The sequence below is a fragment of the Lycium ferocissimum genome, chromosome 2 (assembly GCF_029784015.1).
Source record: "Lycium ferocissimum isolate CSIRO_LF1 chromosome 2, AGI_CSIRO_Lferr_CH_V1, whole genome shotgun sequence".
Classification (NCBI taxonomy): Eukaryota; Viridiplantae; Streptophyta; class Magnoliopsida; order Solanales; family Solanaceae; genus Lycium; species Lycium ferocissimum.
The window spans coordinates 61,031,057-61,102,041 of record NC_081343.1 but is presented as its reverse complement, the minus strand read 5'-3'; the positions used below and the strand labels follow the sequence as shown (position 1 = coordinate 61,102,041).

At 34.5% G+C, this 70,985-nt stretch overlaps 8 protein-coding genes across 9 annotated transcripts in view; 6 read left to right on the top strand and 2 right to left on the bottom strand.

The window, feature by feature from the left end:
- LOC132046532 (auxilin-like protein 1) overlaps positions 1-4,123 on the top strand; it is an 8,336-nt gene extending 4,213 nt beyond the window's left edge. Inside the window, exons 2-8 of the mRNA XM_059437185.1 lie at positions 1-614; positions 684-750; positions 925-995; positions 1,079-1,144; positions 1,227-1,316; positions 2,005-2,181; positions 3,924-4,123. The exon at positions 1-614 is cut by the window's left edge and continues 2,819 nt beyond it. Coding sequence (XP_059293168.1) covers positions 1-614; positions 684-750; positions 925-995; positions 1,079-1,144; positions 1,227-1,316; positions 2,005-2,181; positions 3,924-3,959 — 1,121 coding nt within the window. The 3' untranslated portion in view covers positions 3,960-4,123. The remainder of the gene's footprint in view (positions 615-683; positions 751-924; positions 996-1,078; positions 1,145-1,226; positions 1,317-2,004; positions 2,182-3,923) is intronic.
- A 201-nt stretch (positions 4,124-4,324) lies between these two features.
- LOC132046533 (dihydroflavonol 4-reductase) lies at positions 4,325-6,185 on the bottom strand. The gene is made up of 6 exons (XM_059437186.1): positions 5,960-6,185; positions 5,658-5,827; positions 5,356-5,550; positions 5,114-5,273; positions 4,807-4,999; positions 4,325-4,725 (listed from the first exon to the last, which is right to left on the bottom strand). The coding sequence occupies exons 1-6, from the start codon at positions 6,102-6,104 to the stop codon at positions 4,449-4,451; spliced, it is 1,140 nt and encodes a 379-aa protein (XP_059293169.1). The 5' UTR covers positions 6,105-6,185; the 3' UTR covers positions 4,325-4,448.
- A 2,929-nt stretch (positions 6,186-9,114) lies between these two features.
- On the top strand, positions 9,115-9,483 carry LOC132047832 (uncharacterized). The gene has a single exon (XM_059438812.1). The coding sequence runs from the start codon at positions 9,115-9,117 to the stop codon at positions 9,481-9,483; it is 369 nt and encodes a 122-aa protein (XP_059294795.1).
- A 3,024-nt stretch (positions 9,484-12,507) lies between these two features.
- LOC132048279 (uncharacterized) lies at positions 12,508-13,193 on the top strand. Its single transcript, XM_059439185.1, has one exon. It carries the CDS (start codon positions 12,629-12,631, stop codon positions 13,004-13,006), a length of 378 nt encoding a protein of 125 aa, XP_059295168.1. The 5' UTR covers positions 12,508-12,628; the 3' UTR covers positions 13,007-13,193.
- A 21,692-nt stretch (positions 13,194-34,885) lies between these two features.
- LOC132046531 (uncharacterized) lies at positions 34,886-39,177 on the top strand. Of its 2 annotated transcripts, none has more exons than XM_059437184.1 (4): positions 34,886-35,386; positions 35,867-36,701; positions 37,071-37,508; positions 38,095-38,845. In XM_059437184.1, exons 2-4 carry the CDS (start codon positions 35,888-35,890, stop codon positions 38,208-38,210), a joined length of 1,368 nt encoding a protein of 455 aa, XP_059293167.1. In that variant the 5' UTR covers positions 34,886-35,386; positions 35,867-35,887; the 3' UTR covers positions 38,211-38,845. The 2 variants fall into 2 exon arrangements, with proteins under 2 accessions (XP_059293167.1, XP_059293166.1); XM_059437183.1 differs by having other exon boundaries at positions 34,910-35,386; positions 38,805-39,177.
- A 3,756-nt stretch (positions 39,178-42,933) lies between these two features.
- LOC132046530 (mannan endo-1,4-beta-mannosidase 7) lies at positions 42,934-46,518 on the top strand. The gene is made up of 5 exons (XM_059437181.1): positions 42,934-43,349; positions 43,674-43,868; positions 43,978-44,100; positions 45,292-45,494; positions 45,843-46,518. The coding sequence occupies exons 1-5, from the start codon at positions 43,023-43,025 to the stop codon at positions 46,294-46,296; spliced, it is 1,302 nt and encodes a 433-aa protein (XP_059293164.1). The 5' UTR covers positions 42,934-43,022; the 3' UTR covers positions 46,297-46,518.
- Positions 46,519-56,595: 10,077 nt separating this feature from the next.
- On the top strand, positions 56,596-58,599 carry LOC132046529 (galactinol synthase 2). The gene is made up of 3 exons (XM_059437180.1): positions 56,596-57,074; positions 57,170-57,490; positions 57,978-58,599. The coding sequence occupies exons 1-3, from the start codon at positions 56,745-56,747 to the stop codon at positions 58,332-58,334; spliced, it is 1,008 nt and encodes a 335-aa protein (XP_059293163.1). The 5' UTR covers positions 56,596-56,744; the 3' UTR covers positions 58,335-58,599.
- Positions 58,600-60,911: 2,312 nt separating this feature from the next.
- LOC132046528 (lipid phosphate phosphatase epsilon 1, chloroplastic-like) lies at positions 60,912-68,353 on the bottom strand. The gene is made up of 4 exons (XM_059437179.1): positions 67,903-68,353; positions 61,715-61,940; positions 61,331-61,404; positions 60,912-61,250 (listed from the first exon to the last, which is right to left on the bottom strand). Exons 1-4 carry the CDS (start codon positions 68,191-68,193, stop codon positions 61,026-61,028), a joined length of 816 nt encoding a protein of 271 aa, XP_059293162.1. The 5' UTR covers positions 68,194-68,353; the 3' UTR covers positions 60,912-61,025.
- Between the last annotated feature and the right edge of the window lie 2,632 nt (positions 68,354-70,985).

The window sequence follows — 70,985 nt, the reverse complement described above, 5'->3', positions numbered from 1 at the left end:
AATGGGCCACAAATGCTAAGAAAATTGGAGATGCTTTGGCTGCTGTGCTAGAGGATGTTGAGATCCTGTCAAGTACAGACCAGAGAGCCGCAATTGGAAGTCCCCAAAAGAAAGAGAGAAATTCAAACAAAATCATTACTCCTGAAGCCCAAAAAACTGATGGAAGACTGAAAAAAGAAAGAGAACTGGAGGAAGAATCTATGAGAAAGTTAGAAGAAGAAAGGGAGAGAGAAAGGGAAAGAGAAAAGGATCGGATGTCTGTAACTCGTGAAGCTCTGGAAAAGTCATATCTTGAAGCCCGTGGGAGAGTAGAAAGAGCTGCCATGGAGAAAGCTGCAACTGAAATGCGTCAAAGAACTATGGCGGAGGCCCGAGAAAGATCAGAGAAGGTATCTGCAGAGGCTTGGGAGAGATCTTCAGCAGAGCAAGCAGCTAGGCTCAGGGCGGAGCGGGCTGCAGTAGAACGAGCAACTGCAGAGGCTCGAAAACGAGCTTTTGAGAAAGCAATGGCTGAGAAGGCTACCCTGGAATCATGCGAACGAGTGGAAAGGTCATCTTCTGAAAAGTTTTCTGCTTATTCTAGGAGCACTGAAATGAGACAGAGCTCTTCTTCTGTGAGTATCTCTTCCTTCCTAAAAGTAGAAATGCATGCCAGCTGCCTACTTATTGGGATTTGTTGACAGGAGAAGCATGCACATCAGAGCACAGAGACCTCAAAATTGAGATACTCGTATTCTTCAGCTCATGCTGGTACGTATATGGCACCAAGACCTTTTTTACCCCCTTCATTTGGTTTATAGTCTAGTTTTCCTCATGTTTCCTGATATTAGGCATTCTGAATTTCATGTTTGTTTAGTTGCACAAGTAACTTTTCAAGATTAAATTTTTCTTGTGAAGGCTCGACTAAGATTAAATGCTTTGCAGGCATTGAAGGTGAATCACCTCAAAGATGTAAAGCTCGGTTGGAGAGGTATCGCAGAACATCAGAGCGCGCTGTATGTGCTTCCTAACCATCTGTTCCCTGTTAAAAGTTGTTTTTCTTTTATTTATATAGAACTTTTTTTTGTCCTGATTTCAGGCTAAGGCCCTGGCAGAGAAAAATATGCGTGATCTTCAAGCTCAGAGGGAGCAAACGGAGAGAAATGTATGTATCCATCTCTTTGCATAACACAGTATATCATGAATCATCTACATTTCATATTTTCTTACTTGAGGGATTCCTGCAGAGGTTGGCTGACACTCTGGATGCTGAAGTGAAAAGGTGGTCAAGCGGGAAAGAAGGCAATCTACGTGCATTGCTTTCAACTTTGCAATATGTATGCTTTCTATTCTAATGCTTTATATGGATAAATGCTTTTCTTTGGCTAATCAATATTAAGTGCTTTTTGAATAGTGCCAAGTTCATCTTAATTCTGTACCAAATAGATATTCATCAAGATAGATGTAACAGTACTTGATTTATGTATTACAGATTAACCTTTGCTTAGTCATTTGACTGCTTAAGTGAAGGTGTTTCATTCTCATTTAATAGGTCTTTTCAACCAAAACAAGTTAGTGTCTTGAGGCATATATCTTAAGCTAAAATTAGCTGCTCAATCTAGCCTTTACTTGGTCTCTTCATTTAATTACCTCTATCAAATAATTGGAGTGAGTAAGTGCGTCTATCGAAACAAACATTCCTAACATTTGCTGACAGGACAGTGGTGCAGTTTGAAACAGAACTGTAAAAGAATGTCACATCCTTTTTTCGTAACTCTTACGTGCTTCTTGGTCATTTTATCGAGGATTTTACTTGTCGAAGTGTTACATATGGGCTGTATAATCAATCATAGCAGTGAGAAAGCTCTGGCTGACATCAGAACATGACCGCATGACATGTCAATAGTAAAGATTACTTTTGAGTTTTTAGTAGTGACATATGGCAGTCTTTTCACACTTGTCATCATACGATTTTTGGTCAACCTCCACAACGTTGAAACTCAATGTATCTATTCCTAATTGCAGATTCTTGGGCCTAATAGCGGTTGGCAGCCAATTCCACTGACAGAAGTAATAACTTCTGCAGCAGTGAAGAAAGCTTATAGGAAAGCAACTCTTTGTGTGCATCCTGACAAATTACAACAGCGAGGTGCTAGTATTCATCATAAGTATATATGCGAGAAGGTCTTTGATCTTCTAAAGGTGTGTTTTCTGATTTAGCTTTCTTTACTTGTCTAAATTTATCCATCTGTCCCCTTTCGGTATACCAATTTAAGCTTCTAGTACTTCCTATGGGTGACTGGTTTGTCTCTTAGTTTGACTTAGCCAGCAACGAGATTATTCTTTGTGGACCTATTCATTGTTTATCAGGACCTTGTTACAATTGATCAAAAATGTCTGTGATGTGACCAATTTCTGCACCACAACTTTCGCTTAACTTGACATATATCTTATACGTGATCGTACTGGTTGTCAAAAGACTTTGCTTGTTCCATTTTTGCTTTTGATGGAAAGTTCTGTTAGATGTGCCGAAAACTGCACGACATGCAGGTTCAAATATTAGTGCTCTTTACCATGGTGATTGCCTGTGGAAACATGACACAATATTATCAAGCAGAATGACTGCTCTGTTATATTTGTTTTTGATAACCGTGGTGTTCGGGCCTGCTTGTGCGCACCTCGACTAATTTCACGGGGTACCTGCAACTTTTTTGATAACCGTGGTGCCCATGCCAGCTTGTGCGCACCCCAACTAATTTCACGGGGTACCTGCTACCGTTTGTTTTTTATATAACCATGGTGTCCAGGCCAACTTATGTGCACCTCAACTAATGTCATGTTTACGTGCTACCTCCCACCAGCACATGTACCGGTTAACTCCATCCATCAAGGCTTGGACTGATGGGAAGAAATCTCCTAGTGTTTTATCTCGCTGGGATTTGAATCTGAGACTTCATGGTTCTCAACCCACTTCATTGACCACTAGGCCATGCCCTGGGATACATGACTACTCTATTATAATGGCTGTTAACTGACCTTTAACCCACTAGTATATTCGGAATTTGTCATAAGTTTTGTGCCTCAAGTTCAAAAGTACATCGTTAGCATCTGTAGGTACTCCCTCCGTTCCACTTCATGCGACAAGATTAGGAGCACGAGGATCAAAGTACTTAATTTTCAGTGAGAATTTGAATGTAGATTCTTCAAGTTTTTGGAAATAAAATTTGCATTTTTGAAAAACTACATAAAAAGTAGTATTAGTCATGATAGTTAATCTTTTGAAACTTAAGAAAAACGTGTTCAAGGAAGAACGAGCCTATTTGACTTCTCAAATATTACTTTGCCACATAAATTGGGAGACAGGAAGTACTTTGGAATTGTACCAGTTGTCATGTCAATCATTCAACCCCAACCCCAAACTATTGGCTGGCTCAATGAATCCTCTATATCAATTCACTCTATTCAAGCCCATTTTAGTAGTTGTAAGATGACAAACAGAAACTGTTTTACAGTGTCTAGTTAGTTATAGAATAAACAGGGTGACATATATTAGTATGTTAGCTATCACGACAGCAGAATATCATTTGATGACTTACTAATCGGTAAAATAAAAATAAAAAAGAACTCCATTAAGTAATATGTAATGTGATGATCTACGTGCTTCTTTGTTTCTCTAGTTCCCCCTTCCCACTCGTCTTTTTTAAGTCTATTTTTCTTAAATGTCTGTTCTGTATGAATGTGTAACTCTAAATCAGAATGGCCTTATTTTTGGGGTGAGATAAAGAAAATCATCTGTGACCTTATAGAATTTACCTCTACTTCCTTACTCTAAAGTTTGTTTTCTTCCTGCCAGCTTCACCTCTGCCCTTCTTCCCATGGCCCTTTCCCTTTGTCTTATCTATTTTTGAATTCTCTTAGTGGTTATCATTCTTCTGTGTCTACAGGAAGCATGGAGTAGGTTCAACTCTGAGGAGAGGTAGTTGAAGACTTGTCTGCTCGCTTGAACATTTAATTTGCACAGTAGTGAGTAGATTCTCTTTCTTATTATTTTTAGTTTCTGCATGTAAGCGCAAGCTTTAGAAATCTGCCCTGAAAGAAAATGGGCTAACATGGCTATTCATTGAAATGAAACTTTTCCGTGAAAGGGCTGTATTATTGCATTTTACTGTTCGTATTATTATTATTATTATTATCTCTCGTTTCCCTCCAATGATTAAGAAAAATGATAATTTCTTTTTTGGCAAATGGTATGCAAGAGCCTTGAAGACAGCTTTTCTAGGCAAAATATACCTAGGATTATTTGATATCCTACCGTGCAGCTGCCTGTAACTTAGCAAGACGAGAATTTCCATATATTCATTGACCATTTTACGCATTTAGTATTGGAAAACCTCAAACAGATATCAGGGAACCAAGAAGCAAACATATTGCTAGGCAAGCTCGCCTCTTTATTTTGTAAGGTTACAGTTCTAGATTTCATCACTGGTTAACTTTCCTGTACCATTTGCAACTCGTGCATTCTCCTTGCCACTTGCATAGTTTTCGGCAGAAATTGGTATGGCTTCTTTGTCTTGTCCATTGTCTGCAGTGCTTCGGGTAGATAAGGGAAGCAACTGCTTCTGTCGGCAAGTCTCAATAGCTCCTTTATACATATCCTCCAAAGTGTATTTGAATTGAAACCCCATGTCCATTAGCTTCTTTGACGAAAAAGATATTATGGGCAAGTCCTTATCGATGCCTTTAAACCTGTTATTTAATCAGACTGAGTTACCAAGCCATCACTCAACGAAGGAGTCAATTATACTTAGGAATACAGAGGAGGCTTACTCAGTAGGAACGTAGTAATCTGGCCATTTTTGTCGAACCATCTTAGCCACATCATATATGATTGCATGATGGGAAGAGCAAATGTATCTTCCCTCTGCCTTGGGGTGCTCGTAAAGGAATATATGAGCCTCACAAAGATCATCTAAATGCACATATTGACCTTGTTTAATGATGCAGTAGTGAGCTTCATTCCCTGCACATCTCAATCTGATTAAACCCATGATTGTGTTGTGGAAAGCTGTTTACTAAAGTAATTGTTGGGATTAAAGGAAGCGACTGTCTTCTGTACATTGTGATTACATCATACCGGTAATTAGTGAAAGGGCAGTGATTAAGCTAGGTGGGAACGTAGGTGTGATGAACGGACCCACAACCAGTGGTGGTATGATGCTAATGAAATCAATGTTGTTCTTCTTAGCTTCTTCCATTGCAGCCTTCTCTGCCAGTATCTTGGAAACAAAATACATCTGCAATGAAATTATATTCACAAGGCAATATTGATGACAATACTGTTATTTATTTGTAATAGAAAAGAATAGCCAAACGAACCCATCCTGTCATCTTCTTAGCATAGATGAAATCCAAGTCACTCCAGCTGGTCTCGTCATAGAAGAGTTTTTGGTGCTCTTGGACATCAAGAGTTCCAGCAGATGAAGTGAAAACCAGTCTCCTTACCGTGTTTGCCTTGACACATGATTCTATGATACTTAACATTCCCCTGACTGTTGGTTTTATTACTTCATTCTGTTACGTATATCGATGTGATAAGAGTTACATTAGAATTGATCATCCAGAAATGTAAGAAGGTAATAAGTATAGATTTGTTACTTTTCTAGCTTGATATATAGTACCTCGGGGTCCTTCGACTCGAAATCCATAGGTGTTGCCACATGAAATACTCCTTGACAGCCTTGAATGGCTTCATCAAAGCTTCCTTCCACTGTCAAGTCTGCTTTCCACAGCGTTAAGTTGGTATCAGCTTTCGGCAATTCTAACAGATGCTTCACCTTCTTCTTGTTCTCTACAAATCCATGCATATCATTGACATGCAAAAGGCTTTTAGCACTGTCATATTCCTCTCTGGATTCTCATAATGCAATTTATTTTAAACTGTCAATGTGTAGAAGTTAAACTCTTAAAAGAGACAACCTACCAGGATCACGAACGGTAGCATGGACATTGTAACCTCGTTCAAGGAGTCTCATGACAAGCCAAGAACCAATAAATCCAGCTGCTCCAGTGACACAAACAGTCGGCGCCGCCGGAGCATTAATAGCTGCATGAGCTTCACTTGCCATTTTCAGAAATGAAAAGTAAAAAGAGTCGGAAAATGAATCTTAATTGACCGGACTAAATTACAACAAGATGAGCTTTCATTTATGTTTATGTCTGTCTTTATACTGCTTGCACGTAGGTTGTGTTAGGAGTGGTACGTAGTGTTAGATGGTAAGCACGTGCTCAACGCACCGTTAAGTAACTTCATTGGATTAACCAAATATGACTGGTTGGTGAGAGAGGAAGAAAATGGGTTCTGGCCATCTGGCAGCCACTTTCTCATCCGCATATAGAATTAAGTGTACCTTGCTGAAGAAACATTTCTATGTGTGACTTTGCAAATTGAATGATTGTTGTGAAAATATTGGTTAGTGTGTCCTTCATTTGACCAAATTCTCAAAATAGTTTAACAAATTAGAGGAACAGATTTAAGGTTCATCACACCTAAAGTTAGTGAATCGATTGAGTTTATCTACCTTTCAACTTATTAGGATGCCTATTACTAGTACTCTTTTGTCAAAGGACCTAGCTTAATTTAACAATTTGAGTAATCTAGTACGTAACTATTTGAGTAATCTAGTACGTAACTCAAGACAGAGGCGGACCCAAGATTTTAAGACGCTGGGGGGCACTATTATCTTAACATAAACGCCAACAAAATTTTTAATGATGACTGAGGGATAATACTGTGTCGGATCGGTCACTAATAGTGTAGCAATGGCGAAAATACAAGTATGTAGGTCAAATATGTGTAATAAATAAAATTTAACATAGTGAAGCAAATGAAAGAGATAGCTCAGTGGCTAAGGTTGTGCGACATGTGGTGACAGTGCAGGTTCGAATCTAGGCGAGCTCATTTAATGCTTATTGTTTTCCTAAAAATAGCCTCAGAAAAATAATTAAAAGTGACATTCGGGTTCAATCCGGGGTGACATGCGAGAAGTAGATTCTGTGAATGTGTCCCAAAACGACACTTTCGTTTGTTAGAGTGCACAATTAAATATATACTTATTTCTCAAGGTATATACACATATATATACATAATTTTTTCCGAAAGGTGGGAGTGCACTCTCACCATTCCATGTAGGTCCGCCTCTGATTTATTGTCTCAAGATCTTTATAAATTATTGTTGGTGTTTTATATCCCTGACGCGAAACATTCTATATCTTAGACATTCGCGAAACATTCTATATCTTAGACATTCTTCTTCATGTGCAACACAATTTTGGAGATCATATGTGAATTTTCGAACCTAAATGTGTGTAAGAGTTTGTCAAAAGTTGACTTTGTTACCATATTGAATTAAGTTGGGAAGAGAGTTTTATTAATCTATTCTTCAACATTTGTTGAAGAATGCGAGCATAGAACTTTTTCTAGAACAAAACATTTAATTTTATCTGTTGATAAGTATTGATTAAATGGAATAGTCAATAGGAAAAGTGAATTTATAATTGAAATATAATTTGATATTAAACTTTTTGACAATTTTAAAACAATTATAAACATGTAGTACTCTATTTTAACTGTCTTTTGCAAGATGATAAACATTTTTTGTTGTTTAAATATTTCAATTTGAAATCGTTTAGAGATGCTTATCTTTACCTGCTATACAGGACCCAAATAGGAATGAATGTCATAAGCTTTAACAAGGGCTTCAAATTCTTAAAAGAGAAAAGAAAATAGTGTTTAACAGTTCTGATGAAAACTTTTAAGTAGAATAATTGCCTATATTTCGCCGACTAATTAAGACTTTAAATAGAAAATAAACAGAAACTATTTTGACAGGATATACCAATTACTAGGACTAATTAAGACTTTTAAATAGAAAATAAACAGAAAATATTTGACAAGATATACCAATTACTAGTGATAATATTATTACATTTGGACACATAAGTGTTTATCTTTTACTTTAAAATTTCATAATATTAATTATGTAATATTTTACATTTAATTTAACAATTTTCTTTTAATTAGTTAGTTCAGTTACCTCTATTCTGCAGAGGTATTGACCTCGCAAACCCAGAGTGTAAAATAAGGAGTGGATGACAATTATCTCTGTCAACATTTTGATTATGTTAAATCTTTAATCTATCTTATATGAGCTAACGTACGTTCTATCACGTTTCCTGCTTTCTCTAAAATGGACCGTATGCGTTCAAACACGTTGGTCTTTTACTAATCATATATCCAAATTGATTTGTTTTCAACAAAACGAAAGATCATATAAAATTTTGTCATCATGGCCCGGCAAAAATACTAATAGCCCTACATGTGGTTGCTTCAAAATCTAATATCCACACTTCCATAACATATTTCATAGGATGCCTAATTGGAACTTGGAAGCTCCATAGTCACACTTCCATTACTATTGTTGTTGGCCAGATACGGTCAGTCTTTCATTAAATTAAATAATTTGATTCTGCTGTTAGCTATTCTTTAAGCACGCTGGTTTACACTAATCAAATAGTTTGTCCAAATTGATTTATTTTCAACCAGAAGAAAGATATAACAACAAAAAGTAAAGAGCCTGTCCTTAACATCTAGTGATATTCATACCTTATTGGAATCTGGAAGCTTCCGTTGTCACTTTTCCATGTACTTTCAAACCCTTACAACTATACATTGAAAATATATTAATTGAATTTTGCACGAGAAAGTCAAGCAAACTCTGCTCAGCCATGTACTTTCAAACCCTTACAACTATACATTGAAAATATATTAATTGAATTTTGCACGAGAAAGTCAAGCAAACTCTGCTCAGCCATGTACTTTCAAACCCTTACAACTATACATTGAAAATATAATTTAGCCGCACACGTGTTACTAAAATACCTCTAATGGTAGGCATTAAACAACTCTCTTAGCTACTAGCCAAACCTAACTATACTAGTATATAACATATCTTTTGTTCTCTTCATCTCTCAATCTCTTCCATCATTTTAAGTCTAGCTAGTTCAAGAAATTTGAGATCTGTTTTATTTTTCAGAACTTGTGAGTACTATTAATTAATTAAAGCGATGTTTAGAGCAATGAGTACACGAAGGGACTATAGAGGATATGAAGAATTGATTAAAGAGGAGGCACCTTCTGCTCCAATGATAATATTGGAGCCAAAGTTGAGTAAAAGCAGAACCGTTCTACCTGCTGCTAACTTCTTTAGCTCTTCGTCCAGGAAGGTGACGTCTGAGGAAAATTTCCAGGCGAATGCTCAGTTAAAGGAAGCTAAAAAGGCGAGCAAGATTCATCCAATATTCAGTCTATTCGAAACGAAGAAGAAAAAGAAGGCAACTGCTAGGCCTGAATTTTCGAGGTACATTCAGTATGTTAGAGAGGGAGGTTTTGGTGATGTTTTGCAGACCACTTCCTCCAAATCCAACAATATGGCTGCAGTAAAGTGAGATTGAACTTGCGAGGTTTCTTAATTTTGGTTCTTTGGAATATTCGAAGATCATAGATTACACAATTTTTTATCATATTATGCGGTTCTCCGTAGAGGTTTGGAGGGGATCATGCTGAGCATGCTGTTCTTCTCGAAGTGTACATGTATACATAATAGATTTAGGAATATATGTTGGTTTGTTTTTCTCTATTTCTTCGTTCTCACTTCTATTTATCAGAGATTCTGCGACAAGTGTTGGTTGTTATGGGAATATGTTCTTAGACGAGTAAGAAACAAAGGGCTTGAAATGGTTCAAGCTGATTGTACAGATTCAAGGCATGCAGTGCAAGATTTTTGGAAAGGGTACTTCAACTTAATTATAATTCATGATGTTCATTGTTTAATAAGTTTCTTATTATCATTTTACTTTGTTTTCCCCTTAAAATGGTTACAATTAAATTTATACGTGGTTTAAAGGATATGTGGTTTGATTAGTGATCTATGCAAAGCAATACGCGATAATAAGCAATATATTAGTGATTAAGAAAGAAAGTAGCTTAAGAAATCAAGATGTTCGTCTCTGTGAACTTGGTCCGGTTTTGGAAAGAACCGCCTCTGTCCCAAGCCAAACCAATCAAAAGCTTCAATATATAATTTTCAAATTACAAGTATGAGTGTGTATGCAAAAAAAAAAAACTAGCCCTAAAATGAAGGAGGCTCACCCCTATTTATAGCAAACAGTAGATGGGCCTTTGTACAACCCTAAAAAGACCCTTTAAGAAAACCCCGAATTCCACAAAAACGGCGATCCGTATGGATGTCAGAGATTCCGTACGGATGTCAGCACAAATCATGGCGCGATTGGCGGCGTGTGACCTGGCTCGTAACGGATCCTTCATACCTGTGTCCAAAGGTCTTTCCCTCAGGCTCGGAGTCACTCCGCTTGTTAACATTCCTTCGGTTTCCGATGTCCCATTGAGCAGATCACCGATTTCACGGACTCCGACTCCTCCGACTGTACCCCGAGGTTTAGTGATCTCGTTTTTACTCCGACTGCCCGTCTAGAAACAACAACAATTTGCTTCGGTTTTTACCTTATACATACTTATTTCACATTAACATAGTGTACCGTCTCATTTGCACTCATAGACTATATCTGCAATATACAATACTTACTATATTTCTTACATTTCGATCGGATATAGCATCTAACTTTTTTTTATCATATGAAATCTATATTTTGAGAGCTGAAATTCCGTAAGAAGTAGACATTTCCATAGGCTTAATTTTTTTTAATAAGGTTAAATCCCAGCTCTAGTTTAAGTAGTATTATATCAAGGAAGATTATAAATAGAGGGACTAGGCCTGACCTCGTACAAAAACTGTGTGCTGCTAATTACTGGATACATACACACACACACAGCAAAAATTATCACGTGTTAGCTTACAAAGAAATTACTCGTCTCATATCTTATCCTTAAGCTAGGTGGTTACCACTTATCTAACTGATATGGTCCTTTAGCATCTTTAGGAAGATCCTGATAGTTAAACAGAAGATAAGAATCTTGAAGAGTCAAGAGTTGAAACACATTTAACAAAATCATATTCACCTGATTGGTTTCTCTAAAAGAATGTTTGATCTCAAAATTTGTTTGCATTAAAATCTCTGTGGTATCTTCTATATGACTGACCTAAATTTGTAGTTCTCAACTTATACATTCTTGAGCATGTTTGCAACTATGAGTGAGTCCAGTTCAAGGTGTAACCATATTTGTAACGCATATGATAACATGTTTTTCCTTTTCCTATTAGCTAATTGAATATTATTTTCTCGACATTTACGGATCTCGTTCACCCTTTTTTTTTTTTAATAACGACGGAACATCATTCACTTAAATGGAACAAAATGATCTAATCTTTTTCCTCGTGATTGAAAAGTGTTCGCTTGAGCTGAAGAAATACTTTGATAATTAAACAAATTTGGTCTTGACCGATTCGATTAAGGTAGTATATTTGTTTCTACTATATAATAAAGATAGCATTTTTATCACTTCGTACAGATAATAGTTTTATATACCTATACAGAATTCTTCTGCTTTCGTTTATTCAGTTATGAATAACCCTCTATTCTTCAAAATTCGCTAAAATCCCCTATAAGTACGTAAAATTCTCATTATATACGTATAACTACATGTTAATCAGTATACGTATTAATTTAACTTCTATTATATACACAGGAAGGTTTAGGATTTGATTTTTAAATATAAAAGGATCATCTAAAGCTTAAATAGTCATGTTATAAAAGTGTCACTGTACAATAATTCAATGAAAAATTAAGAAACGCTGATATTCGAATGATTGTTTCACCAACAAAATAGGTGGTCCTTGTGAAATAAGGGCGAATGATAATATATGATGCAAGCTAACACACTTTCTATCAATATTTTTTGGTTTAGAGAATATCAGTACTCGTTCAAACATATGCAAGTTGGTGTTCACTAATCAAATAGCTGGTTTATCCAACTTGATTCTTTTCAACAAAAAGAAAGATACAAAAACTAAAAATAAAAAATATTATCTTTAACATAGTAATATATATTCATAGCATGCCTTGTTGGAATTCTGAAGCTCCACAGTCACACTTCCATTATTATCAGCGTTCACTAATCAACTAGTTTATCCAAATTGATTATTATTGTTGTTTTTTCGGCCATACACGGTCAGAGTTCCTTTATATTTAGCACGATAAGTCAAAACAAGGAAAGTTCCCGCTTTATTCCGCAATTGATTATTATTGTTGTTTTTTTGGCCATATACGGTCAGAGCTCCTTTATATTTAGCACGAGAAGTCAAAACAAGGAAAGTTCCCGCTTTATTCCGCAATTAAACTTTCAAAGCCTTACAACCACGTGGAGCACGCAATTTTGGAAAGAAAAAAAAAAAAAGAGGCTACAGCTGCAATAAAATAGTAACAGGAACTAAATAACTCCCTTAGCTATTAGCCGCCAACCTACTAACTACTACTACTACTATATAACATATCCTTTGTTCTCTTCATCATTCAATAACTTCTTCACTTCAATCTCTTCCTTCATTTTAATCCTATAGTTCAAGAAATTTGGAAGCTGTAGTGTTATTTTTGGTACTAGTAATTAATTAAAACCATGTTTAGAGCAATGAGTACACGAAGAGATTATAGAGGATACGGAGTATTGAATAAGGAGATCGAGGAGGAGGAACCTTGTGCTCCAATATTGGGGAAGCCTAAGTTGAGCAGAAACAGAACAGTTCCAGCTGCTGCTAAATTCTTTAGCTCTTCCTCCAAGAAGGTCACGTCCGAGGATAATTTTCGCGCGAATGCTCAGTTAAAGGAAGCGAAAAAAGCAAGCAAGATTCATCCGATATTCAGTCTATTTGAAACGAAGAAAAAGAAGAAGGCAACTGCTAGGCCTGAATTCTCGAGGTACATTCAGTATGTTAGAGAGGGAGGTTTTGGTGATGTGTTGCAGACCACTTCCTCCAAATCCAACTTGGCTACTTAGTTATTTAAAACATGTTCCCAAGTTAATTTGGACTTTGTGGTAAAGAAGACCATCGATTATATTTTATAAGTAGTTCTTTATGTGTGATTTTACGGTACCAAACAATTTGGAGTCGATGAGCATGATATTCAATTGTAATGAAGTGTGTATATATGCGTAATATGCAAACTTGTTATGGATTGGGAAATTGATGTCAAAACTTTCCTATTAATTAAACAGGTAAAAGTCATTTTCCCCCAAAATTTTGAAGTTGCTGTAAATATTAATCTGTTGTGTGTCCATTAAGTTTACTTGGCGAAGGTTAATAGTTAGCTTGGTCACCAAGATTACTTGGCTACCAAGCTAACTTGGCCATCAAGTTATTCCCTCCTATAAATAGGAGTTCTTCTGTAAAATATTATATAGACAATGAAATCCTTCTTAAGTTAAATGTTGAATAATATATCAGTCTCTTCCATATAATTGTCTTTGATGTATTCACTTTTATAGCCTTTATTTTATAACACGTTATCAGCACGAGACTCTGTCATCTCGAGCAAATACCTTGAAAGCCTCGAAGGTATTGACGTTCTTTTTCTTAATTAATGGCAAATCTTTCTAAACGTGAATTTGTGGCCTTGGATATATCTAGCAAAAGCTACCTGTCTTGGGTTCTTGATGCCGAAATTCATCTTGATGCGATGGGTCTGACAAACACCATCAAAGATAAAAATCTGGCATCGTATCAAGACCGTGCCAAGGCAATGATATTCCTTCGCCATCATCTTGATGAGAGCTTGAAACTGGAATATCTCACTACTAAAGATCCTCTTATGCTGTCGAATAATTTGAAAGATAGATATGACCACTGATCATGATATGTCGGAGAAAATATTTTCCACTTTTCCTGCCTCGAGTATGCTCTTGCAGCAATAATATCGAGAAATGAGGTTCAAGAAATATCCTGAACTAATTTCACATCTTCTAGTGGCTAAACAACATAATGAACTATTAATGAAAAATCATGAAAATCGACCTACTGGTACTGTCTCATTCCCTGAAGTGAATGAGGCAAATTTTCACCATTCTAGGCGTGGAAAAGGTCGTGGCCCCAGTCGTGGTCATGGCTGTGGTCGAGGAAGAAATTTTAATCATGATAGTCGTCATGCACCAAATAATACCCTTCACCACCAATAGTGTAAAAAGAAGGAAGAAAAGCATGAAGCTGTGCAAAAGAAAAATTCAAAAAATAAATGCTATCGATGTGGAGGAAAGGGGCACTGATCACGTACCTGTTGCACGCCAAAGCATCTAGTTGAGCTTTATCAAGCCTCCCTCAAAAAGCCAGAAAAGAATGTTGAAACAAATTTTATTTCTGAAGATAATGTTGAGCTCATGCGCAGATTTCTTTGAACTCCCTGAAGGAAAAATAGATCATCTGATCAGTGATAGATCTCTAATAACTTAGGTATTGTCATCCATGTTGTTACTATTAGCTAATATAGGTCTGTTTCCATAGTTATGTAAATAAAGTTTGTGTAATGCTTTGTTTAATAATAATATCTACTTTAATGTTCACTTTGTCTATTCTTTCATTTTGAAGAATATATGAAAATTCCTCACATTTTGTTTGGATCAATGACCAATCATGAACATATTTGTGTGATTGATAGTGGAACAACGCATGCCATATTCAAAGATGAGAAATACTTTTCTCACTTGTTTAGGAAAAAGGGAAATGTTAGTACAATTTCTGGCAATTCGAAATTGATTGGAGGCTTAGGAAGAGCTACTATATTTCCTCCTAAAGGGACGAAACTTGTTATAGAAAATGCATTATTCTCTTCTAAATCCCCAAGAAACTTGTTAGGTTTCAAAGATATCCGTCGTAGATTGAACATTTAGCAGACGGGATCTTTATCCATTAATCTGCTTATACCGAAAAAGTTTTAAAACGATTTTACATGGACAATGTGCATCCGTTAAGTACTCCATTGATTGTTCGCTCACTTGAAACGAGTAAAGATCCATTCGGACCTCAGGAAGAAAATGAAGAGCTTTTTGGTCCTGAAGTACCATATCTTAGTGTAATTGGTGCAATTATGTATCTTGCTAATGCTACAAGACCTGACATAGCATTCTCTATTAATTTGCTGGCAAGATATAGCTCTTCTCCCACACGAAGACATTGGAACGGAATCAAGCATATACTGCGATATCTGAAGGGAACTATCGATATGGGTATGTTTTATGCTAAGAATGGGAGTGTAGATCGTGTTGGTTATGCAGATGCAGGCTATTTATCTGATCCACATAAAGCTCGATCTCAAACAGGCTATCTTTTTACATGTGGAGGTACTGCTATATTATGGCGATCTATGAAGCTTGATCAATTGTTGCTACTTCTTCGAATCATGTCTGAGATAATAGTTATTCATGAAACAAGTAGAGAATGTGTGTGGTTGAGATCAGTGATACATTTCATCAGAGAAAGATGTGGCTTAGAGTGTGATAAAAAAATAACCATAGTATTGTATGAAGACAATGTTGCATGCATAGCTCAATTAAAAGGAGGCTTCATAAAGGGATATAGAACGAAGCACATTTCACCAAAGTTATTCTTCACACATGATCTCCAGAAGAATGGTGATATTGATGTGCAACATCCGTTCAAGTGACAATCCTGCAGATTTGTTCACCAAATGTTTGCCAACTTCAACTCTTGAGAAGATGATATTCAAGATTGGAATTCGAAGACTCCGACATCTGAATTTTGGTCTTTGTCAGGGAGAGTAAAATACGTGATGTACTCTTTTTCCTTTAACCAAGGTTTTGTCCCATTGATTTTCCTGGTAAGGTTTTTAATGAGGCAGCTCTCAAAGCGTATTACTAGATATGTGTATTCTTTTTCCCACAGGGTTTTTCCTAATAAGGTTTTAACGAGGCACATCATCTATTAATGGACATTCAAGGGGGAGTGTTGTAAATATTAATTTGTTGTGTGTCCGTTAAGTTTACTTGGGGAAGGTTAGCAGTTAGCTTGGTCACCAAGATTACTTGGCTGCCAAGCTAACTTGGCCACCAAGTTAACCTTGGCCATCAAGTTATTCCCTCTTATAAATAGGAGTTCCTCTGTAAAATATTATATAGATAATGAATCTCTCTTAAGTTAAAGGTTAAATAATATATCAGTCTATTTCTATATAATTGTCTTTAGTGTACTTACTTTATAGCCTTTTTTATAACAGAAGTCAAAATTTTCTCCTACTTTAATCTATAATCATTAAGAATAAAATACAAAATTTTAAAATTGAAATATTTTTAAATAACGGTGTCATATTTTTAAATGAATACTCAAAAGTTAGATCAATATCAAATAAAATAAAACAGAGGGAGTATTTGCTTTCTCTTTTTCAACTTACAGCGTTTTATTTATAATTCAAACAGTGACATATCTTATTTCATATTATAATTTAACGGGCAATTGACCGGTGATTTTGTAATTGTAAGAGTCCTAGTTTCTCTCTCAATTGTTATGTTATCCATCTATATATGTAAAAGCAAAAAAATTATAAAATTCATTCATTAATAATAATTAAAGTAATTCCAAGCAAAAATAAAAAATAAAAAAAATATATAATTGCTCGTATCAATAAGGTTGTTAATGGCCAAAAATGAAATCTATAAAAATTGCTGATAAAAGGAGGGGATTCAAATTCCATATCATTAAAATAAAATTTACTAAAAATATTAGTAGAGATCATAGAAAGTATAAATTCACTTGACCTCTGTTTATATTTTGAACGAACTAAAAATCATAATTTAGAATAAGATATTCCATCATTTGAATTATGTATTGCTTGGGTAGAAGGAAGAAAATGTCTCTAATCTGAAATTCAAGAAACGATAAGACTTAAAACAAAGTTGAAAGGAACAAACTACCTTCCAGTTTCCTGCTTTCTCTAAAAAGGGCATACTCAGTCAAACATGTCGGTTATTTGTCTGATCAGTTACTATCAGTTTAGCAATCTTTCAGTTTCATACTTTCCCTGAAAACAGCGTACTCATTCAAACATGTCTTGTGTTCGGCTAATCGATTAATATTACTATAATTATCATAACTAATTTTCTTTTAACAAAAAAAAAAAAAAAAAAAAAAAAAAATAGTCCAAGCCTTAATCCAAGCACTAATAGCCGTCAGTTGGATCCAGATGCATGTGTCTTGCTTAGCATGCGCAGTGCAAGCTACCAACAAAAATTACGGTGGTTTAGATATGATTTCTTTATTTTTAATTAGAGGTCTTTGGTCTCAGTTCAAGCTTATGTATGAAAAATCCCGTTAGGAAGTGCTTCTCGTTTAAATGAATTTACACAGGTGCATATCTAGATTTGTCGGGACATAACGTGAGTATCGGAAGCGAGAAATAAAAAAGCACACCACAAGCTAGCTCTATGGTTTTGTGTTTCTCATATGGTCCCACTTCCATTAAATTAAGTTGGTTTTAGCACTAGAAAAGTCAAACAAGGAAAACTGCCAGTTAAACGTTAACTTCGCCAAGCGAACCAAATTTCAACCCTCACAAACCATATGGCGTACGCAATTTTTGAAAAATAAGGCCACAGACCATATTTGCGTCAGAATACCTCAACTAATAGGAATTAAATAACTCCCCTTGCCACCCACTAAACTATTTAATGCATCCTTTGTTAGTTTTACACTAGGAATTCTCTAGTACTGGTTCTTCCTTTCTTCATCTTCAATCTCTCTAGTCATTTTTCTTCCATCATTTTAAGCCTAAATCAAGAGATCTAGGAGCTGCTTTTTCTTGTTTGTTTAATTTCTTTTTGTACGTTAAAATAATTTAACCATGTTTAGAGCACTGAGCACACGAAGAGACTATAGAGGATATGATGAATTGATTAAAGAGGAGGCACCATCAGCACCACTAGTAGAGCCAAAGTTGATGAGAAACAGAAGTGTTTCAGTAGCTAAAATGTTTAGTCCATCCAGGAAGGTGACGTCATCGGAGCAGAATTTTCCGATCAGTCCTCAGATTAATAAGGAAGCGAAAAAAGCGAGCAAAATTCATCCAATATTCAGTCTTTTTGAGACAAAGAAGAAGAAGAAAGCAACTGCTAGGCCTGAATTCTCGAGGTACATTCAGTATGTTAGAGAGGGAGGTTTTGGTGATGTGTTGCAGACGACTCCTCCAACTCCAACACGGCTGTAAATTAATTAACGATTTTCGGTAATGATGGGAAAGCTTGATTTTTTATTTTCTGGTACGGAAGATCATCGCTAACTTTTGATAAATAATAATTCGCATCATCATGTGATTTTAAAGTTCCTTAAAATTTGGAGGTGATATATATGACCATGATGATATATTCTTGTGATCAAGCTGTCCATGTAATAATCATGCAAATTAAATTGTTGTTATGGATTAAGATCCTTGTCTTGTTTTTTCTCTTTATCTTCTCCTAATTCTCTTTTCGGGAGATTCGGCTAAATGTCAGTGCACCCTTATAATTTGGACTCCGGGTTCAACTTGTTGAAAGTATTAACTGGAAATTAATTAATGCTGATAATCCACAAAGCCGGAGGTTGCTGGTTTTTGCCTGATGAAGAGAACATTTATAGAAGGGTGATGAATTTGATTACATAAATGAAACGTGAGATAATATCCGTTTTTCCTTCTTAAATTGTTAATTAAAAAGAATCTTTTCATTTTCTTAACTTTGATCCACCGCCCTCTTTCGTCCTACTACTATGCAAAGCATGGAAACAAGATAAAGAGCTAAAGAAAGTCAACTTGGAGCAGCGCGGTATCATGTGCATTAGTTGAAATAAAATAGAAGTACACCATACTTCTTTTATTATTTTTCAAACTCCGTCCATTTTAGGATCCGATTAATTAAAATTCACCAGGAAAAATCTCATCCTAGGGGTTAAGCTATTATTTAGCTACTCCAACCTAAAATTTCTAATTAAGAATAGAGAAGTACTTAATTAGCATCCGACCACCACAACAGTTCATGGTACACACCATACTTCTTTATGAGCAAAACAATCAACATCTGTATTTTCAGGCTATTTATTTGTGTATCTGGACCATGAGTAAGTGGCATGGGCGGGAACAATATGATGAATTTACTCCATTAATGAAGAATGAAGCTCGAGCAAGTTGAGAGAAATGAAGAAGAAGAAGAAATTGGAGAATTGAAGAACTGATTTCCTTGATTGAAAAATGAGTTGTACATGAGATATTTATACAACTAAACTAATCAACTTAACCGACTAACTAACTCATTAATTTTCTAATTTCACTAACTGTCTAAGTTCTAGTAATTACAGATTAGTCCCCTAAGTTCTAAGTAATGCCATCATCTTTAATACTGCCCCTCAAGCTGTACATGAGATATTTATACAACTAAACTAATCAACTTAACCGACTAACTAACTCATTAATTTTCTAATTTCACTAACTGTCTAAGTTCTAGTAATTACAGATTAGTCCCCTAAGTTCTAAGTAATGCCATCATCTTTAATACTGCCCCTCAAGCTGTGATGTGCAAAGATATTTAGCACTCCCAGCTTGGACAACAGATATTCATGTTGTGGTCTTGCCAACCCCTTTGTAAGTAGGTCTGCTGCCAGCTCCTTAGTGTTTATGGATCTTGTTTCAATCAGCCCCTTTTGTATCTTCTCCCTGATGAAGTGACAGTCAAGTTCTATGTGCTTTGTCCTTTCATGGAACACAGGATTTGCAGCTATTTGCATAGCTGATTTGCTATCACTGTGCACTGAGATAGGAGTCTCAACTTCAACTTCCAATTCCTTGAATAGTTCCTGTAACCAAACTACTTCTGCAACTGAGTTTGCCATGCTTCTATAATCAGCTTCTGCTGAGCTCCTTGAGACAACTCCTTGCTTCTTTGACTTCCAAGATATGAGTGAATCTCCATACTTGATAAGAAATCCAGAAACAGACCTCCTTGTGTTTAGGCAAGCAGCCCAATCAGCATCACACAAAACTGTCATTTTCTTTGATGGTTTGCTAGACAACAGAATTCCCAAGCCTCGCCGTCCTCGCTATATCTTACTACTCTCATTGCAGCATCTAGATGAGACTGTTTAGGTTGATGAAGGAACTGACTTAGAGTTTGAGTTGCAAATGAGATATCTGGCTTGGTAACTGTTAGGCAGAGCAATTTTCCCACCATTCTTCTATAAACCCCTACATCTTGTATCAGTTTATCTTCACTTGAGATACCTTTCTTCTCATCATCTTCTTTGTTAGCAGTTATCATCTCATCATACTCTATTGTAGTGAGTGGTATTGGGATCCATAGGTGTAGAGGCTGGTCTTCAGCACCTAAACCAGCTTCAGAAATGATCTCTAGAGTGTACTTCATTTGGTGCATAAGTATGCCTTTCTCTGATCTAGCAAACTCAATGCCTAGAAAGTATTTAAGTTCACCTAGGTCCTTGATTTTGAAAGTTTTCTGTAACATTTCTTTTGTCTGAGTAATAAGATCAATATTACTACCTGTAATGAGCAAGTCATCCACATATACAAGAAGGATGATAATAGATGAATCAATCTTCTTGGTAAATAAGGAGTAATCTAAATGACTTTTAATAAACCCAAGATTAAGCAATGCTTCATTAAGCTTCATATTCCATTCCCTAGGTGCTTGTTTCAACCCATAAAGGGATTTGATGAGCTTACATACAGGTTTCTCCCCCTGCACATCAAATCCAGTAGGTGGTTGAAGAGTCATATAAACTTCATCATGTAGATCACCTTGAAGAAAAGCATTGTACACATCTATTTGATGGGCAATAGCAAGTACTGATCTAACTGTGACCATTTTTACAACAGGAGAGAAAGTTTCCTGGTAATCAAGACCCTCTCTCTGATTAAAACCTTTGGCTACCAATTCAGCTTTGAACCTTTCTATAGTGCCATCAGCTTTATACTTGATTTTAAACACCTACTTGCAACCAATAACTGACTTATTAGATGGTAGAGGCACAACTGACCAGGTATTATTCTCTTCCAAGGCTGAAATTTCAGTCTGCATAGCTTGAACCCACCTGGGATCAAGACTAGCTTCCTCAAAGGTACTTGGTTCAATCTCAGTGGAGGAAGTAGTAATATAAGCCTGATATGAAGGGGATAGATGATCATAGCTACATGTAGTTGGCAATCGAGTGAGGTGGTGCAGCAGTAGAATTAGAGGAAGAATAAGCAGTAATGTAGTCCTTTTGCCATATTTGTGGTTTTCTACCTCTGGTGGACAGTCTAGTAGTAGGTGCTGGTGGAGAAGGAGAAGAAGAGACAGGGACATTTTGAGTAGAAACAGTGGGAGCAACAGGTGGAGGAGGAAGATGTGGTTCTGTAGGAAAACTAGTGGGATCAGGATCCAGAACAGGCTTATCAAGAATAGGAACATTCTTAAATCTTCAGTGGAGTTAGTGCTAAAGAGGAGATATCTTTTCTAAATTGAACATCCCTACTGATAAAAAAGTGCTTGTCTTTTAGATCATAGAGAATATAGCCCTTGGTGGTAGGACTGTACCCCATGTGAACAGATGGAATACTTCTAGGTTGGAACTTGTCAGTGTTGGGTAAAGTAACAACAAAGCAAAAGCAGCCTAGAACTCTCAAGTGATCCAGAGAGGGTTTGACCTTGTGAAATGATTCAAAGGGGGATTTACCACCAAGCACTGATATAGGTAATCTATTGATAAGATAGGCTGCTGCCAGAACACAATGACCCTAGTATTTTAAAGGAATATGACCTTGAAATCTGATTGCCCTTGCTACTTCTAGAAGGTGTCTATGCTTTCTCTCAGCTATTCCATTTTGCTGGGGAGTATGTATACAAGTTCCCTGATGAATAATGCCAAGAGAACTAAAAAGATTTTGACATTCATGATTAACAAACTTTGTTCCATTACTAATGATCTTAACAGAAGTAGCAAACTGGTTTTTCACCATAGTTAGGAAATTCTGTAAAATGACAAGAACATCACTTTTGAACTTTATTAAGAAAATCTATATCATTCTAGAGCAATCATCAACAATAGTGACAAAGAACCTGTTACCATCATAGGTAGACACTTTGTAAGGACCATACATCACAATGAAGGATATGAAACACATTTGCAGTTCTAGAATTGCTAGTAGGAAATGGCAATCTAGTTTGCTTAGCTAGTGGACACACAGTACATTTGTGAACTTCTTGAGTACAAGAATTGAAAGGTAAAGAGAAAATATGAGTAAGAACTTTGGAAGAGGTGTGACCAAGTCTTCTATGCCAAAGACAGATATCAAAGAATAAAGATGTTAGACTGAGGAACATGATGTATAGTACTGGAGTTCTGAGTAGCACAAGAGTTAATGGAGGAGGATGGAATGCCTCTACTGAGAGCTTGAACAGGTAGAAGGTAGAGTACACCAGACTTTCTACCAATCCCCTTCACTTGCCCATTGTAGAAGTCCTGCAATACAAAGAAATCAGGGAAAATGAGACAAAACAGTGTAAGTTTTTTGTGATCTGTGAAACTGACAATAGATTAAACTTGAATTTAGGAATGAAAAGCAGATTATGCAGTGTAAAGTTATCAAATATATGACATGATCCTGTCACACCCCGATCTCCCTAGGGTGTGATGGGCACCCGACCCCGTAACCGGAGCCGAGCGAACCCACCGACTCTTACTACGTGCTAAAATTTTTTTTTGAACCTCTAAATCAAGTACATATAATAAGACTACCAAAACATTCTTTTATTGCCTTCAAATCACATAAAATATGTAATCGTACAAACTAGTGTTATAATACAACCGACTCCCGAAACTCACGACTCTGTCTGCAAAGTCTCTAATTCTGAACACGTCATCATCGCACATGTACTCTGACTCGGCAGCACTCCAGGACAAATGGAGCCTACCAACCCCGCTGGACATCTTCTATGCTAGGCCGGCAAATACCGAGTTCACTGCGCGGCATGAAACGCACCCCCGAAGAGAGGGTCGGTACGAGCAATGTACGAGTATGCAAGGCATGAACGAACAACATAGTAAGAGGCAGAGCATGTCATGGGAAGCCGTATCCGTACATATGGAACATGTCACGTGTAGAACGGTAACCTGTACATGAGTAATAACTGTATGGAAACATAACCCGTATCGTAGGATAAAAGAGTAACCTGTACATATAAATGCCCTTGGGCAGCTGCTGTGCTTTCTTAGCTTTCCTTACTCATATATATATATGTACATAAAAAAATTAGAATATATCATATTGCCGAGGCGTCGGCAGCCGATCCATTTAACCATAATATGCACACCCCGCGTCCGGGCATCCCGCGTCCGGGACGATATCATGTGCCATACTCCAACTGATCAGGTGGATATGCGTATATAACGCTCTGCCCTTGTCTCCATTTTCCCCGTAAATATATCGGCGTCTATAGCGCCCTGGCTCTTTCATCATATATATATTCATATCACATACATATCTCAGCGTCTATAGCGCTCTGATTCTTTTTGTCACATGCACACACTTATATCATATATATATACTTACCAGCGTCTATAGCGCTCGATTACTCGCTATCATATACATATACTTATATCATGTGTATTTACCAGCGTCTATATAGCGCTCTGATTCGGTTATCATATCCATATACAAATGTCGAGTACACGCATCAACCGGGGTAGTAGGGCAATATTCCATGTATTTAGAATCCTTAGAATAGTCATTACCTATAATAGACTTGGGATATCCAGAAATAGTTTAACATTTCCATATTTTCATTTTTATAACGAAACATATCGTCAACACATCTATCGTAGGCATGTTCTTATTGTCGACTCCATCGTTGTCATTGTCACGGTCATCATAGACATATTTATATTAGGATAGCGTTGTACCTATCGTTTGATAATCGGGACAAGGATCAGAAGTTTCCTTAGGATTCCACTCCAAAACAAGCCAAATGAAACAATAAGGAAAATCCGGGGACAATGGGCCCACCTCGGGTCAAATGAGGCGGCGCACACAATTTACGTGTAATATGCTTCATGACGTTACTAATGAGAGTTTTAAGGTAATCGGGTCTCATTTATGCAAGTTCTAGAGGTCTAAGAAGTTTTCCAACATTTCGCACCTTTTCTAGCTCAATTTTACTGAATGAATAGTAGCGAATTTCAATCTTGGGTTTCGAGAAAAGGAATAGTCCCCGAGGCCCGTATCCACTTAGTACGTCTAAGACATGCCATAGAAAGAAGGGTAAAGCCTCACATACCTCTTTCCGCTCCTTTTGCTATTCCAAAGTCACGTCGCAATCCCGTCAAAATCTGCAAATTGGTCATGTTTACCCAAAACTTTCATTAGGGTACTTAGAGTTGGAATCTTAGAGTAGTACTTGGCTACCAAAATTTTGGCAAAGACTTCCCCCGTACATACTCCATCCCACCAAGTTCAACTTGGCCAATTTCAAACAACAACAACCCGGAATTTAACCCGGCCAAACTATCAACAATACCAACAATATTTCTAGAAACATTTCAATATTCGATTCGATTCAATTCAATTCAATTCACACTCCACTTCATCCCTAACCATTAAGTTCTCATTATTCATCATAAAATCCATAACACAACAACCAAGATATACTAAATAAAATTAATTCACCACTTCCACATACACTACCATATTCGGCCATCACATTGGCACATGCATGTTCATGCATTTTCATCCATTTCTCGTATATTACAACAACAATTAATACTCTACATAAAATTTGCTCATCATCCCATCACAATACAACATATATACACACGGTCATATACTACATTCATACGGCCTTACACAACTTCCATGTTTTTCATGGATTTCATTCATTTCTATACATTCCAACAACAACTAACATACCACATATATTTAATTCATCCATTCTACACAACATCCACGCACACACCACCTATTTATATACACAATCACCATGCAAACTTCCATATTCTTATGAATTCTATCCATTTCTCCATATCACCATATATACCAAGCATCCATAACATACAAAAGAAGATGAAATCTTACCTTTTTCCTTCAAATTCTTCACTTGGCAAAGATGTGAAAACGATGAAACGAATGCCCTTTCTTCCGAAACAACTATACCACGTTGTAAAGGACCCTTGAATTGGTAGGAATACGTGAAGAAAATAATTTTTGGAACAAGATTTCAAAGGTCTAGTTTTCCTATGTCTTGGCCGAAATGGCCTATGTTCTTGCTCTCCTTCTTTTTATTTCTCTTCCTCCCAAATTTGTTGAATTAAAAGATGACTTCATTTATATATACATCCTCCACCACTTTTGTGTATCTACACTTAAGTCCCCCAAGTATGGTCACATATCCTCCTTCTCCCTTTCTAGAATTTTCTTCTTTTTTCTTGATTTTTCTTTTCTTTTCTTTTCTTCTTCTTTTCTTGAAATTCTTTTATCAAAAGATGACTTATTTGTCATCATTTCCATCTTTTTCTTTTTCCCCCTTTTTTGTCACATGACCCATATGCCCTTCTTGGAACTTTCATGACACTCATGTGAAATTCCCGTTTTACCCTCGACTTTCCTCAATATTACCATTTTGTCCCTAACCTTCCGCATTATTTCCACGGCCCATTTTACGAATTTCTCTTCTTGCCCTTAGCCTTTCTCAATATTTTCATAATACCAATGTTCATAAATAATATTTATAACAACTCGTCCATTAAAATAAATTTTGAAAAATGGTCTCGCCCTTAACTTTCCACGGTGACCTTAGAATTTCCAAACGTACAAAATACGGGCTATAACAGATCCTATATGAGAGATGTCAGTTATATCCCCATTAGGTAAATGAACTTTCTTATGATCATCATCTACCTTCTGTAGATTAGTGATTAGGTTAGCTTTTGAGGTCATATGATTTGTGGCTCCAGAGTCCACAATCCACATATCCTTATCTTATTTGTGATTAACCATGAGTGAGGTGGTAATACCTACAGCATTGGCAGAGATTGAGGCATCATCTTGACTAGTCTCACTTGCTTTTTGACTAGGCTGACTAGTTTCATGATTCAGCAGATTCACTATCTGAGCATATTTCTCCTTGTTGTATCCCATACCAAATCCAAAGTTATTCACAGCTTGTTCAAGACCCCTTTGGTGACTATTTACACTGTATTCAGCTTGACTTGATTCACCAAGTGCAGTAACAGCATTGTTAGTAGTGTGTAAGTTACCTCTGTAATAGCTGTTTTGATTGCTTTGATAGTTGTTTTGGTTATTGTTTTGATAGGATCCTTTCTTCTTGAATTTGTAATCAAGTGGATATCCTACAAATCTATAACAAACTGCCATCGTGTGTCCTTTCAACTTGCAGTGATCACACTGTGCATTTGGATCATAGTTTGGATTGTAGTTATAGTTCTTCTTTTGTTTTTGTGTATTTGCATTTCTCAGGGCTAACATTGCAGTGAGGTCACTAATTTCATTCATAGACTTGTTGTTCACCATATTTCTCTGACTCTCCCTCTCAATGAACATAGAATAAGCTTTGTTGATGGTAGGAAGAGGAGTCATCATAAGGATTTGTGCTCTAGCTTGTTCAAAAGTGTCATTTAGTCCCATTAGGAATTGAAACAGCTTCAGACCATTCATAAACTTCACATAATCTTAAGTTTTAGGACAACCACAACCAGGAAATGGTATTATACTATCAAATTCTACCCAAAGTGCTCTCAATTTGAGAAATATGCAGAAACTGTACCAGTACCTTAATGAATCGTTGCTATCTACTTATGCAGCTGATATGTTCGAGAATTATCTACTTTGTCAAATCTCTCTTTGAGATCTTCCCAAACCCCAACTGCATCAGTCGAGTACATAATTCCACCATACAATTCCCTTGAAACGCAGTTCATTAGCCATGAGAGTACGATTGCATTGCATCTCTCCCACAAATCTGTCAAATTTGGACCATAATCCTCCTTTTTGCAAGTTCCATTGATGAACCCTAGCTTATTACGACCTAGAATAGCAAGCTTCATCATTCGACTCCAAATTGAGTAATTTTCTGCACCGGTTAGTTGAGGTGCAATTAAAACTGCTCCAGAATTGTCAATTGAACTGAGATATAACGGATGATTGTGATTTAGGTTTTCTAGTAGTGTATTGTCCACCGCCATTGTTGCAATCTCTCAATTTGCTTCTGAGCTTTGAAATTGGATCGGATAATCAGTCTAATGACTGTACTACTCTGATACCATGATGAATTTACTCCATTAATGGAGAATGAAGCTCAAGCAAGTTGAGAGAAATGAAGAAGAAGAAAAAGAAGAAATTGGAGAATTGAAGAACTGATTTCCTTGATTGAAAAATGAGCTGTACATGAGATATTTATATAACTAAACTAATCAACTTAACCGACTAACTAACTCATTAATTATCTAATTTCACTAACTGTCTAAGTTCTAGTAATTACAGATTACTCCCCTAAGTTCTAGGTAATGCCATCATCTTCAATACAATACAATATTATTGCATACAGATATAAGTACATATATATAGATGTGCAGTTGTGCACACACAAACACAGCACTATATGTATGCAAGAATTTGAAAAGGTATATATGTGACATATACCTAGAGAAATTTATTGAAGTAGTGTTCTCCAGAAAAATATCAATTAAAACTTTGAATGCGCAATTGTACAAGAGATTGGAATTTTGGAGCAAAGTTAATTCATGACTCAAAATGATTTATAGCATACTCTCACCATTATATATTCATGGTCTAATCGTTTCAAATTTCTTTTATTGATAAATACGAAATTAAGAATAAAAATACTAGAAAATTTTATGGACAAACTCAAGTTCCATCATAGGGGATCATGCCTTTTGAGGAAAAGACGTCGGTTTGCCCGAGGTATTAAAATATCAGCTCCTTTTCTTTGCCTATACGCCAAAAAATATTCTTATTTCATTAAGCATAAACTCAGTACAAACATTAGCTGATGGAACCAAACACGAAGTAAAAAAGGAAGAGGTCTCTTAGAAAGTAATCCATTTATCAATAGTCAATTGCGTCATTAGTTCGAATTTAATTATTTTTGTTATGAAATTATGGATGTCCATTTCACAAATATAATGCTCCTTCCACCATGTTAATGGTTCTTCCTTTTTCTTCCACCATGTTAATGGCCCTCCCATTTTCTTCCACCATTTCATATATTAAATACATATGTATCACTATAAATAGAGGCATAAATTTTCATATGAAATACACTTGTAACACATTTTGGAAGAATAGTAAAAATCTCTCCTCTTTTGTCATTCTATTTCTATGGTTTTCATCCATTAATATTGTTACTCTTTTAGCTTAGTTTCATAACACGTTATCAGCACGATGCTCTAACCAACTGAGCTAATGTTGATGATATGGTGGCTTTATAAGATTGTTTGGAACTGTTCCAGCAAAGCTAGAGCCATGATCTTCCTAAGGTAAGTAGTACCAATTTGTTATATTTATATAAAATTCTACCGTTTATATAGTGGCTAGAAAGGAGTGGTATTCCTTTAGCATACTAGTTACTTTCTATATTAACAAAATAACGTGATTCCATGATTGGTTGAAACTAAGAAAAGGATTAGAGAATTCTCAACATTTTGCACTTACATATATTTGATCGTTACTAATTACTTGGAAAAGATGAGTAAGTGAAAGTCTAAAACAATAGAACAAATGGAATTGCCATCATTAAGAGTTTGACATAAAAGGTTAGTGTTCTTATGTCTTTTGTCATTGCTTCTAATGGCGCTTGATACCTCAAATTCGTAATTGGAGATGTGTAATTCTCTACATTATATGTATATTTCAATTTGCTCTGAAGTAGCAATATCATAACAAGATTATAAAGTGGATAATATAGACCCGCTTAATATCCAAAGAAATTTTGCAAGAAATATGTGATCACCGAAGTGACAATATTTTTCAAGTCGATTATGACCGAATTCATTTATGTAAACCACCAAAAGTGGTAATATTTTCATAGACTTGTTGTGGCTACAATGAAGATATGTTAAAAAAAAAAAAAAAAAAAAATCTCTACATATTATATGTATGCCTCGATTTATTCTTCAAGTGGTAATCTTAAAGGAGGTTCTAGCTATCATTATTTGATATGATTAAGCCACGTTCGAGATATATTTCATTCTTTGAAGAATGAAACTTCTAATAAATGTTACAAATACGGATCTATTCCACAAGTGAATGTGACAGTATGTAGTAAAGCTTATAAATATGGACGTGCTCTTGGTTGTGAAGAAATCACGACTCAACTCCAGAAGAGGTAGAATAATTTAGAAGAAATATTTCGAATATTATATGCTTTACTCCCGAAGTAGTAAACTCATAAATCTGCTCCCGAAGTAGCAAAACTTTGAACTCTACTCCGAAAGTTGTAACCTCCGAGCTCTACTCCCCAAGTAGTAGAATTCTGAAATTTACTCTTGAAGTAGTAAATAACTCCGAGATCTACTCCTGAAGTAGTAAGACCTTAAAATTTACTCTCGAAGTAGTAAACATTTAAACTTTACTCCCGAAGTGGTAAAACTTTAAACTTTACTCATGAAGCAGAAAGAATCGGTAAAATATTTGAGAAATATTCTGAAGCAATATCTTCTTGTGCTTGAGGAAAATAACGAGTTATTGATAAATGTCGTATTTCAAGCACATTTAAATAATCAGGTTTCATTCCCCGAAGTGAATGAACTAATACCACAACCTGTCTCCTGGAGAGATAAAATACAAGGAATATACATGTTATTTTGGTGGTATGAAATTAAGACATAGCAACACGTACCTGTCGTACGCAGAAACATCTTAAATAATTTTATCAAAATATCATTCTAAGGAAAAGGGAGCAGAGTAGAATGGTTCTGCTATAACCACATTAATACATTATTGGTTAGTTGTTATTGATTTCCTCGAAGGAAATAACAATTAATGTATTTTCCCCTGAAGGAATTAATAACTATATGGTTGCCTCTTTGATACAAAATGATCAGATGTTAATGATGAATCTCCCTGAAGGAGATGTTTAAAATATTGAAGTTTAGAATTCAATATTTATTTCGTGACACCCGATAGTGTCGAAATTTACTTTCATGGTACCAAAAGTATTTAAGAAATATTTGGTAATAGAAATTAATGATCAAAGGCTCCGAGAAGAGCTAATTATTTATTTGCAAGTATCATGACACTAGCGGTGTCCAAATAATATACGATCATGATAAATAAATTGAAGTCTCTTGAAGATGTTATATATGATAATACCATTCATTGTAGATCGTAATTGGTACGATCGGAACAACCGTAGTAGACCTTGAAGTTTACTAACAATAAAAATGGTTATCATATTGAGACTACAAATGATCGGAATATTAAATATCTTCAAGTTACTACGGGTAAGAAATACACATGTGAAATTTTACCCGAGCATGATGAGATCACATACCACGATAAACTAGAAGTTTATTGATATATAATTTCATGCAATAGTAAACCGAAGTTTATTAAAAGAAATAGCACTCGTCATAGTAAACTTGAAGTTTACGAGTACGGATAATTTTATCGATTGACAAGACCATTTTGATCGTCCCGATTTAAATCGATGTGCTAATTGAGTATTAAAAACATATTGAAGAACTAGAAGATTCTTCAAGAATTTGTTTGTGTTGCTTGTTCTCATGATAAGTTGATTACACCGGCTAATGTTGGGAATTTGAATCCCCAAAATTCGAAAAATATAAAAGGTGAATGTGGGCCCTTCACCGTAATGTGATGTCTTAAATAGATGCATCTATGAGACGGTCACATGTATGTTTATTGTCAATTTAGCGGTTTGACATTTACGAAGTTGCTCGCTCAAAATGATTGAGTTGGAAGCACAATTTTCGAATATGTAATCAAGACAATCATCTTGATAATGCTTTGGTTTATATCTAAGTTGGTTTGGCACTAGATGCCTCCATAATCTGACTAAACCATTGCTTATGAGAACGAGTTTCGGATGTTGGTCCGAGATATGATATATTGCATACAACGGAAGACTTGTATGCTTCAGATCAATAAATTTTGATAAATTCTCCCCTCATATTTGGTTCAGGGTCAGGAACTAGATATTTACATCTTTTAGCATTTGATGTGCGGTACATGATTAATGGATATACCATGATGCACACAGATGGATTTTCCCAAAGAAAATGGGGACACATGTCACTAAAATAAGGGGGAGACAATAAGCAACTAAGAAATATGTTGTGTTATCATCAATATGATCCTCAGATAATTCAACTCAAATGCTGGAAGCATTTGCTGACCCAACTATTTCATATTTCATCTGTAAAATGCTTCTAATGTCCCTGAAGGACGAGTCTATAACATGCATGGAGCATGGTAGACCAATCGGTTCCAAATATAATAATCCTTGAAAAAGGAAGGAGCAAATGATCATAATAAGGAGGCAAAGTGCTCTTGAAGAGCTACGACATAACACTTCATAAACCTTATGAGAGGTTCGGTACACGAAAATAATGAAGTGATGAGATCTCAGTAAGTTATGTCGAATTGCGAACCGATACAAAATGATATCTTGTCGACGATATCTTTGATACAATATGGCGCGCAATATTGTATAAGATTGTGAGGATCTGAGTACTACGTCTCTTAAAGCATGTTGACGTAGAAATAATTACCAAGTAAAATGATGCATCTTGGTAAACGTAATGTTTATTGGACCGACAGTCAAACATTAGAAAATGTCACATTATTTATACTGATGGATCTTTGTCACCTATGTGGCTTACTTGATGAAATTTAGATGAAAATTCCTGAAGGATATAAAATGCCTGAAGCATTTGGTTTAAAGTCTCGGGAAATGTATTCAATCAGATTACAAAGATCATTATATGGTTTAAAACAATCAGGGTGCATATGGTATAATCGCTTATGTGAGTACTTGATAAATGAAGGATATACAAATGATGCCATTTGTCCATGTGTTTTTATTAAGAAAACAAAATCAGGGTTCATTATACTTCTTGGTTATGTTGATGACATAAATCTCATTGGAACTCCGGAAGAGCTCCAAAAGGCGATTGAATATTTGAAGGAAGAATTTGAGATGAAAGATCTCGGAAAGACAAAACTACTGTCTTGGTCTGCAAATTGAACATTTCACAAAAGGGATCTTTATCCATCAATCTGCCTATATAGAGAAAGTTTTAAAACGGTTTTACATGGACAATGCGCATCCTTTAAGTACTCCAATGATTGTTCACTCACTTGAAGTGAGTAAAGATCCGTTCCAACCTCAAGAAGAAAATGAAGAGCTTCTTGGTCCTGAAGTACCATATCTTAGTGCAATTAGTGCACTTATGTATCTTGCTAACGCTACAAGACACGACATAGCATTCTCTCTGTTAATTTGCTTTGCAAGATATAACTCTTCTCCTACACGAAGACATTGGAACGGAGTTAAGCATATATTGCGATATACGAAGGGAACTAGCGATATGGGTCATTTTATACTAACAAAGGTAGTACGGATCTTGTTGGTTATGCGGATGCGGAGTTATTTATCGATCCACATAAAGCTCGATCTCAAACGGACTATCTTGTTTACATGCGGAGGTACTTGCTATATCACCGTGATCCACGGAGCGATCCATTGTTGCTACTTCTTCGAATCATCTTTGAGATAATAGCTATTCATGAAGCAAGTAGAGAATGTGTGTGGTTGAGATCGGTGATACATTTCATCGAGAGAAAGATGTGGCTTGAAGTGTGATACAAAAATACCCACGATATTATATGAAGATAATGCTGCATGCATAGCTCAATTAAAGGGAGGATTTATAAAAGGAGATAGAACGAAGCGCATTTCACCAAAGTTATTTTTCACACATGATCTCCAGAAGAATGGTGATATTGATGTGCAACAAATCCGTTCAAGTGACAATCTGCATTTGTTCACCAAATCTTTGCCAACTTCAACTCTTGAGAAGATGATATTCAAGATTGGAATGCGAAGACTCGACATCCGAATCTTAGTATTCGTCAGGGGGAGTGAAATACGCGTTGTACTCTTTTTTCCTTAACCAAGTTTTGTCCCATTGGGTTTTCTTGGTAAGGTTTTTAATGAGGCAACTCTCAAAGCGTATTACTAGATATGTGTACTCTTTCTCCTTCATTGAGGCTTTTTCCCACAGGGTTTTTCCCAATAAGGTTTTTAACGATGCACATCATCTATGGACATCCAAGGGGGAGTGTTATGAAATTATGGATGTCCATTTCACAAATATAATGCTCCTTCCACCATGTTAATGGTTCTTCCTTTTTCTTCCACCATGTTAATGGCCCTCCCATTTTCTTCCACCATTTCATATATTAAATACATATGTATCACTATAAATAGAGGCATAAATTTTCATATGAAATACACTTGTAACACATTTTGGAAGAATAGTAAAAATCTCTCCTCTTTTGTCATTCTATTTCTATGGTTTTCATCCATTAATATTGTTACTCTTTTAGCTTAGTTTTATAACAATTTTCATGTTTTCTCTGCTTAATTAGTGAATTAGAAGAAAAAACTTTTTATTTTTCTCCACTTTGAACCCCGATCCCCTTTCCCACTTCTAAACAAGAGCCCAAAAGAAAGTCAACTTAGAGCAGCAGTGACGAAATGTGCATTCTAGAAATATGGAAGTATACTAGTAATTATTATACTCCATATTTATTTCTGACGGTAAGAAAAATATATGGAGTATAATAATAATCAGTACTAATAAACAAGTTCTACATGTATACTAAATTATTAGACTAGATATTTATGACCGCGAGCCTTTTTTCTTTTGGTAGTAATGTCATCCCAATGTATGAATGATGCTACCATTGACGAATTAAAAATTTATAAAAACAATCTAATAATCAAAATGTCAAAACTGAAGCTGGAATGTCACAAATACCAATTACATTGACCTTTTAACAGTCCAGCCCTTCCTTCTTTGTTCTGACTCTTCCTCCCCAGTTCTCACTATGCAAACTTATTTTAAAAAGAAAAAGAAAAAGAAAAGAGCCGCCAATTATATCTGCCAGTCCAGTCCTTACAGGTGGCATTAGCTCCAGTGCTTTTTTCGGCTAACGGTCCTATCTGGGCAAAGATTTTCTTGAGCTTTCTAGCCCTTCGGTTGACTACGAAAAGAAATGTCCTCGTGATGACACACTTGGCAGGAATTCCTACAATTTCTGTAAAAATTGCATCCACTAACTTGGGTGGAGTATAAGGTCCTTCTAGCTTCCCCTTGAACTTTCCAACACATCAATTGTGAAACAAAATTCATTTTGGCCTTCCCATGATTTTTCTCTTCTTAGGTTAGAGCCTTAGACTAAAATAAAAGGAACTCACAACAGAAAATGTTTCAATGTTAGTTAAAGTCAACGAAAGTATAAGCTTTTGTAACTCAACGAATTTGGCCAAGTTAGCCAACCCACAAAACTTGTAATCTAATAGTCCTTCAATAAAGAACAAGTCCATATTAAAACTCTTTTTATTTTTTTCTATAAAAAAATTAAGTAATACTCCACTATGCAAAATTTAATTGCCATCCCACAATTTTATAATTTTCAGAAGCAGAAAAGATAAGTACTTTGCATTTATTCACCTGTAAATAAATCTAATTGTAGCATCACCAATAGAAATTCTTTTTACGCATGTTAACTATCCTATGTACGTAATAAAAAAGAAAGAAAAAAAAAAAAAAGGACCTTTGGATGGTACGACAAAATAAGAATCTTATTTTTTGTTTTAGAATAAAGTGGGGGAGGTTCTGTTTGCATTTTGGCCTTTGATTCTAAGGGAGGCGAGGTGGTGGAAGGAGAAGCACGAGAAAGACAGAGAGAAATAAGGAACATAAACATACAACAACAGGCACACGAACTTTGTACTTAACAAACATACAGAGAAAGAAGGAAGGAAAGAAGCATTCCTCTTGGCTCTAAGGAACTGGTTTTTTGGGGGGGCTCTTTTGCCTTGTCCGAAAGGTCAGGGTCTGGGTCAGAGAGAGAGTCAGGGACACGAAACAAGAACAGGTCGTGTGCTTCAATGGAAACGTGTTCCACACTGTACCTTCACCTTCTCCTTCTTCCTCTAATCATAATATCATGACCTTTCACAATCCCGTTTCTCAATTTCTGAATCTCTTCCCTTACCTTCATGGTTTGAGTCCCCTTCCCTTCCCTTAGGGTTTCTTCATTTCTTCTGCTTCTTTCCCATCTTCAGGTTACTTTCTTATCTCTCTTTATTGGTGATTTGATGATCATATTTGGTTGTTATAATTAAGTGTGTTTGTTAAAAGCTTTTATGCGTTTAATTTGATCATTTGGACCTATAATTACCATTTGAATGAATGAATTTAAAGGTTAATGAACCATATTGATTTTAGCGGATAACTAAAATTTAGGTGGATTATGATGTCGTCGTGATTTGACACATAAGAATTCAAACGTTGGTTTAACAAATACCAGCATTTCTAGATTTTGTGAACTTGCCTTCGCAATTCCATGGAATTTCTCCTTTAAAATTGGAGTTTGGAACAATTTCAATTACCTTTCGTTTTTCATTTCTTTTATGCTACTTAACTTCCATCCAGGATCAGATTATTTGCTAGGACATGCTTTTATAGTTTTATGTATTCTTAATGGAAAATGAATTAATTGGTTGTTGTGTTATGTTTCTAAGTTTCTCTGTTATTTCGTATAGGTGTTGCTTGTATAGTAAGCCATGCCGACATATACAGCAATAGCTATGGATAGATTAATAGAAACCGGGGGCTCGAAATCCACGGCAACTTCCAAGAGCATTCATGACTCAAAGTTTGAGAGGAGGAACAACATTCCTAATTCAAGCTTTGATAGGAGCAAGAATGGTTCTAGTTCAAAACTAGAAAGGATATCCTTCGAGTCTAATGTAAAGTTGGATGATACCAATGGTAAGTCCTCTGTAATAGCAGGTACGAATGACCACTGGACTCAAATATCTCCTGCACTATACACAATTCCCAAGCCAACACCACTTCCAGATTCTCCTTCGTCATATCCAGATTCTTCTTCGTCATTTCCTCCATCACCCTACATAATCAATCACAAGCGCCGAGGTCCACGACTTTCAAAGAGTTTCACTGAAGATGATTTCGGCACTCAACAAGCTCTAGATGGAGAGAAGAAGATAGATGAGAATTTAAGAGACATGGAGAAGGAGCTCCCCAGTACATCTGTTGATGACCCTTCCATTTCTAGTGAGACAATTAATTGTGCAGAAGAGGATAATTTATTATTCCCTGCTGATAATGGTGAAGTGAGTGACCTTTGTGATAAGGAGCTTCTTCACCAAGATTTGCATAATGGTTCAGCTGGGCAAAATGGTACAATGAAGTCTGTTGCATTCAATTTGAGGAGAGATGGTGAAGCTGACGATTTCTTTGACCCACAGGAATCTCTGAGTGTCAGGAGTTATGGTGAGAGTGAGAATAATGGTGGATTGCAGCGCTGTGTAAGTTCCATGACCCCGATGGGAGAATTTTATGATGCTTGGGAAGGTAGTCGCCTTTTCATAATTTGACAATTTTTATGGCTGTCTTTTTATGCTTACATTTGAATTGAACTTGAGGGGTTTATTTGTTCCTCTTCTCTAGTAATAATTTGAATGTTCTCTTTGCTATTTTCTTCCTTTTCTTTTTCCTGGCTGTCACATTGGCTTCCTTGTCTTTTACCTGATGCATAGTTGTAGGATTTACATTTTTCAGTCAACTATGCAAGCTTTGTTATTCTATGTAAATACCTTGTTACCATTGAGTGCCTTTTACTTTTTCTTATGATAAGTTATTGATATTCTATGTCATCACCATGAGCTTATTATATTACTAGTGACATAACTTTTGGTTGTCGTATGTGCATCCTCTCTTCAGAACTATCTTCAGAGAATGGGCCACAATTACCGACAAATGATCTTGAAAATGAGTTACGAGAAATAAGATTGAGCTTATTAATGGAAATTGAAAAGAGAAAGCAAGTAGAAGAAGCTTTAAGTACCATGCAAACCCAGTGGCAAAGCATTCGTGAACAATTATCTCTTGTGGGGTTGAACATCCCTCCTAATGTCATTGCTGGAGAGGGATTGGACAATGAACAGCCAGTTGATCAGGTGGAAGATTTGTGTCAACAAGTCCACATTGTTCGGTTTGTATCAGATTCCATTGGAAGGGGAATAGCAAAGGCTGAGGTGGAGGCAGAAATGGAGGCTCAAATTGAGTCGAAGAACTTTGAGATAGCTCGACTATGGGACAGGTTGAATTATTACGAAGCTGTGAATCGAGAGATGTCACAGAGGAATCAGGAAGCTATAGGTGAGTTTATGTTACATGTTACTACTTATATTTTGAGGCTGATGTGTTGTTGCGCATTTAATGTAGGTATATGCATGTTCTTTCGGGGTTGTTTGGACAAATGATCATCTTTCACTTATTCTTTGTACGTCTGTGTCTGTCAATCTGACTTGTTGCTTCCACCAAATAGATAAGATATGTTGATAGGAACAACTAGGTCCTTAACCTGTATTACTTAGTCTCACTTATAGTTTCATTGGGATGTCATAGCCGTGATGGCAACTGCCTCCTCTCTTATCTGAGAGAATTAGAACTCAAAGCATAAGCCAGATATGGTGTTTTCTTTTCTAACTGATGCATAAAGTCATCATTCTGTATCCTCTGTAGTGCAAATATCTTCCCCAGTATTCCATGCCAAATGTTTATGTTTCGTCTTTAGGGCATCCAGAATAATGTCTTGGTCTATCTGTGTATTTTACAACCAAACTTCATTGTGCACTTTTTCACTCATACATGCAGTTTTTTTTTTTTTTTTTTTTTTTTTAATAATATCTAAACATAGACTCTATCCTAATTCTCATATCTATGATCGTGTTAGTCAAAGTAGGACATTTAACCATGTGGGGGTCCTTAAGCCTAGGGTCTTCTGGAAATAGCCTCCCTACTTCCCAAGGTAGGGTAAGGTCTGCCTACACTCTACCCTCCCCATACCCCACTTTGTGAGATTTCACTGGGTAGCTTGTTTTTGTTGCAAGGCATATTGACTTCATAATATCTGTGAAAATAGATTGCATGCATACAGGTAATCCTATTTGCAGAATTGTTTGAAAGACCAACTTGACGCTAGAAACTTCCTTGCTAACCTACATCTTGCATCAGGAGTACATTCGGTTCATAGGCCATTTTGTATGTTAGTGTGTCATCGAAGGCCTCGCATGTAGTTTCCTTATCCTGAGCAGTGGCGGAGGCAGGATTTTCACTAAGGGGGTTCAAAATATGAAAAAGTAAACAGACGAAGAAGCCAAAGTGTGTTCAACGTCTATATATATTCATAAAAAATAATTTTAACCATATATAAACAGTGTAATTTTCCGCCAAGGGGTTCATGGCCCTTCCTCCCTCCGCCTCTGATCCTGAGTGACAACTGTTCAGGCTGCTTCTCTGATTATCTAATCTTGGCACCCGCAGTCTATCAGGGTAAATGCTAAGTAGTGAACCTTTTTTTGTGCTGAGTTGTTTTGTTGTTGGTTGAGAAGATCTACCAGCAGATGCTGTTTTGCTTTTTAGAAAATGACGTTTTGTGTTTGGATTGTGTAGAGACAGCGCGGCGTCTTAGGCAAATAAGGAAGAGAAGGCAGAAGAAATGGATATGGGGTTCGATTGCTGCTACAATTACACTAGGCTCTGCTGTCTTAGCCTGGTCTTACTTTTCAACTGGAAGAGAAGCATCCTATTTGAATCAATCTCATAGTCTTGAGGGTGACTCTGGATCAGAACTATGAGTTCTCAATAAATAGGTTAAGGTGTGCTTATTAATACAGGGAAATAAGGAAGCAGGAGATCAATCTTACTGTCTTGTGAATATCATCATATATTCTTTTACTTTTTGATACATAAAGCATATTTCTGCTATTCCACATGTACAGTTCCTCGAAAAATAAATAAAGTATTTGCTCTGGGGTTGTTAGCACCACTGCGAAATGGTTCTTATAGAAGTTGGGCAAATTAAAGTGGATGTTTTTTGTGAAGGATGTTCTTTGTGAACTTTGCAGGCCTTGAGGAGCAATTGCACTTTAGAGGTGACTTGCCTACGGAACCCTTGATTAGATTTCTTCAGCCAACGGACCAGTTGCTTAACACCAAATAACACTAATATATCCTTAAACCTCCATTTGGTATGGAAGTTTTTGGTGTTCGATAGTTGGACAAAGATTGGTGCAATGTCTTGGAAAGAGAAATTTACTGTATCTCCTCGTTTTGGTTGACTTTTGGGGCAGAAACTAATGGGTTTTCACAGAACTAACAATAGTTTCCATCGAAACAGTTACTGAACTATCCGTTGTCCTTCTATGCCTGTAATCTAAATGATCCTTCTGCGATTTCAGTCGGTGACTGTTTTAGTCCTACAGCTGCGGAAGATCTATAACAAAAAAATAATGGTGTTATCACCAAGTGACCACCTGAACTTTCCAATTGCCTAAAATGGAGGCTGAGATAGCCAAATTCCATCATTTGGTTAACGGTTGTAATCTGTTAATGGTCGGACCAAGATGACAAAAAACCTATTTGCTTAAAGGCCCATATTTATTGGTCACAAGCGTATGACGACAAGTAAATTCAAAGATAATCAAGTTGGGGATAATCTTGGTTAATTCCTATGTATCATTCCAATAATAACATTTTGAAGATCACGTGCAATACTCTTTGACCCGACTAATCCAAGCTTTTGGGTTATGAATTTGATTACTGATTATCTTTTAAAAGACCACCTAAATAGAAAGCAGAAGATTAGAACCTAATGATGTAGGCCAACCAGGTACACAATGACCATTGACCAACTGAATCCAAGAGGGTCAAGGAGGTACAAGATTCTGTCTGTGGTTTTATTGATGAGTATGGTGCAAGTATGGGTATCACTCTACTTAGGAGTACTTGCTTTACAGCAGCTGCTTCACCTACTGGTGAGATGTAGGCCACAAATTGGGACCCATGGCTCGATTTATCTTTGTGAATTTGTGATGATAGATCGCTCGACACCCCACTCGATATGTCTTTACCAAAAGTTTGGTAAATGATAAATCTCGCCGCAGATGTCGCCTCTAAATGCGTCCATTCATTCACCGCCAAATGTTTTTAACCAAACCAAGTAGGACCAACGAGCTCCTTCGAGAATTGTGTCTCTGAGAATAAAGGAGCTACTAATTTATACTGTTTCTAGCACTATCACATACCCAGTACCATAATTACTACGAGTCTGTGATGTTGAGATTCTTAATTTTCTAGGTGAATTTTGAATGCCAATTTCTAATTATCGTTAACAAATGAATTTTTCACATATGGAACTACTATATAAAAGTGTTACCACTTATCATCATCAGCAGCATCTTGCTAATATTGTCTTGACGTTATTTTCGGAAGAGAAGAGGTACGGAAAATCATAAGAGAAAGGAGAGTTGCTTGCTTTCCTCTTCTCTGATGGCTGTTGAAACTTGAAACCCTACCTTGATGTTCGTAAGTTGTAGCCACATGGCTGTGTTACAGGCCTTAAAAATCTTGACAAGGACAGGGAAACCTTGTTAAATTAGGTCCAATTAAGCTCTATCCAAAAATTTGCAAAATACTTGCCTTTTATGTAGCTTTCATATCCTCGTGAATTGGCTGTGTGAGGCAGATCTAGTCTAGCTTTAAAATGATAAGAATCGAGTTCTCAACCAGATGATCGTCAAAAACATGCTCTTAAAAGTGCACCATAATAAATAATGTAAAAATTAGACAAAGACATCGCTCATATTGCAATAGATAAGAGAGCTGTGTCACAATTCACAATGCTTCCAGAAAAATATCGGCACATTAATTGTCCACAAAATTGTGGCTTAAATTTCCCCTCTAATTAATTTTGTAGTTGTAAAGGATCGCTCTCTCTGTGGTTACATTTACTGCCTCTTTCCATAAACACAGTACTGGTAGTACTATAATGGATGGTTGATTACCATAGGTCTAAAAATTGGCGCGGTTACAATTACTCTTTTACCACTCTGACCTGGTGGTTTTAATAACAGTAAGCAGCAATTTATGTCCATCAATCATCCTGCGAGCATAATTTAATAATGGACTGTTGCGTAGGACAAAGCTAAAAAGCAAAAGCTACTCCACCTATGGTCCCATGTATTGGTCTTTCCACAATGACCCTGATTCTTTTTACCAAGGTGTCGGCACTCCCTGATTCGCGCTTGGGTTAATTCATAATCATACATGCATGCTCAAGTACATTTTTTCCGCATGCAGATTATCTTATTTGTTGTGTATCTCAGGAGAAGAAATCATGGAGACCTTTTGGCCTAGAAGGTTAATCTTGTAAGAGATACTTGTCTTTATGGTAGATGACTTTAAGCAACCTATGATTCCCTAAGGGGGGCATGCGGCTTTAATTAGGGAGTTAAGGAGTCTGGACCATCGACGAATATACACAATTAGAGCTGTTAATATTGGCTTGGCCTGTGAGGCCGGTCTAACTCAACCCTTTATTTAAGTAGGATTGGGCTAAGATTTCTTTGGCTCATATAAAAGTAAGGCTCAAAAGCCCAGCCTCTCTTGGTCGACGCGTCGAGGTTGGGCCGAGGTGACCCATTTAAGAAAAGAATAATAAATTAATTACTCTCTCTCCGTTCCAAAAAATTCATATCTTTCCTTTTTTAGTACGTTCCAAAAAGATTATCCCTTTCTATATTTAAAAACAATTTAACTTTATGAAATGATTTACGTACCACAAAAATATCTAAGGCTTATTTTGGACCACACATTTCAAAAGTCTTCCTTTATTTCTTAAACTTTGTGCCAAGTCAAAAGAGGATAATCTTTTTGGGGCGGAGGGAGTAAAAAAAAAAATATAAGTAAATTAAACAAAAAGATAAAAAATAATGAGAAAAAAGAATGTACTTACAACTAAGTAGTAATTAGAAACTGGAGTAATACTTTTTAGTCGTAGAATTTATATTATGTTTAATTTCTTTTGAATGTGATCTGAATTAGTGATTAAAAATAATAATTTATATTTGTTCTTTTGAATTTTTTTCTTCTATGATATGGATTTGCGCAAGAATGGGCGGTAGAAGATTCTATTTTGCAAAACTTTCATGTTCAAATTGTACCAAAATTCACTTAGAAAATGTTATTTCAAAAGACTAAAAAACTTAAAGAGCTGGCCCGTCCTAGCCCGCAGCCCGCTTAGGGCTGGGTTAGGCTGCCATTTTGCTTTTACCTTCAATTAAAAGGGCCAGCCCTTCCTAGCCCATTTAATTCTTTGGCCCTTTAGGGTTGAGCTGGGCCAGTCCATTTTGACACTTCTATACACAATGTAGTTGAAAATCAGTTATATATTTATAAGGCCTATTTATACACATTGTTGCTATAAAAAAAAACAGTCTAAATTATACATTTTCAATATACAAGATATTTTAACTTTATCCTATGATATATTGTCATTCTTACTATTAATAACAAATTACTATAAGTCATATTTGTCCTTAATGCTACCGTATTTCACACCGACGAACTTGACATTTCACCTCTACTTTGAAAATGAATGATTCCTGTCTTCAAAGATCCCAGCCCTTCTTTTATTGTTTTCTTATCCACCTCCCAAAACAAACCACTTGGCAGTCACTGTTACTTTGCTCTGATAGCCGATAATAGTAGTGGTGGGGCCACATTTGCACAAAGTATTACAGAGCCCCACACTACTCTAAGCTGCAAATAAAATGTTTTCTCCGCCTTCATTGGCATTCTAAACCACACGGTTCTAAAATCAAAAGAAAGATGAAGAAGCATTTAGCATACACACTTTTTCTAATTTTCTTTGTGCAAAAAATCTGCTTATTTGTTCAAGTTGAAGCAGGGGATGGGTTCATTAGAACCCGAGGGATCCATTTCATGCTAAATGGTGACCCTTTTTACGCCAATGGCTTTAACGCTTACTGGCTAATGTATGTAGCTTCTGACCCATCTCAAAGATCCAAAGTTTCAGCTGCATTTAGAGAAGCTTCAAGCCATGGCCTTACTGTTGCTAGAACTTGGGCTTTTAGTGATGGTGGATACAGGCCACTACAATATGCTCCTGGCTCCTACAATGAGAATATGTTTAAGGTCTCTTTTTTGCTACTCCCTCCGTTCAATTTGTTTGTCTTGCAATTCCTTTTTAGTCAGTTTAGAAAACGTCTTTAATTCCAACATCCCACCCGATATGTTTAAAATCACAAGATTAAAAGGACAGTATGATTCATTTAACGTACTTTTTTAGTTTAAGGCAACAGGATTCAAAAATCTTTCTCAGCTTTCTTAAATTTTGTGCTCAGTCAAACTAAGACAAATAAATCAAAACGGAGGGAGTAGTACATATTTTGTTTTGTCCTGATTTTTTTGCCTAATGTTCCTCCAAGTCTAACTTTTGTGTAACTAATTGATTTGAAGGGGTTGGATTTTGTGATATCTGAAGCAAGAAGGTATGGAATTAAGCTTGTATTAAGCTTTGCAAATAATTATGAGAGCTTTGGGGGGAAGAAACAGTATGTGAACTGGGCTAGAAGTCATGGGCAGTACCTCAATTCGGATGATGATTTCTTCAGAAACTCTGTTGTTAAGGGCTATTACAAGAATCATATTAGGGTAATCACAAAATTGCATCTTACCATTTTCCTTGATTCTAATTGGTCAGTTTAAATTGTGTAGAAAAAAGCATGACGTTTTGGTTTTGGTTTTGGTTTTTACTATGCAGACTGTACTCAATAGATACAACAAACTCAATGGAGTTGTTTACAAGAATGACCCTACAATCATGGCATGGGAGCTTATGAATGAACCAAGATGCACATCAGATCCTTCCGGAAGAACCATTCAGGTTCTTTTTTCTTTCTCCACATCTATATGCATTTATCCATGGTTTCATTTTTAAGCAGAGTTTTTAAATCAATGGGTCGACTTTTAAGAAGAAAAGCTAAATTTAATTTCACTTTATCCACTTCCTTGCACTCTCTTTACCTTTTAATTCCTCTTTTTTGTCTGAACGTTAAATTAAAACTGGGGTCGGGATTCCTTTTCTGCTTTGGTGGTTTTTACGGTTTTGCAAGTTAGATGCAGACAATTACGCCTTGAAATACGGTGATAAATTGTGATACAGGATTAGATTAAATAATAATCCTTCTGCTCGCCTTTGCTTGTTCACTATATTAAAAGTAAAGTTTCACTTTTACTTGTCCACTTAAAGACAAAAAAAAAAATTCTTATTTTTTCATCAACATTAACTACTCATTCACCGAGTTCATTGCGACTATATATCAATTAATATGGGTATCGTATTAAAATATACACTTCATTTATTTGAGTATTTTTAAAGGGAGTACTAAGTTCTTTGTGGACAAGTAAAAATGAAAGGAGGGAGTACAAAGAAGTACAAAGAATAACCAAGTGAGATTGAATACTGTATAAACTATAATCTAGTGTCGTTTGTCCTTCTAAGATACAGGATACATGACTCAAGTACAATGCTACAATTGGTTTGCATTTTGCAACTACAGTAACTTCTCAATCCTCCATGTGACGATAACACCACAGGCCCCTCAGATGTACTACAGAAGTTTGGATTAAGGCTTACAGCTTAATAGTAATGGTGCAAGTTTCTAAAATAGATATGGGTTAAATTGCCAATATCCAAAGAGTAATAGGAAAAAATTAAGTCTGGCTATTTAATAGGAAATTTAATATGACGCCTACTACGAATATAAATGACCCCTTTGAATCTGATATGGGTGCGGCATGGTTACTAGTATTAAAGTACCAGATTAAAGTTCTCCATTAATTTTCATCCCGGTAGATCCCATGTTAGTTCACATACTTCGATGCCCCAGAAATGGACAACGCTCATAAGAACCAGTAGTTGACTAGAAATTAATGTCATCTGCTTTCCTTGCCAATTTCTAGTGCACTCATTTATTACTTTTGATGTCACTACATCCTAATACAAGAATTTATGTTTTCTGGAGAGAAACAGCATGAAAAGGATTTATACTAAGTTTTAGTTGGTTGTGTGCAGGCCTGGGCAACAGAGATGGCTTCTTATGTTAAGTCCATTGACAGAAACCATTTGTTAGAAGTTGGCTTAGAAGGATTCTACGGACAAACAACTCCTCAGAGGAGGAATCTGAATCCTAATTTTGACATAGGAACCGACTTCATCGCCAACAACCGTATCCCTGGCATTGATTTTGCCACTGCTCATGCCTATCCTGATCAATGGTAAACTTTTCAGAACCACATCTGCACATTACAATAATATCCTTTACGGAGATTATATCACTTAAGTTATCTTGAAACTTCAAGTGTGTTTTATGTGATCGTCTCATTTAAATGTTTAAACTATTAAATAAAGTGACACAATTCGATATGATATCGGATCAGCAATCCTGAGTTCAAGTCTCATCGTCACATAAAAACAAAAACAGTTATGTGCTTGAGCATGGAAAATGAATCAGGTCTGCATTTGAGAGATGTGTTACAAAGTGTCTCATCTCTAAGAGAGGAACTTTTAGATGAGATGGTTACAATATTTAAGAGTTTCTTAATTATAAAGTTGTGATATGACAGGATAACAAACTCAAATGATCAAGCTCAGCTATCATTTCTCAACAATTGGCTAAACTCCCACATTCAAGATGCTCAATATATTCTTAGAAAGCCATTACTGATCACAGAGTTCGGAAAATCTTCGAAAGATTCAGGTTTCAGCTCCTACCAAAGGGACCTTCTTTACAACACAGTCTATTACACGATATATTCATCAGCCAAGCGTGGGGGAGCAGCAGCAGGGGGGCTCTTCTGGCAACTTTTAAGTGAAGGAATGGACTCTTTTCGAGATGGATATGAGATCATCTTAAGCCAGAACCCTTCAACTGCAAATTTGATTGCTCAACAATCTCATAAGTTGTACCAGATTCGAAAAATATTTGCAAGAATGAGAAACGTTCAGAGATGGAATAGAGCAAAAGCTGCCAGAAGGGGTTGGTCAGATAGAAATAGAGGAAGGCGAATCGGAAACTGATGATAAGATGCTAGGCGAATCGGAAACTGATGATAAGATGCTATCTTTCAGTTTGAGCTATAACTTCTTTTTTAAATGAAGCAGTTTGTGTGACAGAAAAACTGTCCTAAAGGATTTTGCATGACATAGATAACATTTCATTAAGTGTTTGCAATAGCCCTTCTTAGAGATGATTATGATTCATCCAGGTGGGTTAATAGAATACTTAGTACTTGTGGTGTCTTTTTGGTACTTTGACTACTTGTGTTGGTACTTACATGCTAGTAATTTTCCAATTATATATCCTTCTGTCAGTAATGAAAGGGAAAAGGGAAAGAAGTCTTTTTCCCTTCTGTGTGTTTTTCCCTACTACTAATAAAAGCACTAAAATTTATTCCGAAAATTATCTGATAGCCAAAGTAACATTTGTGTTCCAAATTTGAGGGAATTAATTAACTTCCTAAATAAATATCACACAATGAGTCTTCTTTTCTCTGGGAATTAACTTTCTAGACAAATATTTGTGTAATCAACTGTCTTCAAAATGGCACTCTAAAGAATAAGGCATGTGAAATTTTTAGGATTGATAAAAATATAACACACTCATTTTACACACCGATTAAGCATACGAGCAAAAAACATATATGTACATAGTAAGAGGGTATATTTACAGAATATGACGATACTTTTCAGTTTACAAAATATATCAATAGATTTGTTACAAAATCTATACGAATCAGACAAATTAAAAAGAAGTAAATAAACTGTTTTCTTTATTTTATCCACTTTTCTCTCTCCATTCAAAATTAAGAGATATTGTTCCCTGATTTTCTCCAACTTTTGCTCTTTTATTTCATCTACTTTTCTCTCCCCATTCAAAATTAAGAGATATTGTTCCTGATTTTCTCCAACTTTTACTCAAAAATTCCATTCTAATCGATAATTTTTATGTACAAAATTCATACACCAGAAAACATATATGTATAATTTTTGTATGCAATATTTATATAACTGTATAAATTCGTTATAATTTTTATATATGAAACATGTATAAAAATCATATGTGTATTTTGATTATGATAAAGTACATTTAAATTGTATAAACTATAATGAAAGTATGTATAAATTTTGAGAAAATATGTCTAATAATTTTGTAATTGATACAAACTAGATTTCATACAAAGTTCATACGCCAGAAAATAAATATGTATAAATTTTTGTATGCAATATGTATAACTGTATAAATTAGTTATAATTTTTATGTATGAAATATGTTTAAAAGTTGTATATATATTTTGATTATGCTAAAGTACATATAAATTGTATAAAATTTGATCAAAGTATGTATAGATTATGAGAAAGTATATATGTATAATAAGTTTTCTGATTGATACAAATCAGATTCCGTACACATTTCATACATTAATTCATATCGAATTTATTCGCATTTCATACACGTTGTACCGCATATATCTAAATGATATATAGCAGATTTCATACACATTTCATACATATATTAGTTTACAACATTTTTGAAAACTACAGTTTATACAATATATAAAGGTTTCAAACACACAATGATCACACGTCTCAAACAATACAAACCAATTTTATATACAACTAATACACAGGTCAGTAATAAAAAATATTTTATAATATTGGTTTGAAAATTTATTCTAGAGAAGATGGATTTTAGGTCTAGAAATGGTGTCTATCATGGAAGGGGAGAGAGAGAGAAATCTTTTTAAAAAGAAGAAGAAGTTGATAGATAACTATCCTAAAATTAAGACCACATTTAAAATCAAATTATTTTCCTTAAAAAAAAGCTTAAAATCGTGGGATCCCATTAAACTCAAATCTGGTATACTTTGTAATTTTGTTGGTATGTTTTGTAAATAAAAAAAAAAGTATCCTTATATTTTCTTAGTAAATTTTACTTGGCATAGCTTACTATGTTACATATTTATGGAACATAACTATACTTTTTAATAATTAAGTTTAGTAGCTATAATATTATATTTTTACAACTGATAGCTACCCACTTTTCCACCAATTAACTTACCACTCCCCACACTCCTATTTTTTAACTGCACACTTTCTCTCTTTCCCCTTTTCCTAAATATACACGTTTCTAACTCCCCATCTCCCCTAATTTCGTGCTTTTCAAATCAGTTTCTGATTTCTTTCACTTCCTTTTTTTACTCTGTATTAACTGCTCATTAATTTCAACCTTTTACCCCCAAAATTCAACTCTATTTCCTAAAATATGTAAGATTCTCTGTTATTTTGTTGTTCTCCCTCATCATTTTTGTTTCTTTTTGGGCTTTACTGAGCCACAGATTTTTATCTTTCCCTGTATTCAGTGGAAGTTTAAAGGTTTTTTTATTTTTGTTTTGAGGGATCCATGTATCATTCATCCTCATGTCGTTTTAGACCACCGTCTTCTCCGGCGTGATTTGACGGCGTCGGTCGTCTTCTCTTTTTCGGTCGGATACGCGCAATTGCATGGTCGGATCCGTAGCAATTACAAAGACCAGCCTATTTGATACGGTCAGATCTGTAGCAATTAAAAAGATCTGCCTATTTGAACAGAAAATATTAAAGACCAAATCATTTAACCGCCATGACTGTTCCTAAATGCCCTCCACCACCGGCCACCGGAATTTTTGAATGCAGATATGAAATTTTTGTTATTGGACAAGAGTAAAAATATTCATGTTCTCCAAGGGGTATTTTTTCTTATTAATGATTCACTTCACAAGATATGTATTTTACTTGCATTTTAAGTATATTTTTATCGTATTTTTTGATGAACTTCAGTTAATTCTCCTTTTTTTAATTCACCAGATCTATAATTTGCATACATTTTAAGTATATTTTTGTTGTATTTTTTTATTACTTCAATTAGTTTGTGTTTTTAATTGTGTGTGATATATTTTTTCTACCTAATTTGTTGCTTGTAAATTTATGTGATTTTGAATTTGTGTTTACTTTTTATCAAAGTATATTTTGTAGTATATATTCAGTGTATTTGAAGTGTATTTTTATAGCACAGTCACACACTGTTGTAGTGACAACCACAGTGCATTTGACATTGATATATTTGCATTATATTTATAGTGTATTTTCAGTATATCTTGAATGTGTTGTTATTTATTGTGGTTAATTTGTTATTTTGTTATTTTTTCATGTTTTGTTAATGTAAAGTTTCAGTATATCTTGACGCATTCCAACTGAAATTGATGCAAAGTTTCTCCGTATGAGATACGACGCAAATCGACAAGGCAACACGAATGCATTTATTGATAACGAGCAACCACCAATACCTGTCAAGGCTACCGTTGATTATGATGCAGTGATTTTAGTAGATGTTCAGGAGTAGATTTGTAGACAGAACAGTTTATGTTTTAAGTTATTTTTTTTTTCTCCAACTTTTTTTTTTATGTATAACATCATTGTTGCGACATTATTTTTATGAAGATTTTAGAAGAAGTTTTATGTATTTTGGTAATGATCCTGCTTGTTGTATAGTTTAATCGTAGATTTGAATTCTGTTTTTATTACATTTATATTTTTCTTGTATAGTTACTGCTAAAAAATTACAAAGTGCATTTCAATATCAAGTTTGTATTTCCTACATGTTTCACTATATTTTATTGATGAACCAGGAAGAGTTCTATGCATTTTCTCTACATATTCACGGTACACTTGAATTCATTATTGAACCATAAAATCCATTTTTCTGTACAATATACTTCAAAAAATCAAAGAACAATTTTAATACTTCTAAAATACATACAAAATACAAGTGAAATATATTGTAAATATATTCATTATGATTCAAATCTTACGGATCAATTAGAATACACTCAAAAATACAATCATAATACAGATAAAATACAGTCAATCAAAAGCCACCCTTAGGGATTAAAGTTTTTTTATGGAGTCTAGTTTTCCCATCTTATTAAAGTTACTAAATAATATTCAATATCAGCTTATTGCACTCAATAACTAATATTTTTGACTTTTAATAATGTAATTTCATTGAATATTTTTAATAACGAATACAAAGCCGACGGTCATAAAGCATCGGGAGACAATCTCAACTTGTCACTATGCAATTCGATTGATGAACAAATCAAGCTTTGCATGATTTATGGAACATTAAAAAGAGATTTTTTTTTTTTTTTTTTTTTTTAGTTATATTTTGGGAAAAAATATGAAGAGAGTTTTTGAATTCAAATTTTATGTGAATGATTAGATGTTGAATGAGATATGTGATTAGATATGGAAGAGAATGAGATTTGCGTGATTTATGGAACATTAAAAACAGATTTCTGTTTAGTTTGAAAAAGATTTTTTCCCCTTAAATAGAGGCATTATTTGCTCAACAGTTCCGTGTATTTAGTCTATATTTTGGCTATATTTATGCGATGCGTCCAGGATCTAAATATAGGAAAAACCAGCTACGAATTGTAAATAATGAACTTGTAGTTATAGCTTGTTAGAAGCAGCTAAAAGGTAGCTATTTGTGAAAATTTTACATATTCTAATATAGAGTCTTAAGTAGTATTATTAGGTTATTTTCCCCAAGCATACATAGGTCGGTTCATGAAATGATAACCAAGAATAGCATGTTTGGAAGTCCATAAAAAGGCCTGGTTTCAGAGACCCATGGCCAGGCTTGCATGAGTAAGGCCATTTTCTTAGCCGGGGAAAGATGATTGGAAATTCTTAAAAGGGCCTCATTTTAGAGGCCCATATTCAGGTAGGCATGACAAGGCCTTTTTCTCAGCAAGGGCTACTTGACTAGAAATTCCAGACCCATAACCAAGTTTACGAAGAGTAAAGCCCTCTTCTCGGCCTAGAAATTCCTAAAAGGGCCTGGCCTGTTTCAAGAGACCCATAAAAAGTTTGGCATTGAATTAGGCCTCTTTCCAGGTCAAAACAAGATGATAGGAAATAAATAAAAGAGAATCGCTTTACGGTGTGTTTGGTTAAAAAAGACAAGTGGTTTTGTTACTTAAATACTTATTTTTCTGATGTTTATTTAGTTAACAAAAAATTTTGTCCCACGAACATTTATATATAATCTAGGCAAACAACTAAATAGTATGACTGTGAGGTGGTGGGGCAGTGGTGGTGGTGGTGGGGAGGGGGAAATTGGGGTTGGGATGTTGGCCTGACAACGTCACTGGAACAGCTACCACACATTTATCTATCACTTTCTTGATATATTATAAGAGAAGACAAAAGTGTGTTGAAGTAATTGCATGGTTTCCCTTCAAATGGGTTGGTATATAACTTTTGCCCTTCAAAATTAAACTTATGTTTAGCAGGACATAAGTTTCTTTAATAGAGCTGGCATAACTTGTGAATTTTATAATCCGTAACTTATGTCTCGAGAGGCATAAGCTCGATTTTGACAAAAATTAAAGCCACCACAAAATAGGGAAAAAATGCAAATGACATGACCCAAGTGTGCCTTGTATAGGGTTCTCCCATTACAAATCTCATTGTGCTAAGCTTACACTTACCTTCTTAGTAGACCTACCAAACACATAAAATGCACGACCTAATATTTAATTATCACTACAATTGAGCTCACATTTATAAACTATGATATCAGTCGAAATAATTAATATAAATAAAACATTTTATGTGATGTAAGTACATTTTTTCTAACATTACTGTCATCTTTAATCTTAATGAAGCTGTCAAATTTGAAATGTCCTACGTCTTTGGCGTTAATAGTCAATACTGTCGCGTAGCGGGCAACAGAGTCTGGAAATTGTGAGAACCATGACCCACCCCACAAGCCCCACACTCCAGTAGACTCTTCAACGCAGCAACAAATCACGCCATCTTCCTTGATCACATCAATTTCCTTAGAATATTCCAGCAAAATGCTAAAGTTGCTCATTACTCATCAGTCGGTAGTCAAATGTTCATCCTCAACTACTCTTTTTCCTTTGGATAACGTTTTGGTCGGTTTGAGGTAAATAAAATTATCTCCTTATCCTAACGCTATCATCCAAAATTAACCACACTTGTCAATTCTTCTTACCTTTCACACACAAGTGTAACTAATAACCAACTAACATAACAACTTCACAAAAAAAACGAAAATTAAATAGAACAAGTCAGGAAAAGTAGCTCAAAGCATACCTGTTTTTGCATTTTGTAGCCCGCGTAGTGAACACGCTTGATATGTGGGCCAAGGTGGGCCCATTATTTAACCTCCCTAACTACTGTGGGACCTGCCTCATTGAAGGACATTTCAATGGATAGCCCACACCGACGAGCAATGGCCTATGGGGCACACCACGTGGCAAGAATTAGCCACGTGGATGCATAATGGATGAGTTTACGCCTTAATTTTGATCCTAAACTGGTCCCTGGTCGGCGACGGTTACAGAGTCAAAACCCGTGTTGTGGGTTAAAGATTTTGTATTTTATTGTACGTAAGCAAAAAAGGAAATCTGTGTATATAAAATAAAAAGAAAAAGTAAAATTCACGCAAGCATATTATAAAATACTCCATAAGTTGACGTAAAATGAGATGTCCTGATTAAAATATAACCCCATATGTTTTACAAGGTCTTGATGTCATTACGTGGTTGTTGCTATTTTTAAACAAATATTTTCTCAATATGTAGGTTAGATCTTTTCATTTTCAGAAAAAAAAAAAAATAGATCTAGCATCGATTTGGTTCGAAGCAAAACAATGACTCTAATTATTTAAATAATCTAGCATTATAATTATATTATATTTTCATTAACTTTAATTTTGAAATTAGATATTGATTCTCGACAACATTGTCAAACACTGATTTATTCAGTAAAATGTATGTAATGGAAATATCATCAATGAGCTAAGAAATTAAGCAGAAAACCTAGTACTCCTAGGTAAAGAACTTTGGATCAACAATTTTTTACAAAAGAATGGTAAATGTTTGTGCAATTTCTATAATTCTATTTACTTTATAACATGCAATCCTATCATACTGTGTTTGTCCCTACCGATTTGACACTTGTTTTTAGAAGCATAAGAAGAAAAAAAAGTTTTTGTTTTACCCATATATACGCGTACCACTAATCAATAAGAGAAGTCTAACTTCACTATTTATAGTCTAGAAGTATCAATCAGATCCGTTATTCTTTCTTGCTCAATGTAATAGAATTTTAAAAATAATAATCTTGCACGTGTGGTGTAAACCGACTTATATGTTTGTATATGGAATTTTGGAATAACAATGTTCATTTATTGATAGATAACGAAATAATCAAAATCAAAATATATAAAAAGGAGATAATGCAAAAAAAAAACACTAATTCCTATTTATGATCAAATCCTGCGGCTTTCCAAGACTAAACTTGTAAAAGAATGTTATTCTACTATGTCGTCACTCGTCTCTTTTGAAAAGATAATCTTTTGCTGTGAATGTTCCTTAATATGTTCATTCCGAAAAAAGTATGGTTAAATTAAACAGACCTCTGATAGTGCAGGTTTGCAGCGTCGGTGGTCCCTTAATTCAAGGGAAAAAAAAAAAGGGTGGCAACGTCAGTTGATATTAGAGGGCCAAAAATCTATTATGGACTACTTTGCACAAGGGCACTAAGACAAAAAAAAAAAAAAAAAAAAAAAAAAAAAAAGGACTAAAAGCCTCATTTGTTTTATTAAAATTAAAACTGATTAATTAAAACTGAATCTATATATATATATTATGGACTACTTTGCACAAGGGCACTAAGAAAAAAAAAGGACTAAAAGCCTCATTTGTTTTTATTAAAATTAAAACTGAATCTATATATATATATATATATATATATATATATATATATATATATATATATATTTGAAAATTAAAATATATATTAAGATTAAGACATCTGAATTAAATATATATCCGAATTTTAAATTAAAATGTGTATTGAGATTAAAATATTTTAATCAAAATTCACATCTGATATTAAAATGTATATTAAGATTTGAATACTAGACAATTGAGATCGTTTGTTTTTGCAACAATTGAATATATTAAATTTATTTTTATCTCAACATTAAAAAATATAAAATCAAATAAAACACTAATTAAGCTGATATCATATCGATATTATGTTTTAAAGAAATAATGTGGTAGTAGTTGGTAGTGATGCTAATAGTGGTGGTGCTGACTACGGCGATAGTTGCTGGTGGTGATTATGGATCGTGCTAGTGACTAACAAGTAGTTAATATGGGTGATCGACGAGTGTAGTTGGTGGTTAATATGGGTGGTTGACGAGGATAACTGGTGGTTAATACGGGTGGTTGACGAGTATAATTGGTGGTTAATGCGTGGTGGTTGACGAGTGTACGTGTTGGTGGTTAATGCAGGTGGTTGACGAGGGTAGCTGGTGGTTAATGCGGGTGGTTGACGAGTGTAGTTACACTTAATGATTGAGACCTGAATGATTAAAATTAAGGTCTTCACTTTTACTTTAATATTTTTGTTAGTATCAGAGCCATTAGCAGGTTGTTTGGGTAAGCTTGTAAGGAACTAGCCTATAAACATTTTTAAACTTATTTACGCGTTTATTAAAGATCGAAACTGCTTATACACTAATAGTGTTACAGGACAAATTGATAAAAATCATAAGGTGGTCGCCCATTTACAACTTGTGTGCACTCTTACTTTAATCCAGTACTTTACTATTTTATCTTTAATATATTTTAAATTTTCAAAATTATGTTCCCAAAATAGCACTCCTAATTCCTTTCTCGTTCCATTTTTATCGCTTGTTCTTCTCCTAGTATATATACTTTTTAATTAATAATTTTTAAAAATAACTTTGAGAATATATTAATTAGTCATTTTAATAGAAATATTGCTTATTATCAATTTCATCACTTTTATTTTATACCCAAACATGCAAATGCTTATTTTAAAAAATAAATTTCAGCATTTAAAAGGCACTTATTAACACTTAATGTTTATCAGCTAAATTCAATCAGCTAATTAATTAATGAGCTCTAAAATTGATTATAGTGAATAGTTAAACTTTTGTAGCGAAAATTACGCAAATTGTTAGTAAGTAAAATTACAGTAATGATACATCGTAATATGACGCAATTACATACACATAACTTTTTATTTCAATGAAGCATTTAACCATATAATTTATAATTTGTAACGCTAGTAAATTATAGATAAAAAATAATTAGAAGATAAAGTGAAATTAAAAATGAAAGTTCCTACTATCAAAGTCTTTATGGAATTAGTAAAAATTATAATTTCTATTACAATTTCGTTCATTACTCAGTAGTGAATTTTAAAATTTGACGTACACTTCTTTCAAAACCTCTCAGGAAATGAGTACAATTGAAAAGTGAATATTAAAATGTACACGCTATTTTTCTTTTCTAAAATTTAATAACTTTAACATATAAAATTCTCCATTCTTAATTAGTTCAATTAGCCTTTTGATTATTTTACTTCCAAGTACTATATTACTTTACTTACGTTCTTCATATTACATGAACAATTACTTAACTCCTCTAGAATAATACAAAATAGTTTGGTATAACTATATAGGTATGTGGCAGGGAAAAAATATGTTGGTGGTGGTTTTTGATGCATGAATCATTGGGAAAATTTAGACGTTATAATTACGTATGTTTTCATAATAGGAAATTTATATCCACAATCAAGTTATATTAATTTTGTGTCAGATTTGATTTTATACCAGGTGTCCGTGTTTGATTTAAATGCATAGTAGATAGTGTTAAACATGTGTAGAATATTTACTCGTTAACAGATTAAGGATTTGATTTGAAACAGATTAATGTAGATGAAACTCATCATGATTACATGCAGAGTTTAAAGTAATTAACTTTATCGCAAATAAATGACTCAATCGAAAGTGAGATCCAGGTTTCTATTTTTGTGGGTAATTTAAGGAATTAAATAACGGTGGACCAAATGAAAGATTATTCTAGTTTTCTACTTTAATTAATTACTGTAGAAAAAGAAACAATAATTAATTACTCAAACCACCGCCCAGTTTCCAGATATCTCTCGAGCAACAGGTAACCGTCACTATTTGAGTGTTATTAAAAAAGGAAAAAAATTTAAGCCGTTGGATCTTACCTGATACAACACGTACAGTCCGATCTGTGTGGAGAAAAATATAATTTTCAAAATTTCAGGCCCCAACTGTGCTACTTCAAAGAAACAAGTGAGATAACGACACCGTATTTGCGGAGACACCATGCAATATGGTACTGTGACAATTTATATTTCACATATTTTTTGCTTCCACCAACGCCTATATAAACAACCTCAGAAACACTCAAAACCCATCAACAAACATCAGAAATCTTCTCTTCAACACACATAAAAACAATCTTTTGTTCAAAACTTTCAAGAGCTAGCTTCTTTTTTCTCATCTTAAATCCCTCAAAAATCCTCATTTCTAAGTTACAAAAATGGCACCCAATGTTTTTGGTCTTGCAACCAAGGCTACTAGTTTGGCCAAGGCAGCAAGTTTGCCAAGGCGTGCTTATGTGACGTTCTTGGCAGGCAACGGTGATTACTGGAAAGGTGTGGTTGGTTTGGTCAAGGGATTGAGAAAGGCAAAATCTGCTTATCCACTTGTTGTGGCTTGTTTGCCTGACGTCCCTGCGGAACATCGACGTATACTCATCAACCAAGGTTGCATCGTTCGAGAGATCGAGCCTGTTTACCCTCCAGAGAACCAAACTCAATTTGCTATGGCTTATTATGTCATCAACTATTCCAAACTCCGTATATGGGAGGTATGAGAATTATATTCTGTTATTTCGTCTGTCTCAGTTTATGTGATGCACTTTAATTTAGTGCTAAAATGTCTTTTTTAAACGAATGAATGCAGTTTGTGGAGTATAGCAAGATGATATACTTGGATGGGGATATCCAGGTGTTTGATAACATAGACCACCTCTTTGACTTGCCAGATGGCTATTTCTATGCGGTGATGGATTGTTTCTGTGAGAAAACTTGGAGTCACACCCCACAGTATAAGGTTGGGTACTGCCAACAGTGCCCAGATAAGGTCCAGTGGACTGAAGATTTGGGCCCTAAGCCACCTCTATACTTCAATGCTGGCATGTTTGTCTTTGAGCCAAGTCTCTCCACTTATGATGATCTCTTGAAGACCCTCAAAGTTACCCCTCCTACTCCATTTGCTGAGCAGGTAATTTATACTTGAATAATAGAACGAATCCAAAGATCTAGAGCAGTGCATTCAAGTTTTTGTTTGATCAGATCTCAAAAAAAAAAAAAAAAAAAAAAATCTGTCGGATAAGCTTTTCAAAAAATTATTTTGAAATAGTATCAAGTCGTGTTTAACTAACCATTTGGAAAAAATACTTTTGTCAATATTAAAGCAGCAATTTATACTTGATCAAAGTTTCAAAATTAATTCAAAAGAAATATTATTCTTTTCAGTTCTGAAAATAGTCTACCACCATCCATAAAACTTTTTTTTTTTGTCAAAATACTTTAACTCTCAAGTTTTTTTTTTCAAAACACTTTTAAATTTTTAAAGTTTGACCAAACAAGTTATATATGATACACTAATATATTTTAATTTTTTATATGTATATAGTTGGAGCTCAAAGCACACGAGTCTTCTATTTTTTTCCTTTCTAAAATGGTTTTGTCTTGGCAAAATTTTGCAGGATTTCTTGAACATGTTTTTCAAAGATGTCTACAAGCCAATTCCAAACAACTACAACTTGGTACTAGCTATGTTGTGGCGTCACCCAGAGAATGTGGACCTTAACAAGGTGAAAGTTGTTCACTATTGTGCTGCGGGGTCTAAGCCATGGAGGTATACTGGCAAAGAAGAAAACATGGATAGAGAAGACATTAAGATGCTGGTGAAGAACTGGTGGGATATTTACAATGACGAGTCATTGGATTACAAGAATGCCAACGTGGCTGCTGTTGATGGCGAAGCTGAAGCTAACAAATTTATGGTTGCAATTTCAGAGGCTGGTGTTCTGCACTATATTACTGCTCCATCAGCCGCTTAGATTATTAATAATTGCATGCTTTGTACTTGTTTTTAGTTTTTTTGTTCTTTCTGATTTTACTTTGATATGTATAGGGTCTTAAAGAAGCAAAATATACTAGTTTTACAGAGCGCTACTCTTAGATTACAAGAGATAGAGATTGTCTGTATAATATAACAGGCAATTTCAGTAGTTCTACAAGTTTCGAGTTCTGATTTCTTTTTCTCTTCTTTTGTTTTATGGATATTGGAAGAGTACATAAATGAAGTATGTATTTACGTTAATCTTGATCTTGAGTCCCGTTTCAGTGATGGCCTCGAATTTATGTTGTTTTGATATTATTACATCAGTTCATGTGACAAGCTAACTAGCTAGATGTGAAAGAGTTTAGAGGAAATAGTTGGATTTTTCCCTCTGGGAAAATTGCTTGTGTGCATATTTGGAACATGTCGGTGCTTGTAGATGATGACTACGTACTTTACTAAATTTGGAAAAGATTTGCTTCAATATTATGCTTGCAGATAAATCTTGTTCTTCGCGGAATATATATCTGTCATGGTTATGGATTCATTTTCATTTCTTAAACATGTTTGTCGTACTAGGCGAATTTTTGTTTTTTTGTTATTTTTTACTACACATGCGTTACACAAAATATTTACTGTACTTACGAAGCAACTGTTGTTTGCTTTTCTATTTGTTGATTCTTTACATTCCCTTTATATATTCTTCATGTAACAAGGCTTTTTCGCTCTACGTGGGTGTGGTGAAGTGATTTAATTCCAAGGTCTAAATACTTGTAACTTTTATCCCAGTGGATGCAAACTGATTCAGTTATTCTTCCGTTCGCTTGAAACAAAACCGAATGCTTGTCTTTCTAAGGATAATGATAAAATGCTATGAACTAGTACCTATCAAACACGGTGAAATGTAATTTATGGTACCCTTTGTTTTAAATATGTCAATGATCACCTCAATTTATATTGTTTTGAATTGGCTCAATTTGCTGAATACAACAATAAAAGCAATTGCTAATAGGAGATTATCTGCTATTTTATCGAGTACATGAGATCAATAAAAATTCGAATACCATAAAAAGGCAGATTGAGAATGAAATCCTTGAAGATGATATGTGGTATTGTTGCTCAGTTCTGTTTCCTCGGCAATTTTCATTCAGCTGATTTTGTTTGAAGATATTGTCAACAGTTTCACACCATTTGTGTGGTAGAAAGGTAATTAGAGAGGAGGTTGCGGTTCAAAAATAGAATCTAATAATTAAAAGCACAAAATGGTAGTTATGGAATATTTCATAAACTTAAATCATATAAAAAGGCAGTCTTGTTGCCAAAAGAAAATAACTAAAATAAATGAGGGTGAACATAATAACGGGAATAAGGTGTTAAATGGATGAGTTCATCTGAATTTAGGGTATTGTACTTTTGATACAGCCTTGTTGACGGGCGAAGCTTGAGGGGCATAAGAGGTTCATCCAAACATCCTTTTTCGATTTTTTATTTTTTTAATGTTATATATAAAGATGCTGAATCTTTTGGTGAAAATTCTGCTTCTCATGTGGATTTTTAAGTTCGTCTCTTCTCGATTGTATTCTAATGCTTGTCTTTTGTAGGATATTTTAGAGCATTTTAATAATAAAATAATACATTTGTTTGCGGCCTTTTCACTCCCACGTCCGAGGCAGAATATGGAATGGGGCCTTAAGTTTGGCTTTAACCACATTTGTAAGTGGTAATAATATGACCATTATTTTGTTTGTAACCTCCTATCATTATCACCCATATTCATCCTTTTAGTCTGGTAACTTATGTAACCTCTAAATTGTTAGTGGTAATAATATGACCATTATTTTGTTTGCAACCTCCTATCATTAATCACCCATATTCATCCTTTTGGTCTGGTAACTTATGTAACCTCTAAATTATAATTCTCAATTATCTACATACTTTATTACCCCATTCAATTCAAGGATGATTTTCCTAGCTATAAATAGTTAGTCATCCTTACTTTGTGGAGGGTAGAAAAAAAATGAAAGAAATATTGTGTTGTTGTGTGAGAACATGTTTTAAAGTGAGGTTAGTGTAGTGAAAGAGACAGTTCAGAGTAAGTCTCCAACTAATTCATGACAAAAGAGAGTAATTTTTTATGTTGAAGGAAGGTGTTCTTTTGGTGGAGCTTTGGACTCTTCAACTAGTCCGGAGTTGTTTGAGTCACATGATGTTGACGGGCTGTTGTATCCTGGAGGGGACAAGTCAGAGTATTATTGCTGGACCCGTGAAGATTATATCGTAGTGGACTTGAATCTCCTTAAAAAGAGCGAGATATCCGCACCTGAGCCTGAAGAATATTTATTTACTTTGTTCTTCATTTTATTTGTCAACAGTAATTTATTGTAATTTGTGGTATATTCACCAACACCTTTATTACGAGGCAAGTCCTATGGTGTCCTATTCACAACTATCCTTCATGTCCCCCGGCTTATTAACTTGTCAGTAGGCACTAGGCACAAGGTGTAATCATAATTTAATTTATATGAGACCAACAGACAAGATGTAAAATGCAAAATAATGACAGTGAGAGGTACAGTTTTGAGAAGAAATTGTGCTTTTGTACTCCTTAATTATTGTCAGTTACTATATGAATAATAATCTATGTTCTGTATGTTTTTTTGTACCCACACTACACTGTAAATTATCAATATTAGTCGTCATTGATCGAGTTTCGAATCACGTATAGGAGATAACCGACAATAAAACCAGCAGCACCAACAACAGCTACAATCTGAACCCAAAAGTGAGCTATAAATGCCTTCATGACTATGGCATCCCACAGCCAGAACCAGAAAATGGAAAAACAGAATCCTAGTACTGCACCCACTGCTACTTGGCTTAACGTGTGAAGTCCTTGTGAAACCCGTAGCCATGACTGCAAAGTGTAAGGAAAAAACACATATATTATTTTCAACATGAAAGCACTTGATAAAACTAACAAAATAAAACACTTACGAAGTATGAGCACATCGCAAAGATAAGCGCACTACTGACTGCAGTTATTCCATTCAACCCGAAATACTCTTTCACTGTGTCAAACAATAAGAAAAATGAGAACTAAACATGGATTATCTAAGTAATTCCTCAGGAAACGCCAGAAGAGATAATAAGAAAATTCAAAGTAGAACATGGCTTAAACGACGGATCTATGTACCAAAAACCAGAGCATTTGAGGAAATGAATACACGAGGTAAAACGGTGCTGGTTATATATGCACCAAAAAATAATCCTAGTACATGAATTCCACAGGATTTATACGATCAATTAGAATATAAGGATGAAGAATCGTCAAAAACCAAGTCAATTTCTGCATTTGTTCAATTATTATGAGAAGCTTACTTGAGATGATACAGAATGCCATAGTGTAGAAGATCGACTGCGCATGTGAAGAAGGCATCCCAGGGTCTGATCTTAATGTTGGAACAGGGCGTTCGTGGTTAAGTATCCCCTTCAGTGCAGTTGAGAGAAGATCATTGAGAGCACCACCTGATGTAACCCATAGTACTTCCATATCATGCCTCCAGAGGAAGATAATACCGAAAACTGCAGCCATCAGCCACTTACTCTGTACATTATTAGGACTACTAATCATTAAAACTCTTAACAATACCAAGCCTCAAAGCAGCAATTTTGAGAGCTACAAATAGCTAGCTAAGACACTTGGCTGAGAAATTTGATCAAATAATGAACAAAGAGTTGCAAAACATTCAGGTCTGCTGGACCAACATGATAATGTGAGGGGAAATTTCCCAAACTGAGATTGATACCAAAGGTGTTGAATAGTAACATGTACAGTTCAAGCTTTTCAGTTTAGATATATATATATTTATACGACAAATTACATTCTTTATGGCAGGTAACATTCAGAACAATGTGCACATTAAATTGCCTGTTGAACCTGATAAGAAGAAAATAGAACTAGCAGTCTTTCACTCTTTTGAGAACCAGGGACTTGTAGTGAGAACAAATTATGATATTACTGCAAATGCAAGACCTATTCAGGGTCAATCTCCAATGTAAAGAGTTCACATTACAAAAATTGAAAATTTACAACAAACAATTAGAAAATTGCTGCAACATATCTTATTGTTGAAAATTCAAGTTTAAGCTTTGAGCGGGCAAGCGGCAAGCCAAAACAATCTATCTATCTAATCTAACTATATAATAAAGGTAGGGTTAGGAGAGGGGATGTGGCATGCCTCTAAAGCCAAGAATGATATTTATCATTTTTCTCAAATTTTTGACATTTTTCTTAATTTTTCCTCACTTGTGTTTTATTAAAAATCCCAAGCATCATTTCATTATTAATCCTCTTATTACACCTCTTAATTTACGCCTCTATTCCTCTTGTTTCAACATTAAGAGTCGTGACTTTTCATTTGTGTCTCTTGGGCTAACGGATGTTCTGGCATCAATATATGCTCTCTCTCAACCTCAGCGTCCATGAACAGTACAGGTATGTTCCTCTTTTTCTTCTTCCCCTTTAAACTTTTTTATTTTATCCCCCCTTAGTTCTGTTCTTCTTTTCTTTTCCAACTCCTTACTTTTGTTTCATTTTTAAATATAGTGCTTAATCTGGAATGCGTCTGTGTCTGTTATTATATCCTTTATAGTTATAACCTTTTTTTACAACAATGTCGTAATAGTAAAATTATATGCGATCCCTCCTTCTTCTTCTTTTTATTTTTTTACTTTTATGTGTTGCTGTTGTAAATGAAAAACTAATGAAAACATTATAGTTTTTTTTTTTTGAGTTATTTTATCGCGTGAATGATTAGTTTACAAGAATCAAGAAATTTCTCCTCTACGCCCGTAGATTGTAGACATTTTGATGCGCATGCATATGGTTTCGATAAGAGAGGCACCACTACTAACTTTTTAAATTTTCTCCATGCTGAAGAACAAATTTTATTGCCTAGAATTTTTTTGTACTATAGTAATAACATAAAAGAAATATATATGGTGAACTTGTGTCATAAGTTTTCTCTTATTTTATTACTGTCACTTAAATATTTTTCTATTATATATAAGTGTGGAAGAGGGACCAACACAGCATTGACCGAAATCGAAATAGCCGAATCGAAGAACCAAATGCCCACCGAAATTTAATACATTACCTAAAAAAATTAAAATAGTCCAGGCCCATTAAGTTAAGCCCAAAAAAATCCCAATTGTAACAAGCCCTCTTTTGCTTTTGTGTCCCTAATTTTCCACTTCAGTTGAGAAAATCAAATATCCTTAACAAAGGAAGGTGACTAGGATGTGTCTTTAGGATTAATGTATGACCTTTATGTGTTTTTTAATTATTCTTACGGTATATATATAGCACCTAGTAATCCTATATCATGGTTATGATTTTTTGTTCTTGTTTATGCTGTTTGTTTGATTTTGATTTCAATTTATCAGTTTTATGTTTTATTGCTTTTGAGAATATGAATCAGTGTAAATGGAATCGCTTCTAATATCATATCAAAAAAATCGAATTGAAAAAAACAAAACCAAACCGAACAGAACTTCAAAAAACCGAAACCGAAAGAACCGAACCGAACTAGTTTGGTTCGGTGTTCGGTGTCCATCTTCAAAAAATCAAAACCGAAATAACCGAACCGAAATTTGATAAAACCGAACTTATGAACCGAACGCCACCCCTCCTTCTACCAAAAGCTTTATAAATTGTACACGCAATGAATGCTTGTACCAAAAACTATATAACTTGTACACTTTAACCAATTACTTTTTTATCCCACATGGACATATGTCATAGTACTTAATATTTATTCGCTTCTCATCTACAGACGTATGCACTTCACTTTTAATTCTCCGACACATTTATTTCCTCCGTGCACTTTTTACTTGTTCGCTTTTGACTTTTCATATTCTTGCTGAATATTTATTCTCTTCTCATGTATTGACGTATGCAGTTCAATTTTAATTCTCCTACACAAATTTATTTCCTCCGTACGCTTTTACTTATTCACCTTTTACTTTTCACGTTCTTTAAGAATTAATAAATCTCGCGTGGACATATGTCATAGTACTGAATATTTATTCTCTTCTTATGTATACACGTATGCACTTCAATTTTAATTTTTTGACACATATTCATTTCCTCTGTGCACTTTTACTTGTTCACTTTTGACTTTTCACGTTCTTACTGAATATTTATTCTCTTCTCATGTATACATGTATGCGCTTCAATTTTAATTCTCTGACACATATTTATTTCCTCCGTGCACTTTTACTTGTTCACTTTTGACTTTTCATGTTCTTTAAGAATTAATAAATGAAGTACTCCTCCGTTCCATATTACTTTCCACATTACTTGAATTTTGTCATTCTTTAAGAATTAATAAATAATCTCCTTCATCCATATTATTTAGCCAGCATTACTATACTTGACTTTTTACGTTATTTAAGAATTAATAAATGAACTACTCCCTTCGTCCCATATTACTTGGCCACATTACTAAAAATATATGTCTATTTTTCTATTCTATATTTTGCTTATTATAATATATAAACGGCTAAGGTGGACGAACACAGCAACAATATATTGTACAAAAAGCAACTGAAATTGTACTCTAAGCAGAGACTAACATTTGTACATTTCAGAAGTTGAACATTAATTCTACCTCCTGCGTGTTTACTTTTTAAGTCACTACAGGTCCACGGTGTCTTAATTGGTCCTTTCATTTTCTTCATTTGGCATATACTACCTCTATCTCAATTTAAGTGTCTACGTTTGACTAGACACGGAGTTTGAAAAATAAAGATAGACTTTCAAACCTTGTGGTTCTAAATTAAAAATATGTATAATATAATAAAATATCCTTTGAATCTTGTGATTACAAACTTGACATGTAGGATATTTGAATTGTCAACTTACTAAATATAAAAAGAGACGGACATAGCCAAAATAAGACATTTTTTTTTTATTTAACAACAAACGTCCAAGGTGGACGGACACAACAACAATAAGTTGTACAAAAAAGCCACTGAAATTGTACTCTACACCGGGACTAACATGTGTACATTTTGAGAAGTTTAACATTAATACTACCACTTGTGTGTTTACTTTTTAAGTTCCCCACGTGTCCGCGGTGTCTCAATTGTCCTTTTATTTCCTTCATTTGGCATGTACTCCCTCTATCTCAATTTAAGTGTCTACGTTTGACTAGACACGTAGTCTAAGAAATAAAGATAGACTTTTGAATCTTGTGATTCTAAGATTAAAATGTGTATATTATAATAAGATATCCTTTGAATCTTGTGATCATAAACTTGACATATAGGATATTTGAATTGTCAACTTACTAAATATAAAAAGAGGCGGACATAACCAAAATAAGACAAATTTTAACAACAATTGAGAAGTTAAGGGGAAAAGAAAAAAAATATAGAGACTCACCAAGGAGAATCGTATTATCCTTTGTAAAATACACAAACCATAAAATTAACTAAATCAGAAGAACCCAATTAATCGTACGGACCGATGCGTAAGTATCTACGGCATAGTTTGCTAGTTGTTCTCTATTACTAAGCAAACAAATGTTATGTAAATTGAAGTTGTCCCTGCTTGCAATTTAATTGAATTATAACATCATAAGTATGATGTTTTTGGTTAAACATAATTTGCTCCACACTAAGTATGAAAGAAAAAGAATAACAAGTCATAAAGTATTTAGTTAGATACATTTTATACGCTCCGCCTCAGAATCTTAGTTGTAGCCTCATTTTTTGACTAATGTATTAATTCTTTTATGAATTAAGACAAGTAAGTTGCACATTCTCTCATTTTCATTTTGGAGTAGTACATATTATAATTTTTGGGTGATTCGAAATTTAATGATATTCGAATATTAGGGAAAAATTAGTTTGTAAATTTAATGACACTCTATATGATCGCACAAAGTGCGGATATATTATTGTGTAAATTTTTGTTCAAATAAAAAGAACAAAAAGAAACCTCCTCTATTTATGTTTTTCTTTTCTTTTTTCAGACTCTCTTTTCTTTTTAGGGCTTGCTATTTGGATCTCTTTCCTTTTCTTTCGTTATTTTCTATTTATAGGATCGGTGATGGTAAGTTGGTAATATTGAGGTAGAAAGAAACAATTTTTCTTTTTCTAATTTTAAAGAGAATTAGGAGCAAAACTTGAAGTTTGTAGATATGAAAAGGGGAGCTGATTTTTAGATTTCTTGGATTGACAAGAAAATTAAGGGAAAAAAAGTCATCAAAGATTGTGGTAGACTGGTAAGTATTCATCCTCCTTAATCAAAGATCTCAAGTTTGAGCATTAAAAACGAATTGTCGCCTTTGGTGATGAGGAGTACTTTCTCCGTGCAAATTCGAACGACTAGGAAATTAAAAACCAAAAAAAAAAAGAGAGAGAGAAAAGAAAGTAGAAGAAAATCTCTACTATATTAGAAATGGGAGTTGGAGGACCAACAGGGACGAACACACAGGGGTATAAAGGTAAAAAAAAAAAATTAAGGACAATAATGGAGAATCGAGGGAAGTGACGAGTTTTAATTTCTAAGTAGGACCTAATTATTTAACTAGGGAAGAAAATTTAGAAAAATCAAAATTTTACCATCGAATCATAGGAACAAATAGATCTAGTGTATATTGGGCTGAGAGAATCATGTATTAACAACCTACATAAATTTCAAAGTGAAATTTCCTTATTTTTTCCCCTTAGTATTTAAAATATAAGTTTGAAAATACAATCTAAGCACTAATTCTATATTTCGAAAAATTGTACATATATTTTTATGATTTCATCAATATACGTAGTTAGCTGTTAATATTATATGCATATGCGTTTTTTTATTTTTTTTATATATATATAGTCAGCTGTTAATATTATATGCATGGTGCATACGCGTTTTTTTTTTTTTTTTTACTTACTCTTTGTCTCCGATTGTATTCACAGCAAAGTTATCTCTAAATTATTTGTATCACCGCGCGAAGCGCGAACAGATTGACTAGAGCAAAAAGAAAACTGACTACCTTGTAGCTATATCTTAGCTCTAAGTCAACTTTTACATAATACTTCAGTCTTTTCAGCTATTTTCTCTGTTTCAATTTATGTGAACCCATTTGACTAGGCACGACATTTAAGAAAGAGTGAAGACTTTTAAAACTTGTGGTTCAAAATAAATCTTGAATATTTATGTGGCTGTAAATTATTTCATAAAGTGAATCTATTTCCAAATTAGAAAAGGAGTCATTTATTTTGACACGGATTAAAAAAAAATAGGTTCACATAAATTGAAAGAGAGGGAGTATTATTTACGTAAACCCAATAATCTAGCTAAAAATTATTCCCCTGGCAAAAAGATTTCCATTCCGATTTTCCACTTGAAATTGCTTCTTTCAGTTTGGGTGCTTACATATAGCAAAAATTTACAATTCTAAAACTTATTTGCAGGCAAGAAAAATTCAAAGAGCCCCTTTCTTTTTATGGAGGAGACCTACAGAAACATGAATAACTGCTAAAACAAAAAAGGTCAAAAGTTGACTAACCAGGCTGTTGAGAATAGTCTGAATTCCACCAGAAGAAAAATTCATGGACCCATCAATGAGACCTTCTTGTTCTAAACCTCCATGACTGATACCTTCATCGCCGGTGGCAGCTCGATTCTTCATGGAATCCATAATAAGGGGAATTGCGTATCGTGTAGAATGAGAGATGGATTTTTTGCAGAAAAATTTGCTATGGAAATCCAATTTTAAGGTGGAACATCTATTAAGTCTAGGAAATTGACGGTGGGAAACTTGTAGTGGTCGATGTACAAAGGTTGTTGTAGAAGACATTTTGGTAGCTGCACTTCAATGCTTTTCTGGTTTTTAGTTAATTAGGAGACAAATACATCTTCACAAAAGAGCAGAGATATGTAATTTGAAGAACAAGGTGTATCAAGTGGAAGTTCTTTTTTTTTTTTTTAAAAAAAAAAAAAAAACAGCCCTCTAATATGCGTAGCTAGGCGGCTCCATTAATTAAATTAAGTTAGCCTCATATGGATTCATTGAAAGAGGAATATCTTTCCATACTTGAATCAGAAATACTCCCTCTGTTTTAGTTTATGCGAACCTTTTTGGAATATGAGGATCAAACTTTATAACTTTGATCTTATATTTTGATATAGATTTTTCAAATTTATAAAAATAAAATTTATATATTTAGAAATTACATTAAAAGTATTATAAGTCATGATCATTTATAATGAAAATACTTTAGAAAAAATATAAAGAAAACATAATCAAAGAATCACTTTGTAGATTCTCAAATAGTAAAAGGTTCACGTAAATTGAAAGAGTGACGGAGTATCAAATTAGTGAAAGCGAAATCCTATATATCCCCCTACAACTGTTCGTAAGTAGAAGTTATTTTAGTTCGGCAATTTGTCTATAAAATTGAGTGTTCAAGGTTGTACAATTTTGACTTTAGTGGCGGTCTTAATTTGCGCAAGATAACAAGTTTAGCATCTGATTTGCTAACTGGATCTTAAGTTGTAGGATTCCGTTATAACGGGATCTTAACGTTTATGATTATAAATATTTAAACTAACTTAATTTAACTTTTAAATTTAAATTTTTTTATTCACACGCTTTTAGAATAGAACTTCCCTCGACCTTCTTAATGCGAGATGACGTGCAAAGTTCTAATTTGAATCACTACTTTAATATTTTCTTGTATTATTAGTAATTAGTAATCATATTATAGTAAAAGTGGAAATTGGAAAGCAACAAAGTTAAAAGTTAGATTATTAAAACAATCCTATAGAGTTAGTGACTATAATACCCTTTGAAAAATAGATATACTACCTTTTTCATGAAACCAGTACCGCAGTACGTTAACTTTATCTTTGATGCTACAGAAAATAATAATTTTTAAGAGTTACCTAATAATTAGTGCACTAAATTCAATCAACTGAAAAATAAATATATGGGCCATATTCATCTACTTAATTCCTCTACTTGGTAGAAAATCTAAAGACAGACGTTTGGACTTTGGAGTGGATTCTTTGTCCCTTCACTTTCTTCAGTTTAATTCCCTTTAAATTCTTTACATAAAGTTTAAGTTACAATTCACCAACTTAATTAATTGTCTTTCTCCTATTTAAGACTGACATTTACAAAAAATTTACATAAATCTTCAATTACAAAAGAGATGTTTTGGTGATTTCCCTGGAAAAGAGAAGACGAGAGGTTAGTTTCATTTCATTTTGCCTAAAGTCTCTTAGAGTGCGAGTTCTTTATATATTTATTCACAAGAGATCGAGAAATTTAAATGTAAGAAAATTAAATGTAAAAAGATCAAATATTTATCTTATGGTTGTTAAATTAAATGTAAAAATATCAAATATTTATCTTATGGTTGTTTTTCTTTCATAATATCTATTGTTTCTTTGCCTATAATATCATACGGATTTTAGTGCTATTTATATATTTCCGACAAGTTATGACGATGTCTGTTTCAACAGGATTGTGTCTGTGATTGTGAGTTATTGCTTTTCGCGAGTTATTTTCCTAATTTTGTTTCTAACTTATTAGCCACACTTGGTAAACATTTGATCACTCAATTTTTCATTCTTTGCTTCTTCTTCTTCTTATGTTGCAGACAATTGGTTGTTGTTGGTATTGGTGCTAGGCCTTCTTTTTGGACAAATAGCATTTGCAGAATTAATTAAACATTGATAAATATATATATATTTTGGCTTCAAATTTATATTTTAAATAAATATTTTCAGAATGTGTATAGGTAAATTCCAACTATTTTTTATATATATTTTATAACAATTGATCTGGGCCAGATACTAGTATAAGAAACAAGTCAAGCATCATACGCTTTATGTTTAGTCGGACTTCCTTTATTAGATCTAATCAAGTGTGATCTTTTTTCTTTTTTTTAATTGGTAGGATTAAAAAAATTGCTTTCTTTTATCTAATAATCAAAGTTTTTTTTTTGTGAAATAAAAAATAATACAAAGACACGAAAAAAAAAAAGGAAACAAACAAGGGTGATGTTCTAAAATATAGTAGCACAAACACATAGCTTTTCTCATATTTTCAAAGTAACTTTTCCCAAACTTCTTGGAGTACCAATAGTCAAATTTAAATTTTTAAAGCATAGTTAATAAGAGCAGTTTAGTCAAATAAACACCTGATTAATATTTTTTTAAGAGAATGGAGGAAGTAATAATTAAGCATTTTTTGTGGAATGGGGCATGACTTTGAAAAAATGGTCATTTATGGCGTTTAAATAAAGAGAAAGAGATGGTGATGATGATTTACGGAGTTTGAATTTGGTATGGGATTGGAAAAAGTTGTTAACCAAAATGGCCACAAAATACCCACAAGGGTGGGGTTCAGGGTTCAGTTGGTTGAGCATGAGACTATCATAATGGAGGTCCTAGGTTCGAAACCTCTTGCCTACGATAATAAAAAAAAAAAAAAAAAGGATTTGCGCTAGGTTCTCTTCGCCGCGCTTGCCCTAGTGCGGGTCATCTATCCATGTGATTTATGGTAACCTATTACACAAGAGAAATGGAGTTTTAATGTGTCTGTTGAAGATAGCGATCATGGTTCCCATGTCATAAAAAATA

Bases quoted from the DNA above. Each gene is read 5' to 3' on its own strand.
- LOC132046533 (XM_059437186.1), bottom strand. From the start codon at position 6,104: ATGGCAAGTGAAGCTCATGCAGCTATTAATGCTCCGGCGGCGCCGACT. The intron at 5,274-5,355 runs GTTCGTTTGGCT...ATTTCATTGCAG, and splicing joins CTAAGAAGATGACAGGATGG to ATGTATTTTGTTTCCAAGAT. The intron at 4,726-4,806 runs GTAAGCCTCCTC...ATTAAATAACAG, and splicing joins GATTACTACGTTCCTACTGA to GTTTAAAGGCATCGATAAGG.
- LOC132047832 (XM_059438812.1), top strand. From the start codon at position 9,115: ATGAGTACACGAAGGGACTATAGAGGATATGAAGAATTGATTAAAGAG.
- LOC132048279 (XM_059439185.1), top strand. From the start codon at position 12,629: ATGTTTAGAGCAATGAGTACACGAAGAGATTATAGAGGATACGGAGTA.
- LOC132046531 (XM_059437183.1), top strand. From the start codon at position 35,888: ATGCCGACATATACAGCAATAGCTATGGATAGATTAATAGAAACCGGG. The intron at 36,702-37,070 runs GTAGTCGCCTTT...TCCTCTCTTCAG, and splicing joins ATTTTATGATGCTTGGGAAG to AACTATCTTCAGAGAATGGG. The intron at 37,509-38,804 runs GTGAGTTTATGT...TGGATTGTGTAG, and splicing joins GAGGAATCAGGAAGCTATAG to AGACAGCGCGGCGTCTTAGG.
- LOC132046529 (XM_059437180.1), top strand. From the start codon at position 56,745: ATGGCACCCAATGTTTTTGGTCTTGCAACCAAGGCTACTAGTTTGGCC. The intron at 57,075-57,169 runs GTATGAGAATTA...GAATGAATGCAG, and splicing joins CCAAACTCCGTATATGGGAG to TTTGTGGAGTATAGCAAGAT. The intron at 57,491-57,977 runs GTAATTTATACT...AAAATTTTGCAG, and splicing joins CTACTCCATTTGCTGAGCAG to GATTTCTTGAACATGTTTTT.
- LOC132046528 (XM_059437179.1), bottom strand. From the start codon at position 68,193: ATGTCTTCTACAACAACCTTTGTACATCGACCACTACAAGTTTCCCAC. The intron at 61,941-67,902 runs GTTAGTCAACTT...AATAATGTACAG, and splicing joins AGACTATTCTCAACAGCCTG to AGTAAGTGGCTGATGGCTGC. The intron at 61,251-61,330 runs GTAAGTGTTTTA...TACACTTTGCAG, and splicing joins TTGCGATGTGCTCATACTTC to TCATGGCTACGGGTTTCACA.
- LOC132046530 (XM_059437181.1), top strand. From the start codon at position 43,023: ATGAAGAAGCATTTAGCATACACACTTTTTCTAATTTTCTTTGTGCAA. The intron at 43,869-43,977 runs GTAATCACAAAA...TTTACTATGCAG, and splicing joins ATTACAAGAATCATATTAGG to ACTGTACTCAATAGATACAA. The intron at 45,495-45,842 runs GTAAACTTTTCA...GTGATATGACAG, and splicing joins CATGCCTATCCTGATCAATG to GATAACAAACTCAAATGATC.